At 41.3% G+C, this 71,188-nt stretch overlaps 6 protein-coding genes across 7 annotated transcripts in view; all 6 read left to right on the forward strand.

Annotated features, from left to right (window-relative positions):
• The first annotated feature begins 2,240 nt into the window (after positions 1–2,240).
• On the forward strand, positions 2,241–6,924 carry LOC119732348 (neuroligin-4, X-linked-like). Its single transcript, XM_038205809.1, has 3 exons — positions 2,241–3,730; positions 4,500–6,179; positions 6,419–6,924. Exons 1-3 carry the CDS (start codon positions 2,241–2,243, stop codon positions 6,903–6,905), a joined length of 3,657 nt encoding a protein of 1,218 aa, XP_038061737.1. The 3' UTR covers positions 6,906–6,924.
• A 2,563-nt stretch (positions 6,925–9,487) lies between these two features.
• On the forward strand, positions 9,488–26,676 carry LOC119726779. The gene is made up of 17 exons (XM_038198631.1): positions 9,488–9,924; positions 11,126–11,202; positions 12,671–12,742; positions 15,471–15,593; positions 16,390–16,563; positions 17,032–17,151; positions 18,025–18,105; positions 18,658–18,783; positions 19,319–19,393; positions 19,981–20,103; positions 20,329–20,385; positions 22,044–22,151; positions 23,197–23,319; positions 24,450–24,530; positions 25,158–25,259; positions 25,798–25,963; positions 26,575–26,676. Exons 1-17 carry the CDS (start codon positions 9,870–9,872, stop codon positions 26,586–26,588), a joined length of 1,677 nt encoding a protein of 558 aa, XP_038054559.1. The 5' UTR covers positions 9,488–9,869; the 3' UTR covers positions 26,589–26,676.
• A 3,729-nt stretch (positions 26,677–30,405) lies between these two features.
• Positions 30,406–41,485, forward strand: LOC119726788. Of its 2 annotated transcripts, none has more exons than XM_038198642.1 (15): positions 30,406–30,623; positions 31,818–31,903; positions 32,373–32,444; positions 32,726–32,845; positions 33,302–33,472; positions 34,143–34,262; positions 34,749–34,829; positions 34,905–35,042; positions 35,573–35,647; positions 36,063–36,185; positions 37,633–37,689; positions 38,419–38,526; positions 39,042–39,164; positions 40,441–40,520; positions 41,167–41,485. In XM_038198642.1, the coding sequence occupies exons 1-14, from the start codon at positions 30,569–30,571 to the stop codon at positions 40,510–40,512; spliced, it is 1,401 nt and encodes a 466-aa protein (XP_038054570.1). In that variant the 5' UTR covers positions 30,406–30,568; the 3' UTR covers positions 40,513–40,520; positions 41,167–41,485. The 2 variants fall into 2 exon arrangements, with proteins under 2 accessions (XP_038054570.1, XP_038054580.1); XM_038198652.1 differs by having other exon boundaries at positions 34,917–35,042.
• A 7,861-nt stretch (positions 41,486–49,346) lies between these two features.
• LOC119726801 (monocarboxylate transporter 13-like) lies at positions 49,347–51,723 on the forward strand. The gene is made up of 2 exons (XM_038198663.1): positions 49,347–50,300; positions 51,124–51,723. The coding sequence occupies exons 1-2, from the start codon at positions 49,394–49,396 to the stop codon at positions 51,264–51,266; spliced, it is 1,050 nt and encodes a 349-aa protein (XP_038054591.1). The 5' UTR covers positions 49,347–49,393; the 3' UTR covers positions 51,267–51,723.
• Positions 51,724–62,327: 10,604 nt separating this feature from the next.
• Positions 62,328–66,328, forward strand: LOC119732358. Its single transcript, XM_038205819.1, has 4 exons — positions 62,328–62,374; positions 65,018–65,237; positions 65,402–65,686; positions 66,143–66,328. The coding sequence occupies exons 1-4, from the start codon at positions 62,328–62,330 to the stop codon at positions 66,326–66,328; spliced, it is 738 nt and encodes a 245-aa protein (XP_038061747.1).
• Positions 66,329–68,908: 2,580 nt separating this feature from the next.
• Positions 68,909–71,188, forward strand: part of LOC119726810 (monocarboxylate transporter 13-like) — an 8,176-nt gene continuing 5,896 nt past the window's right edge. The window contains exons 1-3 of the mRNA XM_038198673.1: positions 68,909–69,225; positions 70,453–70,593; positions 70,995–71,188. The exon at positions 70,995–71,188 is cut by the window's right edge and continues 760 nt beyond it. Of these exons, the coding sequence (XP_038054601.1) occupies positions 68,973–69,225; positions 70,453–70,593; positions 70,995–71,188 (588 nt within the window). The 5' untranslated portion in view covers positions 68,909–68,972. The remainder of the gene's footprint in view (positions 69,226–70,452; positions 70,594–70,994) is intronic.

Raw genomic sequence — 71,188 nt, forward strand, 5'->3', positions numbered from 1 at the left:
ACCGAATGGTATGTGGTACGCACGACGCAGTGCGCGATGATCTATAGGTCTAGTGTTAGAGAAAAGATATAAACATCCAGCTGTATTACTGTACATTAATTACGAAAGCATCAATACCGCTTAAAGCCTGACATCAACTAATATTTAAAATAGCTCTATAGTTAAGGATTATCATTCGGGATGAAATAAAAATATTATATCTGTTTCAGCAGCGCGTGCATACGTGCGGTCTTGCCTGGCGAGTAACGTGCCAGAGGAAATGTATACCAAAAAAAGCGCGCAAAACGTGACGTGACGAACGCAACGTCGTTTACGCGCACAATGTGCGTTGAGCTCGGGTCACGTGCTATAGGAAAGATACATCCAGCTGTATTACTAGGGGAATAAGTGTGTTTGGGAGGTATTATAACACTGTGTTTAAGCCCGGTTGGAGTCTGGGTGGGTGATAATTACCCGAGGCGAAGCCTGATAATAATTACCCGAGTTGGAAATCCTGTGTGTGTGTCCCTTTTTCTTGTGTTTTTCTGGATTCGGAGGACAAGGGCCCGATAGGTTTACGCTACAGTATGAATAATACATGTACATGGTTTGACACCAGTGCGTTCTAATTCCCTCACATCAGGAACCAAATATTACACTTGGCCATTGCCTTTACAGTCCCAGCATATTTCTAATTCAAAAGAGAAAGAAATTGAAAAAGGACTTAACTGAACCGAGTCAGCATTGGTGAATACGCTCTTTCCAATGAAGTATAATTCACACACAGAGAAAACAGGGTCCGAAAGAACACAATTGGCGTTAAAAATAGACGAATCCACGGGCAAAGGAAATAAGCGGGCCAAGGTCGTTGTGTTTCAGCACAAACTTCAATGCCCGGGTGCGAAACGGTCCACTTTCGTCGGTGTATAGTTTCGTGATCCATCGGGGGCTCAATCGCGTTGGTTGCAGTAGTTCGAGTATCGCAGTTTCGTCGACAATAACTTCAGAATGATCTGGCTTGGGTTGTTAATGATTGTCATAGTTGCCGTGCCTCAGATTCAGGGTAAGTAATATTCTAACATATATTCCTTTAAAAGTTGTGTACACCAACAATTGTATACTTGAGACAAATTCCAGAACGAATTAACTGGTGGTATAACGTTTGTACATTTCTGGAAGCAATCCAAGGCCAATATCCAGACTCATTTTGTTCAACTATAAAGAGCCAACTCGTGTGTCAGACGGTCAGTTTTTCTTGCATCCTGATATTTAAATACATGAACGTGGGACTTGGGAATTTTATTTTTTAAATTTCTGTACAGTCCACCTATAGAAGGCCCACACAAACAACCAGATGGGGTGCCGTCTGAATATGAAAGTCTTCCCTAATCTCGTTCTGACATATCAGAAAGATTCGAATATCCTACATCCTTCAATAGGTGAGGAACAGAAAAGCCACAGAAAATAGCGCTTTTTTTTTGGGGGGGGGGGGAGGGATCCCCAAAAGCACTGCTTATCAAGTTGAGATCCCCCCTTTATACAAGAAGTAATTACCAACAACGTCAGACGGTAACCGACATACTAACAAAGTTAAAAAATAAGTTAAAATCCCTGGATTAGACGCCCCACTTGTGTTCAGAATTATACATACGCATGACACAACCTGTTGCCCAGACTTATTTTAGTGAAGTTTCTGCAGTCACATTCTGGACTTTTACCTCTATTAAGGAGGGTTATGAAAAAAACCGCACTAATCCTGATAAAATCCAGATATTAGGTACAAGTTGCAAAAAGGACAGTACTGTTTAATTATAACAGAAACAACAGCAATTTATACTTTAACTTTGTTGGGTAGGATCGGATCACTCATTTGTTTTGTTCAAGATATTTAACCTTGCACTTTTGCACAAACATGGGCCTATTACACCCGACAGATTGGTACCTGCACAGGTTTGCACACGTTTGCACACGTTTGCACACGTTTGCACACAATAGACACGTAAACAAAACTACTAGATAGGAATCAACATATAAAAAAAAACGGGTGACGGGTTCGTGCAGTGAGAAATTAAGCAGACAACTGCAATCATATCGGTATGAAAGTTACTGATTTATTCAAAGCAAATAAGTTTTGGTTGAGGGCAACCCGGCAGCCAAAACTGTGAATGTTAAGTACATACATTGCACCACAACTTACTAAATTGCATTTAATCGTAGATTTCTACACAAAGACCATCATTGTGATTTATATTCGTGACAACATGGCTTCAGTAACAAGATGTATGTGCCTCTTTCTGAATTTGTTCATTTTCACAGCTGGTTTGCAAAGTGGAGAGGGGCAATTTGTTATCACAAATACTACCCTGGGCCCCGTTATGGGAGTGAAAACATCCTTTCCGCCTCTTACGGATCAACTCGTGACGCGGTACACCGCCATACCATACGCGGAACCGCCGACCGGGGAACGGCGGTTTTCCAAGCCCGTGCCGAAAGCTCCCTGGGACGACGTACTGGACGCCACGGTGTACGGTCCCAGCTGTCCGCAACCTGGACTAAACACATCGGGCGCTTCTCTCCCAAATACAGACATTGACGAAGACTGTCTTCTTTTGAACATGTTTGTGCCTCATGATGCCTTGGCCTTGTCTGGACCTCTTCCCGTCATGATTTTCATACACGGGGGTGGTTTTATTGCCGGTCAAGGTATGGCCTTTGACGGGACAGTCCTGGCGTTACACGGACAGGTCGTCGTGGTGACCATTAACTATCGTCTTGGACCCTTCGGCTTTCTCAGCACCGGTGACGACTCAGCACCCGGGAACTACGGACTCTGGGACCAACGCCTGGCTATCCAGTGGGTCAAAGACAACATCGCAAGCTTTGGTGGTGATCCGGACCAAATCACCATCTTTGGTGAGTCGGCTGGTGCGTCGAGCGTGACCTACCAGATGATCTCCCCACTGAACGACAGGACTCTTTTCCAACGGGTGATTGCTGAGAGTGGGGTGGTGTCCCCCAACGTAGTCATCCCGGGAATATTGGCTCAGTTCCAGGCGTTTACCCTCGGCTCAATCCTCGGGTGTAACCTACCCATCGGTAGTACATCCCATGACCTAATCAGCTGCCTCCGAGGGATGAGCATGGAGTCTCTTCTGACTCAATTTTATACCGTGAATGCGTCACCGACAGTTGACGGAGAGCTCCTCCCTACCGACATCAATACGCTCCTTGCCCATCCCCGTGTTGGACAGTACGACCTCATCATGGGCTTCAACGACCAAGATGCAAGTGTCTACCTGAGTCGAGTCGATAAGGATTATACAGAAGAGGAGTTAAGAGCCGATATTCAGTACTTTGTGTTGATCTGTCAGTGTACGACATCGCAGGAAATCACCGATGCGATTTTCGCCTACTACTTCGGCGGACAAGATCTAGAAGACCCCGATGAAAACGTGATGAGATTCTTGGACGTTACCGGTGACATGTCCTTCAAGGTCCCCAGTATCAACTTTCTCACTCGTCATGCTGAATCCGCGGCCAACACGAGCACATATTTTTACCAATTCATCTACGAGACCGGGAAGGAGTACTTCCTTCCGCTAGAATGGTGGGATTTGATCTCAGGGGCACCGCACGCACTCGAGCTCCTTTACGTGTTTGGTTCCATCAGCGCTTTTTATCCGAACGACCTGGACGCAGCCATCCTTTCCAACAGGACGATGGATTACTTGACCCAGTTTGCACGATACGGGTGAGGAATTTTGTTTTGAATTTGATTTCAAATGACACATTTAATAGATTACCAAAGTTGATATTTTGGATAAGCTTTTGCTCACTGGACTGGTTTGATGATTTCCAAAATGATGATATAGTTAAAAGATCGATCAAATGAAATGTACGAAGTTAGTCCAGTTTTGCAAATATCAGTGCAATTTACATGTACAACTAAAAATAAGAGCAATGACAGTATAAGAGCAGGCTTATCAGGGTCAGTACTATTTTTGCAGCATGTGTTACGTAATTAATAATATTATTACGTAATTACTCTGAAAGTTGTGGGTAAAAAGATTTCATATTTCACAAGTTCTTCATTAGAACATATCAAATAAAGTTGTAAGAGTCCCTTTAACCATGGTTGAACTACTGACAGCAAATAGTTGAGTGAATGTTGACCCCTATTATAACGTACTACTGACTGCAGTTGGTCTCTGAACCATGCGTGGACTCGCTGCCAAACCGACACCGAGTATAAAATAACGGATGCAAAACTAAGAAGCTAAAAACCACAATAGCACAGTGGACATACAATACAATGTAAGGTCAAAGGAGCCCCCCTCCACACACACAAAAAACAGCAATCAACAACCCCCCCCCCAAAAAAAAAAATCAGCCCATACCTAGACTGAGATAGGATGTTATGTGTGACAGAATTTATATTCTTTTCATCCGATTCAGAAATCTGTGAATTGAGGCAAAATATACATTATTTTTTCCCCTCCAATTCTTTTCTTCGTATGCAGGAATCCAAACGGTGCTGGCTTACCAGACTTACCGGAGTGGCCAGAGTTTGAAACAGAGAACGGATCCTACATCATTTTAGATCCTGGCTACAAGACAGGACAACGTTTCAAACCTGGCAAAGTAGCCTTCTGGAATGACTATATTCCAACCATAACCGAGCCTGAATATTACAAGAAAGCCTGCTTATACGAAGTACCTGTCAGGAGGGGCACCTTGCGAAAGCCAGACAATATGACGGTGCAGATTTCAGGCAAAGACGGAGAAGTGCTTGGATCTGTCGTCGGGGCTTTGCGAGTAGCAGACGAGGCGATGGGAGGACAAGAGATTGCCGAGTACTTGGGTATTCCTTATGCAAAACCGCCACTCGGCGAACTGCGATTCAGGCCGCCTGAAGACACAGGAAAGTGGGGCGATGAACCGCTTGGAATCCCGGAGAAGCTACCGCCTGCCTGCCCACAGGACGTCACTCGAGATCCTTGGATGGTTCGTCTTGGGTTCAACCAAACTAGCGAGGACTGTCTGACTCTAAACATCTACGCCCCAACTCAAGACCCCAACGACCCAGCTCTGCCGGTTTTGGTTTTCATTCACGGTGGGGACGCAAAATACGGCACCTCCTCAGTCTACGATGCTACTCTCCTTGCATCTCGGGTCAAAGCTGTCGTTGTGGTGATGAACTACCGTCTAGGAGCTCTTGGTTTCCTGTCTACAGAAGACGAAGTAGCACCTGGTAATTATGGGCTGCATGATACCCTGGCTGCTCTCAAATGGGTCAACAAGTACATCGGAAGCTTTGGAGGTAACCCGGAGCGCGTCACAGTCCAAGGCTACGGCTCCGGTGCAATTCTCGCCCATATGCTGACACTCTCTGAGACAGCGAAGGGCTTATTCAACAGAGCTGTTTTGATGAGTGCAACTGCTATAACCCCACCTGTCGATAATCCAGTACTTCCAAGTGTATCCGAGAGAGCTAAAACTCTAGCAAGCAAACTTGGATGTCCAACTGAGACCAGTGACATGATGGTCAGCTGTCTCCGTGACAAGCCCGCGGCCGACCTTGTGTCCATTACTATAAGTGCTCCATTTGGCTTAGCCTTTCCGACCGTTGTAGACGGTGATCTTATCACTGACAAACCTCTTGAGTTGCTGAAAGCAGGCCGAATCAACGACGTTGACATACTTGTTGGGTTGGCACAGGACGGATTTGCCGGGGTGGCATTTGCCTTCACCGGCCTTGATTGTCCAAGTACCGCAGAAGTCCAGCAGTACATAGACACAGTGAGCAGCCTGTGTTTCACCAATCCTGATAAAACAGCTTTCGCTCTTGCGACGGAATATATCGGAAAGGGTGGACTCGATGATGATTGCCAGACACGTGGAAGTTTCAGACAGTTCATAAACGACTATCTGTCATACTGGAGCACATTGGAAGCTGCTAGACTCCACGCCGACGCCGGCCACTCTGTCTACTTCTACTCGTTTAATCTCAAACCACCTGCTCATTATTACAAGGGGCCACTTCCACCTCAGGTCGGACCAACGTTTGCAGATGATCTTCAGTTCCTGTTTGGAGATCCATACAGTCCTCTCGTGGATGAACTCCAGCTATCCTACAGGCTGGAAGATAAGCGGTTCACCCAAGAGCTGATGGCATTCTTGGAAATGTTTACATACAATGGGTAAGATTACTAACCATCTTTATAGAACTTGCAGGAAATTTCAGTAATATTTTGTTACTCACTAAATACCTGTTGTGAGGAAGAAATGAACTGAATCATTGGACATAAAGAAAATGAATTGCACTATCTTAGCATACAGTTGCTTCACTATAATACCTTGGTGAAATCTCTAAACAGTATTGGGGTTTGTATTTTCAGACTCTCTGACAAATTCGCTTACCTACACTTTTCCATTTTAGGGCTCCGGGATCTTCACTTTCTGGAGTGAAGTGGCCAGCATTCGACTCGGCCAACCTGACCTACATGTCACTCACCGACTGTCCCCAGGCCCTCTCAGGCAATGACAACAACTGGCAACATCTCCTTCGCTTCTGGGCAAGCTACCTACCGTCCATCACAGCACCTGCCCCTACTCCTCCGGAGCCTACCCCCTGCCCACCGGAGCCTACCCCCTGCCCACCGGACCGGCCCTGCCCACCGGACCCGGAACCTTGTACCGTCAGTGTGGGTGGGTTGAGGCTTCCCCTTTCTGAGGCTAGTACCGTCATCGCAGCACTGATCGGAACAACCGTAGGAGTTGGGGTGTTAGCTATTATCTTTTTGGGGTTGTGTGTGGCAAATAAAAAGGCCCGGGCAAATGGAGCAGAGAAGGAAAATCGTTGGATGGAGGCCGGGGTAGATCTGACTCACATAGACACCAGGAATGACAGCCGTATTGAATTTTAAAATAATTTCATTATCACTAATAATTTACCGGCTAATCTTTTGCTTTTTGTTGTCGCCCTAATATTATTATTCCGCTAGATATAAAAAGAGGATCGATAGAGTTGCCAAAAAACCATGAAGTTTTGTAAAACGATCGGCAGCTCTTCGATTCCATTCAAAAATCGAACGATGCATGGAAAAGGATCACCGATTTCAATTAGGTGTCAAAGGACTGGTTTCCAACAAGTGTCACCGATGGTATATTAACGGATATGCCCGTTTGCAGTTAAAAACTGACGCTGAAGTCAAATCGGATTTCATTGATTGTAGATTATTCTTTAACTTTCATTGTACTGTATTTTGTTGTTGATTAATTATATTGAAGCAAGTAGGTCTGTATTTTTTAGATACGCGTAATATGACGGCAGGAGTTTATTCAAGAATTTAGTTTAGGCTATAACGAGTTACATGTATGTACAATTCTGTCAAATTTATTTCTGTGGATAAAACCTTTAGGGCACGGACACGCTTGCTTTTGTTCGTACCAATGAAGAACAACTTCAATTCACCAATTACAATTATTGATTTTTTCAGCACGTGTATAGTTAAAATTATATCTGTAAATACGTACTAAACTTTAAGTAGCAGCTTTCATGTGAATTGATTTTGTACACTAATTTGTGGCATGCACTTAGAATAGCATCTCAATTAAAAGTTGCTATACAGGGCGGCCAAAAAGAAGCCCGGAGCGGCATACTTCCACTACCTTGAGACTCAAACAACTTGAACCAATTGATGGAGAATCCTTTTAGAAGAATTATGATACCAAAATATTCCGATTTGTTCCAATAGTTTTCGATGCATAGCCTTTTTTTTTGAAGAATACTTCTTTCACGTGGGTATTATTATATAACAATCCCTCTATCAATTACAATGAAAGTCCAATTCCCGGGCGCGGTTTAGTAATTCATCGGGACAAAAATGACCCCCACCTTGCTCCACAAAATAGGCTCTAGAACAAAAACTACTAGACCGATTTTACTTCTTAAAAGATTTTCCATGCATTGGTATATGTGGTTTGAGTCACAGGTAGTGGAAGTATGCTATTCCGTTTTTTTGACCACCCTGAATATTAAGTAGAAGTAAAAACACACACACACACATAAGGTACGAATGTAAAGTTTTGTTTTTGCAAGAAGACTAAGTATAATACGAACTATTATGTGGTAGGGAAAAGTGTTGAAATAGAATCTTAGAACACATCAGACTCATTATAGTTATACGTAAATTAAAATAAAATAGACAATAATGTTGAGAATCAAGTAAAAACTAGTCTCTTTCGAGAGCTGTTTTTGTGTCTTCCCTATGGGTGCAACCCAGTAAATAAATTCCCATAGAGACCAGTGACAAAGCCCCATTCTTCAAAATTCTTTCAAAAATACTCAAAACTCTCAGAGATTTTCAGGCTACAAAAAAAAAAATGATGATCAACATGCCGTTTTCATTTTCCTTTCAAATGTTGGTGTGTTTACCGGTGACTTCTAATTTTTTGAAGATCACCCCTAAAAGGAATTATGTTTCCCAAACTGGAAAAGTAGCCTTTTTGAAAAGGATCCCTCCACAACATGGCTAAATAGCCCCACCTTGGGCGGACCCAATTGCATCCAAAATGCTGGAATTGCCGTGCGATTTGCATATCTTCAATTCCCCAATTCCACGGCTCCCATATATCTTTGAACTCTCCATAATAAATTGAGTGTACATGTATAACTTTTATTCATGAGCTCGACGGGCGGGTTTTTGTCTGGGCTGCACCCTATAGCCATGAGTGTTTTACTTGTCCGGAAGTTGTCGCTGGGGGCAGCATGCAAATGACGCTACATCGAGGAGTTCTTGTACAGTGGGGTTTTTTTTGGAGGGGGGGGGGCAACCTGTATGCAGATCTAATGCACGCAGTGGCCTCGCCAAAATTTGTTTGCAGTTTTGCAGGGGAGGGGGGTTGGAGTGGAAGGGAGGGGCAAACACATTTTTTTTAGAGAGGCACCAAGGGAGGAATTAGAAACAAATGTTCCCACATTTTCAGCTGCTGCAATTCGAAAAGCCGGGGGTGTTGCGGTGGCAGGGGCGGATCCAGGATTTTCTTGGGGGGGGGGAAATTTTCATCAGCAAATTAATTAAGAAATGTAGACATTTTTTCTCCGGGCACCTGCTGGCACAATTAGTGGGAGGGCACGCGCGCGTCCCTTCCACTGTATGTCGTAACAGCAATCAGTCGTTAGAAATTCGACCTCTACCACTGACTTTACTAATTTCCAACGTTTGCGCGATGAAGGAAGCAACGACTGTTGATTTAATTTTTGCTGCACTGGACATATTTAAAAAAAAAAACTCTATTACAGAAATCGCCTGATACATTTGTATGGTTGTTCTTTATACTGCAAAAAAAAGATAACATAAACTCACATTCTAACTGATGCATAATAATTTAACATGTTGCATGCACTTTATTGATAGGTAAATTGTTGCAGTAAAACCTGTATGTATAGGCCTATGTACAGGTATACGCATTAGTTGTCCTGACCTTGTCGCGAACCGAACAAAACACGTAGAATTTGCGTCGTCGCCTTTACAGTAAATCTCAACGGTTTTTCATTCACAAAGGAAAGTTAGGGATAAAGGACTTGACTGAACTGAGTCTGCATTGGTAACAAATACCGTGAATTCACTCAGAAGGTTAACATAGGGAAACAGTCATCCGTATTATAAGAGCACAATAGGTATAGACGAATCCACAACAAAATAAGCGGACCGATGTTGGTACACGGTTGCAGCACAACTTTTTGTTACGTGTACATTTATGCGAGTTATGCTGGTAGGCCTTTTTGGCGGTGCATATTCTGTGTAGATAGGTAAAGCAAAGGATCTCGATCGTGCCGATTGGAGAGCAAATCACGTATCGGAGTTTCGTCGACAATCGTTTTCAGAATGATCAGGCTTGGGTTGCTAATAATTGCCATAGCTGCCGTGGCTCAGATTCAGGGTAAGTAATGTCATGAATATGTCATCCAAATTATGCACGCTCTCGAAACGCACACAAATAGTTGCGTAGGCTACTTGAACAAACTTGAAAAGGTGAAGATAAAGGGGAGTGGTTTTGTACGGCTTGGATTAGCCCCATAAATGTGGCCAATTTACGGGACTACCTCCGTAAATAAAGGCCACACTTCCATCATGTACAAAAACCTGTCGAACTTTATCAAATTTAGATTTTCACATTTAGGCTTGGTTTGTAGTTTATATTTGCTTTAGAAGCATACTCACCCTCTTTCAGATGTCTAATTTTCTTGAAATTTCATGTTGAAACTTTGATACGCAAATGTGTGCAAACGAATCTGGAAATTTTACGAAAAATAGACATCTGAAAAAGGCAGCACTTTCTGATTAGCATATAAAGAGGGTGAGTATGCTTCTAAAAGAAAAAAAATAAACTACAAACTAAGCCTAAATGTGAAAATCTAAATTTGACAAAGTTCGACATGTTTTTGTACATGGTGAAAGTGTGGCCTTTATTTACGGAGGTAGTCCAGTAAATTGGCCATGTTTATGGGGCTAGGCTTGGATAGGCAGATACCTGCAACGCATAATGTCTTTTTACGGGCAATATGTAGTACAAATATTAGTGAATGCATTATGGAAGGAATGCAGTTTATATAAAATATAGTGTATTTAAAATATAGAGACGTTGCTTTTTGCATCATAATGACGATCAATAATTATTGCAATGTTATGTACACAAACGCTGTACGAATTAACAATACGAATTACAATTTGGAAAGAATTTTACATTTTTTCAACACTTCGACATTATAAGCCCACACAACCAAAGAAGTGATGTCCGAATATGGGATGATTTTACTTTCATATCGCCTTTAGCATAAAAAAAGGGTCAGGGACAGGAAAAACCAAAGGAAACAACCCTTCATTATGGAGGAAATTTATGTTTAAAAAATCGTCAGAAACTATGTGAACTAGATGGCATTCGCGATATAGAAGCCAGTTTTTGACCCTTAATTTTATACACAAATCCACAATCGTCATGAATTTATAAGTATACTCATCCTTCTGATCAAGGCATGTCGTTTGTTTCCTCGTTTTCTCAGATTTTACTCTCCCCCTCTGACCATTTCTGGTGTGGGTATGACAGTAAAATCTTCTCCCTTTCTTTGTTACGTTACATGCAGGCACGGAAGGCGCTCATGTTAAACAAACGGTTGTTGGACGTAATGGACAGCCTGTTACTGACATCCCTCCTCCTAAGGTAAGAAAACAACTGTGTATTAAGGGCCCTAAAATTTGAAAAAGTGAAAAAAATATATAAACCAGAAAGAAGAAGATAATAGACCGGTGCATGAAACTTATGTGGTACATTGTACGGCATCTCTTAGGTAAAGTGGTAAGTGGGGTAAAGGTACTGTGCAATGAATTTCTCTAAGGAACACATTTTGTGCAACGTTTTTCTCCTCTTAAATGTACGAAAACAAATTGACATCCCTTTTGGTTAATTTCATGGAAAAGTGTTTTGCTTCAAACATGTACAATTGTCCATGCTTTTCCAGACAACTGAGGGCGTTGTTGCTGTGATGTTATTTCAGGAAGACACTGTACCTTTTAGGGGTTTTCTGTTCAAATTGTGAACCCAAAATTTGCTCAGTGAAAACGTTTGTGAGAAAAGTTTGCTCGTTTGCTTACTGCCATGTGCTGACACACCAACGAATTCTCAAAGAAAAATTCTAGCAACTTTTTTGTGCTAAAATAGCTTTAACATTGAGGTTTGTACCCGGAATGACATCACAGTTTTGCACATGAATATTGTATATGTAAATTTACATATCATGACACAAACAAAAACACCAAAATACCATTCAAAGTGGCAAAATGAAAATTGAAAATAAGGATAAATGGGACTCGAAAATGCATGTTCAAGGATTGGATTCACAAATTACATTGCATGGCCTTTTAAATATAGCAAAAGAAACATCTAGTTCCCAGTCTTTCAATACAGTTTTTAACCACATTGATGCCACCAGACTGATAAATGGTCGAAATTAAAACTAAAACAAAAACAATCGGTACAGTACTAGGAGTCTAGCCTTTATCTTTGAATATTAATTACAAGGTTTCAGTCACTGGTGCAAAAGAGTGTAGAAATCTTTCCTTTCAAATTTGAGAACTCAAAATGTTGCTTGTGGTAACCGACGAAGACTTCATATTTGCAAATAGATTGTGAAGCAACAAGATTACACCGCGAATCGTAATTTTTTAAGTAGAAAAGAAGTCCCGTTGCAAACGTTGTGGTATGCACAGATAGACTAGGTACCAAGTGTTACTATTGACAAAAAAAACTAATAAAAGTACCAAAAAAAAAACATGAGACAGTAATGCTGGAGTGGTTGTTTCACAACCCATTCTACAGCAAGCAACTTTTCCTCGGATCATCAGCGGATTAACTCGTTTTTACTTCAAAATTATGACATTAAAAATTTAAACATCTTGTATAAAGCCTGAAATTTCCTCTCTTTTGTGTTACTTTCAAGTTGATTGCCTGGGTCTTATTAATTTTAATATTCTGAGAGATGAAAATGTTTAAAATTATATTAAATTATATATAGAGTCCTTTTTTGAAATAGGCACAAACACAGCCCCCCCCCTTTTTTTGCAAGCTTTTATAAAATTGATAGGATTTTTGTCACCAGGCGTTCACGATTTGTCCTTTTCTCCATTGGTAGGCCATTGATTGCGCTACTTGCAAAGCCTTCATGACGGACACCAAGCAGGTTCTGGAAACGGCAGTTGGAAAGGTAAAATAAATAATAACGATGATTAACCCATACTGTTATATAAATATATTAAAAAAAGTGCTTGACTCCTACAAAAAGGGCACTTAATAATGCACGGGTTCATTTGAAATTGGGATTTTCTTTAGAAAGAAGAACTATCCTTGTGCACCCTACATACGACTCGCTGGATGGTGGAAGGCCATTGATGGGGACACTTTTATGGAACTGCCAACCGCAAAAATCTGTGATTGGTGATTAGCACATCAAAACATAAAAAAACTAACAAATTTGTATGAAGCAGTTTACTTGACTGTAAGTGAATAATAACCTCAGTTATCCTATGAAATCGTGGTTCCTGGTGTGACGTCATTTTCAAGAGAAACAGGTTTTTTGTAATATTTTCCAACGATGGTTAGCCGTATCTTTTGAGAAAAACAAACTGACTTTTTTTTCAAATAAGTACTGCCCCCAGTTTACCAAATTTAGTTAGTCCACATTTCGTTTGCAATCGGTTACACATCCACGAACGGGTTCAAGCCAGCTAGTCTGGTTCCCTGACCTGATTCTCCGATGTCTATAAATTACTCTGTTTTGTCCGGGTAGGGTCAGGGAACCAGACTACAAAAAAGCAATTTGTCTCTTAGTCTTTTCAAGCATCTATTAACACAAAACTTTATTGAAGGTCAGTGTAACAAAAATACTCCCAATACATCCATTTTTGAAAATCACGACCAAAGCAAATGTTGTATAATTACCTTTAAGCACACAAATAGGTAGCATTTTGTAATAAATAAATAAAATAAGTTAAAAACAGGTGCGCTTTGCCTGCAGGCGTATAATTACCTTGAAGCGAACAAATAAGTTGCATTTTCTATACGCAGCATATGCGATCTAAAAAAAAATGAATGAAATAAACATAAGTAAAGAAAACGGTTCGCTATTCCCGCAGGCGCCTGTAAGTTAGGTGAATTGACTGCCATTTTGCAAAGATAAATGCTCTCGCTTCCCAATCAGGCACAATTCCCACAACTGTTTGATGTCGGGGTTTAAAGATATAATTCACATCCCAGCTTGATTTACCGCGCTTTCAATTTCTCTTTAATATTTTGGGATTAATTAATGACTTTCAGATGATTTTTTCTTCAAATATGATAACCGAAACAGTTGTCCACCGCTATTGAAAAAAGCCCAATTATCCCTGCACTCCATTAAACATAAAGAGCGATTTAATCCCAAATGTCTCCGAAATACAAGTTCAAAGATAGGTACAAAGCTGAGACTCTTCGTTGCTAAAAACCTCCAGTAAGTGGGCCACAAAAATAAAGAGAGAATTTGACAGTGTAGAAATCGTGGTTTGGTCGACTTTGCATGGACCTCTTTACCAGCCCGCAACACTATGCAGTTGATAACAACAATAATGTCATACATAAATTATTTGCTACTATAAAAAGATTGCCCGTTTACGCGTTCTGTTATCGACTGTATACATTAAATGCTAGGCGGTCCGCCAAGATGGTTCATGGTGTATACACTTCAGTCAAGTACAAAAAGCCCACACAGATGTTATCACACATTGAGACCATTGTCGTAACATTGTCGTACACATTGCAAAGGGGGCCCGAAGGGGTTTTCCTTTTACAGTCATTATTTTGATCACTCAATATGTGGGTATTTTGAAAAAGTTGAAGCAGTTGTTCAGCGTTTATTTCGCCTTTGCGATAGTAATCCAAACAAAGTTATTACATCGTAGACAATTACGGTATTAAGTGGCAACACATAATTTCTGGCAAATACGTTGTTTTATTCCTACACGGACTAAGTTTGTCTTCAGTCAGAACGCACTGGACACAATTCATGTTTGTGTTTCTTTTTTGGTTCAGATTTGATATTGAAAGGCATATGATCATTTGCATTTGTATTGTAGCGGACAGTTTGTTTCCCGTAGTTACCAGTAGTAGACGGCGCTACCGCCGCCGGCGGAGTGCCTCCGGCGGCGCGCACCTGGCCTGGTTTTGGGTCTGGGCCGGCGCGCGCTCCGGAAATAGGTTGTTGTAAATAGATCACTTCAATTGGGTTCTTTTGTTTGGGTACGCGGGAAGGGTTTGGATAAATTCCAGGGCTGGGTTAAGTTGTTACAAATGTATACTTTTTCAGACAGTGCGTTTTGTATGCTGAGAATGTTCAGTTGTGTTTTTGGAAGCATTGCGGCAGGTAGCCGGTCTTTAGAGAATTAAAACGAAACAAGTTGAGTTTTGCTTCAAGCCTTGGGTCAATTGCGTCCCCTTTTTCTGGCGTTTTGCTGGACTCGGAGGACAAGAACCCAACTAGGTCTACGCTACAGTATCAAAAGCAACCTGCAGATTTATTTTTTTTTCTCGGCTATCTTACTTCGATTAGAGATCGTACTGATTCTACACCCCGTGAAATTACGCTGTCATTTAGAAGAAATCGAGAAATGCCTGTGATTTTCAACAATCAGTCAATTGAATTTTTTTTTTTTTTTTTTAGTAAAGAGAGCTTTCATCAAACTAGTGCTTCGAAAGGTTTTTCGATGTTATGTCGAAAAATGTAATATGCTCTGAGCTGAAACTTCGACAGGATAGGTTTGGATTTTGAAGGATTTTGAAGAAGAGTCGTTATAAGAAACGAACAGAATACATGAAAGCAAATGAATGCCTTTAAAGTCGAGATCGCTCTCAGGTTTTCTACGAAACAGACTTTCAAAAAAGTTTCTCGTTTCGTTTTCAAGGAGTTCGATGTCGCCGTCTTTTCTTATTTCTGCAAGGAGGACATGGGGGATTTTTCGGACCTATGCAAGCAGCTGTTCAAAGCGTACTTCGAGAAACTCCGTGAACTTGTCTTGTTGTTTGTCGTGAGTATATGAGTAGGCCTATAGAGCATGCAGACTCCAGCAAGCCAACTTGGACGTCCTCTCTCCAAAGTTTCAGTTCAGAATCGACCTAGAGTCCGGGTCAGATTATTTTGACCCGATATTCTTCCCTGGTCAAATTGACAATTCTCCGTGTCAAAATGTCACTTTAAGTGTGAAACAGCATGGACAATTTTCTCAAGGACGTGTTCTTTTGACCCGAAAAGTCTCAGGGCAGCCCGGTCTGACCCGAATTCGGGTCGAATCTGAACATTTGATAGCCTAGTTTATTGCAGAATGACGTCCGGTATTGAATTTGTGAAAGTTTTAGAAGCTCCTACCTACATTGCACCTGTCAACACCCCGGTGGGATTTGGAATTCAAAGGAAGTAGTTCATTGAATGACCTTAATTCAGTGTTTTACTTTTATCTATTTATTTTCGTCTGTTGATTTTTCTTTTCTCCTCTTATTCATTTTTTTATGCGCCATTTGAAAGGTCAATGAGATGAATTTGTTATCCAAAATTCTGTCAGTGTTTGATGCTAAAATAGCTGTAACACTGAGGTGTTTGCCTGACATCGCAGTTTTGCTCATGAACACTGACATTTTTATTAGCGTAAACGCCCAAAAGGCATCAAATAGCCTTGAAAAGGGCAGAACAAAAATCGAAAATAGAGTTAAATGTCACACGAAAGTGCACTTTCAAGGATTGCTAAAAACCCTACAATGCATGGGCCCTTAATTCAACCAGAATGAACAAACAATCAGCAGGTGTCTTCTTATGGTATTCACCTGCAGGCGCCAGATGCGTTCTGCCCGGCTTTGAAGTTCTGCACCGCCGATGGTGGCAGTCTTCCCTCTGGTCACGACGTCATCACCCACGCGCCCCCAGACGCCGCCCCGAGCAAATGCGATAGCTGCAAGGAATTCTTCGGCCAAGCTGTAGCGCGACTTAAAGACCCGTCATACGAGGTTTGTCTTAACTTACAAGAAATTCATTTCGTTAGAAAACGGAAATTTGCCTTCCTTTAAAAAAAAAAACGATTCGATGTTTTCAATAAATTGTATGACATTATATTTCTTAAGACGAAATGTGGGACCCTTCTATTACAATTCAAATAAATAGTCTTAACATTTGGCAGACGGACAGAACGGAGTGAACACTTTGCTTGAGCGCAATCTCACTCCCAACGAATTAACTAGAAATTTAGAGTGAACATCATTCAGTCGAATAGATCGAGTTTTAAACCGAGCTCCCGCCCTAGTGATTCTCTTGCAAATAAGGAAATATTAAGTTAGTGTGACTTCTAATCTCAAATGTTTTCTTTATTTGATTTTTACTCGAAATTGTCCGGCCCCCCCCCCCTTTGTCTCTGTGGAGTAGGAACCTAAAATAACCTTAAATCGCTTTGTTGCTATTATTTGCATCGCTTCCCATAGAAACCCTTGGTGGACTTCCTGAAGACTTTCTGTCTCGCTGGTTGTGCGACCTCCAAAGTCTGCATCGAGGCCGCGGACGAGTACGGCGAATCACTGGTGGCTGTCATGGGCAACAGGCTTGTGAGTTGGGCTGTGACCGAATCACTTTGCTACATGCGGGATTATACGCGTACCTATGGAAGCTATTGGCTAGCGAGTCCAGCCACCTCCCACCTGGCCATTCTTGTCGTGTTCCCTGAATGTATTGCATAAATTGTGAACTGTTGAATGGGATGGTGCCAGAATATTTATTCACTATAGCCTCGCTTTCTTTTCTTTTAAAATGTGGCTTATTAATTGGTAACGTGGCTTATTAATTTGTAACGTCCACCCAGCAGTAAATTGGTACCTGTGAGGGCAGTGATGATTATTGTGGTTGATTTTAGCTGATTGGTGCCGAAATGGCAGCATCGAACTGTATACTCCCTGGGTAGCTGAGACTTCATTGACCCATTGAGCAGGGGTAATAATGGTAGCAATGTGCGCTTTCTAAATGCACCCATTATTAACTTTTCAATTTTCAATGAGATTTTCGTTTTCACGAAGAGCCACCTATCTTTACTAATTAATTTTCACTAATTAACTCATTAATGCAGTAGTATTAATTCTAATTACTGGGTGCACGTAAAAGTTCAGCGCTCATAGAATCATGTGAAGTTTTTCCTACTGCACAAAGTTGATGCAAAGTAGGATTTTTTGCAGTTTTAAAATAGGACCAACTTTTTTTGCGATAATCTCGAAAACGCTTTTCTTCAAAATTCACATAATAATTATTTGGCTCTTCGTGAAAACGGTGACGAATTATATACTTTTCCTATCCTTTTCATTTCTGGTTTAATAGGCGAAGTCAATCATCATAACAAAATAATTATGGGAACGTTTTACAAATTTAATTACCTTTGATTGTCTGCATTTTCAAGGAGATAATCTTCACATTATTTTCATTCTCAACAGCAAGCTGACAACATGTGTCAACAAATAGGGGCGTGTCCTAAACCGACGACGGAGGGCGTTAACAGTGGTAACAAGTACAAGGTAATTACAATAATCTGATTTTTTTTACACTTCTTGCAGTTTCCGTACCGCATTCTGTTTACGGTTAAAACTACAATGCACAACATTCAACAACTTTTGCACCCACTATTTTCTCGTGCTAAATCTCTCTGTTTAGATGTTTGTTAAGTAAGCCTACTAAGGCCAGACAGTTCCATCAAGAACTATATTAAAAAAATCAAGTACATCATGATAGGGAACATAAAGAGCATGTGTGTATCTATCATGATGTTCGGCGTAAACCCCATAGGCCTAAGTCATGTTTATTTATTTTTTCTTATTTGATATATTCGTTGTTTTCTATAGCTTTATTTTTTTTGTTTATGCTTGATTGTTGTAACATGCTCAGCACTGTGCTTAAATATATCACATTGATCCCAACATTTGTACATGTCGTAGATTCAAGTGAAAAATGTGGGTACAATTTCTTAATACATTTAAAACAGTTTACTAATACATTTGAAATGTCACCGACACATTTTTAAAATACAGAATGATATGTGAAAAGAAATTTGTCTGGTTCCCTCTTTCAAGGCTTTGTTTGAGCACCTCAGCCGACTTCTGATCTCGCCTGGCATGTCAGATCTGTTGAAACCAGACCTGAGCCGTTCATCTGAGCTGGAGAGCCACGGATACCAGTCTGCATTGAATTCAGCCCCGGTATCAATTTCCCTTCCATATATGACTCTTTTCTTTCTCATAATTTTGGGCTGATTTAAGGAAAGCCTGGGCTCAGTAGTCACCCCCTTGCGTCTGACAACATTATGAAAAATTCTCAATATCCCGAAGCCCCTGGCATGTTATATCAATCAATATTATTGTTGATATGATTGAGCAGTACTGGTTGCTTTATGCTGTGGAGTGCCGTGGCCTCGTTGCCTGGAGCATCGAACTCGTGGTCCGTGGGTAATTCAGCGGGTTCGAGTCCAGCCTGGGGTTGTACTGCCTGTGTCCTTAGGAGCGACATTTTGTCACTCATTGCTTCGCTCCACCCAGCAGTAGATAGGTACATGTGAGGGCAGTGATGATTATTGTGGTTGATTTTAGCTGATTGGTGCCGAAATGGCAGCATCGAACTCTATACTCCCTGGGTAGCTGAGATTTCATTGACCCATTGAGCAGGGGTAATAGTGGTAACAATGTGCGCTTTCTAAATGCACCCATTATTAACTTTTCATTTTTTTTTGATGTCAAGGCGTACCCCGACTGTGATCCCTGCCGTTGGTACATGTATCAATACCACTCATACCTCGAAACACAAATAGGGGAGGTGAGTTGAGTTTGGGTGACGTCATGATGTGCACATAGATCATGGCAACAAGAAATGGCTAGTCTAGTGCCTCAACTTAATTGTTTGTGGTAATACGTTATTGCCCTTTTGTCGTAAACAGACTAAGTATTTAGGACATAATTTTGGGATTTCACATCATTCATTGTTTGTCCTTTCACTTCTAGTGTCTTCGTCATATTTCCCTAATATTATCATTACGCCCTTATGTTGTACTGCATATAAACAGGCCAAAGTTTTTACTCGCTACTTACATCGATTGCAATACAATACGAATGTCAGGAAAAACTATTTCGTAAGATACCTCTGGATAAGCTTTGTGTCAGCCCACTAATGTATTCGACTCATCAACACAGTTTGGTCCTTACGCTTCGTTCTTACCACACAGTTTTAGTACTTGGGGGAGGGGGTGTTTCGAAAATGTAGGCCTACTAAAAAAAAAATCAACAATAACATTTTGTAACATTCATGAATTTGTCAAAAATATCTCTCGTCAAAGCTACACTTGACATGGTTTATTTTATTTTCTCAAATTCAAATAGCATTGTATTTCTTCTTATTATTTCAAGCAACTAATTTCAAAGGTTTCCAAGGACGTTTGCAAAATCGACGCAACCATATTTAAAGGTCTGTGCGAAGCTGTGATCAAGACTTACAGAGACTACCTGCTGCAGGTTATTCTGGACAAAATTGTAAGTCTTAACGCCGACTTTCTAATCCATTGTTTTTTTTGTGAAACCTCGGCTGTAGATTGGGCTCAGGGAGGTTTAAGCCGATTTGAACCGAAGGGAGGTTTAAGCCGATTTGCACCGTCACTTAATACTTATGTGTCACTTTTTCTTTGTTGCTCTATCAACTTCCCTCCTTTCTTTTGAAATAATTGAACATATTGACTTCGTTCGTTCTTTTGTTTTTAGCAAGCTGCCTACATCTGCCCGCTGTTTGATTTCTGTCCAGCACCCTCGTCAAGTGAGGTACGTCCCCTGAATGAACAAAGACATTCGTTTTACTTAAACGCAAGAATAGAGAAGATTAACAAAACTGCTGATCTTAAATCCGCATGTTTTCTTAAATCTGCATAGGTGGAGAACTTGACAATCTTAAGAACATAAATCCATAGGTCTATATTTTCCATCACCCTTACTGTTATAATTCCGTTGGTTTTCATTGGAAAAGTCTTCGGTTTTTTAGCTCTCCACTGAATACTTTTTTCTAAGTTCATTGTCTTTTATTTTCAGGCTCCCGAGCTACCTTGCCTGTGCACTTTGAACCAGCCTTGGTTTCATTACCAAAAAGACTTTCAATGGCATATATGTTTATTTGTAATTCTCCCAAAAGTATACCTACCGAATTATTTTTAAAAAAAAATTACTTGGGCTAAAGATCGTACTGGTACTAAACAACCCAAGAAATTGAAATTGAAAAAAATGAAAATGTATGTTTTCCCCCAAAGATCAGTCAATTGACCAAAGTTCGGAAATAATGAGTGCAAATGAGGAACTCGTGCTTCGTGATCAAAAGGTTATGGCCTCGTGGTCAAGAGCATTGAACTCGTGATTTGCGGGTAATTTCTGCCTGGGGTTGTTGCGCTAGTGCCCTTTGGCAAGTCACTTTGTCCCTCATTGCTTCTCCCCACCCAGGAGTAAATGGGTACCTGTGCGAGGCAGGTGTGGTTATTTTGATTGACGTTAGTTGCCTTGCGCCAAAATGGCTTCATCGAGATGTATACTCCCCAGGGAACTGGGATTCTATTTTGAATGTTTCGTTGGCCCAATGATCAGGGGTAACAACAATGTAAAGCGCTTTGATCTTAGTTAAAAGCGCTATATAAGAACCTGTTATTAAATTCAATATTAATTTCACTCACGAAAGTGTAATGTCCACTGAGCTGAAACTTATTAGGTTAGGTTATGACCATTCTTCTTTGGATTTTGAAAGGTGTAAATTGTAAACGAACAAAATGCATGAAAATCAAGTAACTCTTTGCCTTTAAATAATGTCGAGTGTTTGTTGCACACTGCAAAGCCTGTGCTCATTACAAAGTGTGAGGATCACCACTGTGCTATAGAATGTACTTTTTAATGCAATCCTTAAAAGAACACCTTTGTGTTCCATTAATCCTTATTTTTAATTTTTCGGTTTGCCATTTTCAAGGGTAATTTGGTGCTGTTTTGGTTTTTATAGTAATGTGAATTTTTATATTCGTGAGTTAAACTGTGATGTCATTTCAGCCAGAAACATTGATTGTACAGCTATTTCAGCACCAAAAGTTGCCAAAATTGTGGATGTTTTGCTAGTTTTCTTTTCTTCGTAAGGCAGTAAGCCAAAAGAACAAACGTTTCTCACAACTGTGTTCAGTGAGCAGTTTGGGGTTCACAATTTGAACAGAAAAACACTAAACTACACAGCGTCTTCCTGAAATGACGTCAAAGCAACAGTGCTCTCAGTTGTCCGGAAAAACATGCAACATTTTTCACGATTAAAGAAGTGTATTTTTTAAAAATAAAATTAACCAAAAGAGTCGTGAAATATTTTTCATTGAGGAGGAGTAGAAAGTTGCACAAAATATATTCCCAAGAAAAGTTCACTTCATCGACCCTTAAATAGTGTGGTTTCCATTTCATTGTTTTAGTCTGCTACCCCAGCCCCGCCCGTGCCTATCGGCTATAAACCCTCATGTGACGACTGCATGAGCTTCGTGATGAAAATGCAAGCGGCCTGGAAGAATCCAGCCACGCAGGTAATGGTTGACGGAAATTGCAAACTGTGTTTAAAGTGTAAATATTGCTCTGATATTACACTGACATGGCACCACAGTACTCCCTGTCTTTGCATTGCAATGAATGTAAATAAGCAGCGACATTACACTGTCATAACATAAAAAAGTTTAAATCATACACTGCCCTTGCACAAGCATACTTCAATGTGAAAATAAAAACAACACTCGAGTATTAGTAAAAACAGATTGCAAGAACTTGGATTTGAGGGCAGTGGCGTAGCCAAGAGGGTGAGGTGGGGGTCGCTGGGGGGGGGGGGGGGGCACGTGCCACCCCACAACATTTCCGTGCCCCCACATGTGCCCCTACCAAAATACTGATAACCCACCCTTCCTTTCCCCAACCAAAAAGGGATTTCGTAAATTATATTTTTTTTCAGTTGGCCAAATGCTTACCATTTACAATTTCTTATGTCAATGGATATATCGAGGCATTATTGGGCCCAACTGGGAAAAACTGCAGTAGGACGTTTGCGATATGCCACTATGATATGCCCCCCCTCTAAAAAAAAATCCCAGCTTCGCCACTGTTTTAGAGTGGATATAGGGTTTCATGATTGGCAGCGATTTTTAGATTCGAGTCGTATTTAAGTCCTTTTGGACTTGATTTTGACTTGGGAAAATGAAAACGATTTTGGACTTGACAGGAAAGCCTTGTGATTTAATTGGACTCGAGGTTTAACAATGTTTATTTTCACTCTCATTGTTTTAAGCGCACCTTCTGCGCTGTGGAAATGACATATCCGTCATTCCTGCACCAAGGAATTGTGACGGGGAAGGAACAGATCTCCACACCCAACGTTTGGGGAATGGCTTTGTTCCGATTGGACTCACCCACGGAATATAAATGTTCCCAGCTCATATGGTCTGAACTTTCCTGACTGCGTCTAGTGATTTCAGCTTCTATGTTGCAAAATTTGAAGCTCAAAATTAGATTCATTTGGTATTGTAAGATATTGTGTACAGTGTACTATAAAATCTCCACTCTCCAATCCAACAACTTTCACAGGTGAAACTTATCAACCATTTCTCTGGCGACTGCGTCATGTTCTGTGTCTTTAAGGACTCTTGCCAGACATTCTTTGATATTTACGCCCCGTCTTTTCTCACTACCGCTGCCGATGAGGCTTTGGTAAGTCGTATAGAAAATTGCCTTTCCCTCTTTCATTCTTTTAAACGTACAACTTCTGCTTCATTGATTATTTCCTTCAAATATCATGCATCAACCGCAAAAGTTAATCCATCACTTTTTCAAAGTCTCCTTCGACTCCATGCCAAATTACCGCTTCCAGTTCCAATAACAAATAATAGTCTGATTCAGCGCCTTGAAAACCTTGTTGTTGGGAACCAATATAAGTAAAATGACAACGAAACTCCAAATTCAATTCAGCGGTGATAAATTTAACACGACACGTACCTTATGTAGAACGAACCATGTAAAAGTTTAAATGGTCCTATTCAGATACCACGGTGACCAATTTAGACTGCACTTTTTTGCAGTGTATTGATTAAGGGAGTTAACTGAGGGGTTTCAAATGTCCCCATTTACTGGCCCTGGTTTTGGGTACAGAACTGTAAATAGGCCCAGAATTGTCTACGCGTTCCAAATCAGGATTTGTATGCCCTCACTGTCTTTGCTATTAGAGCATGTTATGGGCCATGAATTTGAAGGTTTGTAAAAAAAAAGAAAGAAATGATGGGTGGAAGCCGTGCACATGAGTGCGAGCTCGTATTTGTGTGAAATTCGGATGAAAATGGGCCCTAGCACTGCTCTACTTTGCAATGGCTCATGGCGAGGGGCCACAGGACTACTTTCATCTTTGAATGGAATTTTCTCCCCAAAATCATCGAATTTACGCCCAATTTTTTTTAACAGAAAATGAAAGTGCTAAAAAACTTTGGAGAGTTGTGAGTATTTTAACAATTCTTGGGAGTACGGATAATAATCACTTTGTGGATTTACAGGTCTGCATAGTGATGCCTATGGCGCCCTCTCAGTTACAATTGATGAACGTATAATTATGTATGAGCTCTGATGAATCTCGATATTAACAGGCTTTTTTTCATTGTAGTCATTTGTTTCATGCCTTACGTTCAATGTAACGTGAGCGCACAAAACACACGAAAGAAATTAAAAGTTTTATGGTTTCTCCAAAACCCCCAGATATTGCTCATTACCTTACTATGCAAACCTTCTAATTATGTTTTCACAGCTATATAGCTGAAAAATATTTCCTTATCTTGCTATTGATTAATGATCAGGACCCTCAAAAATCATGCAGAAGTCTGAAGTACTGTCCAGCAAAACCGAGCAAGCTGGAAAAACACATGATGAAGAAAGTGGTAAGAGCTTTGAATGTTTTGGGTCTTTTTTATCAGTATTGTATACACGGTGGTTTCGGAGACCTTGTTAGAAATAAAAACAAAAACCCGGCTTTCATGGATGAGATTGTTTTACCTTATAGCTCATTAATATCACCAGATAACGGTTTATGCAACAGACTTTTTTGGGAATGGCAAAATCCATGCCAATATTTATATCTCCAAGACAGAAAGTCACAGTGCGAAGTTGCACAACATATAATCGACACATCTGGTACAGTACTTCTTCAGGCCATTTCACAAACCAATGCTTCAGTTTCAAGCGAATCTAGGTCTGAACCAAAGCCAGATTGATACAACCTTTAGCTTCAGATTCTGTAGAACTTTACTTGGCAGATTACAAATACATTACGAGCTTCAGCCACACAATGACCCCGTACAGGTCGGCTGTGCATAAAGGCGGATCCAGAACACAATTACAGGGAGGGGTTCGGGGCCCACTTAAGGATCCGCCCTTGGCCATGCAATGTTCAATGAAGATCTGCTGTCTTATTAAAACAAAACAATGGGCCGGGGTCCTTCTTCTGAATGATGTATTTTGAACATTTTCCGGAACGAATTAAGCGGGTGAGTGCATTTTTCTTCCAGATTTCCCCGGCGGAACAGGTCAACTCGACCCGCGCGGTTTTCTGTAAGTCCTGCATGTCCACCGCCGAGCAAATGCAAGGGGCATTCCGCAATGCAACCAAGGTAGGTGTCTCGCTTAAAGCATAATAACGACCAAACGAAAAGGCTTAAGAAGGGAAATAGTTAAAAACGTCATTCGCTTCTTTCAGGTTTCATGGTTGTAGAATGGAGCGGATTATTCAATTCAACTTCTCGCTTCTTTGCCATACTTTCAACAAATTTATGAGGGCGCTTTGACGTGGGCCATTTTGAGGGTACATTAACGGAGTCTAGGTTGTTTACATGTTTACACGTATCTATATACCTGACAATTACATTTCTACGATCTTTAATTTTCGTGTTTGTAGAGTGAAGCAAAGCTGCTAAATTGCTTCGTTAAATGTTATTTCTGCTGTTGGTACTCAGAAAATGGCTTCGTTAGGGCACCCTCAATCGCTCCAAAATGTGCATGCTATTATGTAAGGCACCAACTATGCAATGGTCCCAACACCAGTTGAGACGGGCCCAACCAAGGTTAGGACAGTCCCAACCAGTCCCAACTAAGGTTGGGTTATTGACACACAATCATTTACTCCTGATAATTCTTTTCTTGAACTTCAAGGGAGACATCGGCGGTGTGCTGGCCAAGTTCTGCTTCTCCCAGCCCGAGTCGCTGCGCAGTGAGTGCCATAGCCTGGCTGACAAACTGAAATTTGTCATCAATCAGCAGGGACCCGGTGTCTTCAAGCTAGACAAGATCTGCAGCCAGCTGTCCGTCTGCCTGCCAGGTACGCAGTATCTGTACGTTTTAGTTAGTTGTCTGTGGCATATACTAAGAACTGCTAAGAAAATGTTTGAGATGTCTAGAACCTTCTACACTGTAGTACGGTTGATGTTTGCACTTGTTCATCGTGTTACGCGTGGGTGAAGAAAAACATGGTATGGAATCAATCCTCTCTTTGTAGCAAAATCTAAATGAAGGTGGTAGTTCCTACCCAATGTGAATTGCACGCTTTTGGACGGCGGTGGAAATGCTATTGACAAGTCTGCACTGAGTCGATCACAGGTTTTCCTGTTCTTCAGTCCTGATAAACAGTGGTATCTTTTGTCATTGGCCGTCCCATGTTAGCTGAGGTTTTGTATTTGCGATCGACGTGATTGGACTTGTGATGGACTTGTGATTTGACCTGTGATGGACTCGACTACAACTCTGTGTAGAAGTGAGCCTATATATGGTGGTGATGTTAATGTTTTAGGGTGATTGAGGTAGAGACAATAGAAAGTATAGTGTGATATTGGTTTATTCCATGTCAAGTTTGCAGCCCCTTTTGTTTAATGTGATCACAACATTTTAAATCAACAATCTCAGCTTATGTTCATTTACTTTCTGAATTTACAGCAAACCGAATCTAGCGGAACTGGAGGGGAGACTGGACGATGTGAGCAGTGAAGCTACAGTAGACGCTCTTGATTTTGGGATTAAAGGAATAATTAGTAGTTTTCAAAAGCATAATATTAATGTTTTGCTCATAGAAGTGCCTTAGAGCAACTCAGATGTGTAGATAATATTTCAAACGACTTATCTTCGCCCTGTCAACAAAATAGGAAACTGAACTGATTACTTTATTCGGAATCCATGTACATGTACTGTACAAAAGAAATGGAGAGCGATACGATCTTGTGACTTCCATGACAGTGCCCTCATTGTTAGACCAAATGGTGGTGGTCTTACACCAAACAAGACCAAGGGTGGATCCGGAACCCAATTTGCGGATCAGGATTCAAGAGGGCTCGAGCAGTTTTTTTTCCAAAAGGGGAAGGGGATTAATTATACACAATATCGTGCGCTATTTCCACATTGTAATATTAACACGAAAAGGTATATGCAGCTGATAGCTTAATAATTAGATAATAAATATAGATAGATATAATTGAATAATACAATGGGTGGGGTGGGGCTTGGCCCCTGTTGGCCTCCCCACGGGATCTACCAATGAACAAGACAAGACAAACTTGGTAAAACTGGTCCTGGAGTGCACACATTTCTATTCAATTGATTCAGATTGGCTAATCACTGGAAGTCTCTTCATGCATCAGGCTTAATGGGCCAGATGTCGCCCACTAATGGGTAATCGTATTACATGAGCACTGTCTGGCTCTCCTTGCTAGTAGCTATAGCTAACAACCAGGGGCCAATTTCATAGAGCTGCTTAAGCACAAAATTTGCTTAAGCACAAAAACGTCTTGCTTAATAAAACCAGGTTACCGGCCAAAACTCAATGCGATTGTTATGCTAAGTAAACAACAGCTAAATACCAGTCAGAAGCAATGTACATCACATGGAGTTTTGGCCGGTAACCTAATTTTACTAAGCAATGTTTTTTCGTGCTTAAGCAGATTTTCTGCTTAAGCAGCTCTATGAAATTGGGCCCAGGCTAAGTCTCATGTTCACATGTATTTACCTTTGAAACTGTCAATGGAGAACGTTAAGGGAAACAAATTGGCATCACCTGCAGCTGCAGTCTAGGGATTTGGGAGATGTTAATGAGGCAAATCCACTTTTTTTATAACTTAAAAAATACCATTAAGGACGACTGACTAGATGCATTGTAATAAGTTGAACAAAGACAATGATTGAAGCGGGTTTTGAACCTGCGACCTCCACAGTGCCGTTCCAGTGCTCTACCAACTGAGATATCCAGCCCTATGTTGGCGGTTGCCCATTTTAGCAATGTCTTTGTTCAAGGGGCGCTAGTCACAAGGAATAAATCTATATATATATTACATTCTTTGTTCAGCTTTGAAATTTAAATTAACGTCTTTCAAAGTCTAAAAGGTTTGTATCTGCTTGTTTTTGTGTGTGACTGCTACGTGCTAATACAAAGTATCCATTGTGACTGACAATTTTAAGCTTTGCTGAACAATAAGTAGGATTTTAAGGACAAAATGGTGGTTTTTCTTTTTCTTTGCGGATGGAGTTATAATTTATCACAATACGTATTTCTTTGGCTATTGTAATGCATTGTGAGGCCAGATCCTGTAAGTTTTTTTTTCTGCGAGTAATGTTAAGCTATAAATTTGACAATAGTTGCTATGACGGTGTTGGTATCAAGTTTTCATTGTATTTTGGTGAAATAAATGGAGCAGAGGGTCAAACTTAAGCTGGTTCAATATTTTGAAGGTTCGATAGTCCGAAGATTCGATAGTCCGAAGGGTCCATTACTCCGAAAATAGAATAAGGTTAATTAATCCGAAGGTTCGATAGTCCGAATATACGATAGGGTTCGATAGTCCGAATCGACAATAAGGTTCAATAGTCCGAATAGATGATAAGGTTCGATAGTCCGAATATACCGTAGGGTTCGATAGTCCGAATTGACAATAAGGTTCGATAGTCCGAATTGACAGTAAGGTCCGATAGTCCGAATCAACAGTAAGGTCCGATAGTCCGAATCAACAGTAAGGTCCGATAGTCCGAAGTGTCAGACTGATGAACTGTATTGCCCATTCGGACTATCGAACCTTATTGTCAATTTTGACTATCGAACCTTCGGACTAACGAACCTTCGGACTAATGACCCTTCGGACTAAAAAAAACCTTTGGACTATCGAACCTTCGGACTATCGGGCTGTAACCGTGTACGCAGTGCCTGCCTTTATTGCGACGTCAATTAAAAAAAACCCAAAAGAGTTCGTTGCCCCCCGCCCCCTCCCAGAATCGCCCTTAAATATCACCAGTACTAAGGCGGGAAGAAATATGACTAGTTTTGTCCATATTTCATGGCTGAATTAACTTCTGGGATGCAAATAATTCAGATGCTTCATTTTGAGAAGCAGAGGTAGGGTAGAGCAGAGCGGGAAGAACGACCCGACCGAATTTGGGCATAAATTCATATTTTCAGCTCGTTTAACACTCGTTAAAACATACGAAATGCCCAGCACGACACTACAGTGATATCGTTTGGGTCCATTTGTTTCTATTTTCCTTTTTTTTTTTATTTCCGGACTTTCATTTGAAGCACGCGAGAAGTTCAGTACGAAACCGCTTCTTGTTTTATTGGGTCAATATTTTAAACTTGCATTATTTGTGAATTTCCGAATTCCCGATTATTACTGCTATACCACTACTCCACAAGGTTTCTCCAAATGGCTCTATATTGGGCAGCCTCACGGATCTCTTAGGTGTAAGAGCTACCTCTTTAGAGAGTAGTCTGGCAATGTACTGTGGGTACATCAAGGAAGGTCTTCCTTTCCTACGGTCCCCGTGGACAGGTTGGTATAGAGGGCGTAGCGGTTGATCAGGTCGTATTTTCGTTCCCGAGATATTCCCGACTTAAGTTCCCTAGATTTATTCCCGACTTAAGTTGAAGAAAAAAAATACCTCTCTATGGTTGGCAAACTATGGAAGGTCAACATTGCAAAAATACAGAAAAGTATTGTTTCCAAACATATCATCGGAACCGAGATTTAAAATTAAAAAAAATCCTTTTTTTCCCGTACATGATGAGGGTGTTAATTTTCACGTACATGCAATTTTATGGGAAAGTTAGTTGCCAACCATGACTTCATTTATCTCCTTGTTTGCAGCCCGTACATAATGACGCTCAATGTTTACAAACACAAGAAAGGTCTATACCATCCTCACACCAGGCTGGCTACATGCAGGAAGAACTATGACAAGTGACAGTCAGTGAGATAGGAAACCAGTCCAATTTACAAGTGATAGTCAGTCAGTGAGATAGGAAAGAAATCCATTCACAAATGATGGTCAGTCAGTGAGGTAGCTGCCCAAAAGTGGTATTTAGTCTGTTAAAGACTTAAGCAACTCTAATTCACGAGTGACGGGTAATTGAAGAGCTTAAAATAATACAAGAAAAAGAGAAACCGCAAAACTGTGTTTAAAAAAATGCAGTCTAATGACGTTCCTGAATATTCCTCGATCGCGCAGAACTGAGCTTTTTTTTTTTTTTAAAGCTTGCGGTGTTTTTTTTTTTTTAATGTTCACCATCACTTGTCTACGTCCTTGCCCTGTCGTCGCAAGGACGGCTATACGCATACGTATTTTGCACCAGCATCAGCACTTCTGGCGAGACAGTATGACCTCACTGTTTTGTTATAAAAAGAAGAAAAGGCCGGGTTCACCAGTACAACATACAGAAAGGAACAAGTCATCCATAAGAAAACACAATAGGCGTTAGGTAGTCGCCTCAAAATGTGTATCAATAGCGATATTATTATTCAAACCAAACGGGAATACAAGCAGTAATAAGCGCAAACTTGTATCCGTGTGGATCACACTACTAGTACTAGTTCACGTTCGGTTCTCCAGTTTAGTGTCAAGTTGACTAAGCGAATACCTGTGTGTTGTATGGTGCAGATATACGAATGTCAGAATGGATAGACTTGGGTTATTCCTAATTACTGTGCTTTTCCTTGTAGGGATTGAGGGTAAGTTGTGTTAATGTTCATTTAACAGAGACAGTTCTAAAGGCTCCAATTTACTAGACTGCCTAAGGACTCCAATTTACTAGACTGCTTCTAAATACTGAATCCAGCAGCGTATCCAGCTTTTGATGTGGGGGCCGGGGGGGGGGGGGGGCAACCGCACATCTGCGCCGAAATGTAGACATGTTTTTTTTCTCGGGGGGGGGGGGGGGGGGGGCTGGTACTATTCTTCCAAATGGGGGCGATCTTCAAAGCTGACTATTAGTATGCATACCGGTACTATATATTATATGGAAATTATCACGGCGCATTGGAATGGTTGAGCGGGTTTTCGTGGTGGGATTGATGTCAAAAGAACTCTATAAACATTTATTTAAATCATTGCTGACAAAACAATTGTCAAAAAAAATCCACGGGGGGGGGGACGTGCCCCCTGCCCCCCCCCCCCCCCGCCCCGCTGGATACGCCACTGACTGAATCCTAATGCAACCTAGGATATACAGATCCATCGCAATCAGCAGCCATCTTTGATGTGCTTTTTATGTTAAATCATTAAAATAAAGGCACTTGAGGTCTACTCATGCGTATCTCGGTTGAACAAAAGCGCACACCAAAATAGCTGCAGTGTAAATGAGGTTAGAGAACTGAGACGTGGACATTTGCATGCTTGTATCTGGGTCATTCTATAAATTTTGAGTCCAAAGTGTGACTTTTTTGCTGTCCCTGTTACCTTGGTACTTTGTAATTTGCCATTCAAGTATCATTAAGAATGACTTCAAATGATGTTTTATTTGTTGGGTAGGTAGATTGCTGTTCATAATCACTCTTGGAGGACGACTGCATTGAGGAGTGAATTAAAATCATAAATCATATATGTCAGATGTAACAGGGACAGGAACAAAAGTGGACCCCAAATTTATAGAAAAACCCATCTTGAAGTTATATGTTGCTTTACAACGTTATCTTGCGGATTTGGAAGTAAGCATTACTTTTGGAAGGATCGTGTTCATTAACACGGGGAAATTAGATTGGGCATTCCTTAAGATGTCTAGCTACTATGCACTTGCAACACGATTACAGCATGAACAAGTCATGTCCTAGAAAGTATCTCGAATTATTAATTTTTAACATCAGAAAGGGAAAAACTGCCGTAATCACCATGTCTAGAAAATATGTAATTTTACAATTTGCACACAGGCACGGCAGGCGCATACGTAACACACGCAGGCAACGGTAGTAAAACTACTCGATATGTTTCTGACAGCCCTGTTCCCACACCGATGGTAAGTCTTTTTTTGAAGTGAGGTAATTAAATGATAATAATAATAATTTTCTAAATGATTATTTTTTAAATGTCTGACGATCTCCGAAAAGATTCCATGAACGGTTGATAAACCAGCCATGTTTCCCAAATCTCTAGGTGACCCGTGTTTCAGATATGGCTACATTCTTTCTTAATACTGATTTATTGTTGGTTCAAATTGCTACTCTGGCCTTGTCTTTCTCTTGTCTGATGGTACTGTTTCTGCGTCTACATATTTTCGAATTCTAAACCTTAACTTAATTATCTATTCGGGTTCATCCATATAAATTAAGCCTCTGTGTGTTTCTTGGTGATCCTCTACACACAGATGAACATTTTCTAATGTAAATACATTGTTATTGAGTGGGAAATAAATTATACCTGAACACCTGAAATCAATTTTGTCGCTGTTTGGGAAATAATTATTTTGATTTTCTTTCCATTTGTAGGCCGTTGACTGCGCTACATGTAAAACCTTCATGGCCGAAACCAAGCAAGTGTTGGAAACTGCTGTTGGACCGGTAAAAAGTCCCACTCTACCGGTATTTTATTGATTCACCAAATACCGTTTTACGAAAAAGGAATGAGGAAAAAAACCTAAAGTCGTCAAATACTACCTTTTACCCTTGCCCACACGCAGACACCTCCATGTGATCGTGCACAGAAACAATTGCCTCCAAAAGAATTCCCTACCTACCTACCCTATTGTCAAATTCCATGTTGTCGGAAGCAGAAGTATATATTTATTTCCTTATCTTGAGAAGTGACCCACATTTTATCTTCTTCTTCTTCTTTTTGGAAGAAATTCGACGCAGAACTCTTTGAGTACTTCTGTAAGGATAAAGGAGATTTATCCAAGCTCTGTAAAGAGCTGCTCAAAACCTTCTTCGAGAAGGCGAGGGAGATTATACTGTTTGTGCTGGTGAGTAATTGTAGGGTTTTTTTTTGTGTGTGGTTTAAGTGCGGGAAGCCATTTTGTATGGTTCCCAACGTGCATGGTTGTCATCCTTGTGCACATGGTCTGTACGTCAAAAGTACCAGTCTATTGCTGAATACAAAATTATAATATGCACATTGGCAATAAAAACGGCTTTGTACAATACAAAGCATGGATAGAGGACTGTATTTCATTGCATAATTGTTACGAATTGCCACTCATGACGGTGTGGTATGTAATATTTATTGTACGAATTAGGACCGCATGGCCTATACTGCGCATGTCTCAATGCGCACATCAATGGGATCTCGCCTGAAGACACATTTGAGGGGATGGGTATCATGGGAGTCCGAATTTCATACCAATAACAGACCAATATATTTAAGGCAGCCTGACAGAGATGTGGACGAGCAAACATGCAAACAATTTTTATATACTCAGACGCCCTCGGCTTTTTGCCCGGCCTTGAAGTTCTGCACTGCCGATGGTGGCAGTCTTTCCTCCGGTCATGACGTCATCAACGACGCGCCTCCGGATGACCCAAGCAAATGCGAAAACTGCAAGGAATTCTTTGGGGAGGTTGTCAAGCGTCTTCAAGATCCAGTATACGAGGTAAATGAATAATTTCCGGTTTTATAAAACGACCAGATATCCTATACGAAATGAGCCTATAGGAAAACAAAAAAATTCACCTGTTAGTTTTTCACATGCAGCATGAATGGAATAACTTGTTCTCCTTGTTTACATACCACCGGTGTGAAATCTGTATGCGTCTATCAATGGTTTCCCCACAGCCCTGCCCCCACGCTGCCTCAGATCTTATGTCGGGCTTTAACCTTTTTTTTTCAAGCCTCAGGGTGGGGAATTTGGTCACTCACGATTTTTTTTTTTTAACCATTGGCGCACTACATAGATATGCAACCAGTTATGGGTGCCTCGCTCATGCATGTTGGAGATTATCACTTAATTAGGCACCAGGGTGGGGATTTAGACACCTCAAAGTTACATTGCCGACCTCTTGCGTGGGGCATGGGAGGGGGTGGATGGATGATACAATCGATTGTTGCATAATATCTACAAATAGTGCGTTGGTGAAAGATTGATTGTTTCTTTTAGTTTCCATTGCGTAAAATTATGTTTGAGGCCTTAGCTCTACCACTAGCTTTTGCGACTTGAGACTCATTTTGTTGGCTTCTGTGGGTCATTTCTACACTCAACTTTTTGTGACAACGTCTCAGTCACGAAATGTCTCGTTGTTTCCCCGCGTTTTCGTATTTCTCAGCAACCAGTTGTGGACCTGTTTAAGACGATCTGCTATGCCGGTTGTGGGGACGCCAAAATCTGCATGGATGCCGCCGAAAAGTACGGCAAGTCGCTGCTATTCACCCTCGGATCTGTCATGGTACGTTTGTCCCCACACCAAACTCTGCATCCTTGTAATATCTTTCGACAAGTAACTTATCCTTCCCACACTTTTCAATGCCTTTTTACGATATGACTTTTTTTGCCTGTCTTCAAACCAGCTTTCCTTTTTTTTTCGCTGCACTTTTCCAAGTTGGTCAACCTTTTTTGAATCATTCTTTTGTTATCTAAAGACTGTTTCCCCCAAGTTGACCATTTTCACTGTCTCCAAAATGTTTCCCTTTATCCAAGTTCCTCTCCTTTTCAGCAGTATTTCCAATAAGATATTTGTCTTCATTCCAAGTCAGCCTTCTTTGACCCCTGTGTTCCATACATCGTCCTCCCTTCAACGTTCTTTGCCCCAACTCATCCTCTTTCTATCGTGTGTATTGTAAATTTCACAAAACTATAAAACCTAAACCTTGGAAGAAACAAATGTAGATATACTTCCTCCATTATTATTATTATTATTATTTTTTTTCTACAGAAAAAAGAAAATCTGTGTCCTCAAATAGGGGCGTGTCCTCCTCCCACGGCAAAAGGCGAAGACAGTCGCAACAAAACCATGGTAACAAACATTCATAAAAATATCATGTATTATGATTTTCTTTACCACATTTAAAAATAAAAATTTTATTTTAAGTTTTTTTTTCAGGTCCTCTCTGAGTACCTTGGTCAACTTCACAGCTCATTTGGCATCTTGGATGTCATGAACCCTGACCCGAGCCGTATATCTGTGCACAAGAACCGCGGGCACCAGGCTGCATCGGAACCAACCCAGGTATCACTAATCTTTTCATGTTTAAAGACGAACGTTCAGCTTCTTCTTTCGGACCTGCATATTCTCAAAGGATTGTTTTATAAAACCAGTTTGAGCTCTCAACTCCCACTCAACTAAAATCCCCCTTTTCAGTTAAAAACGAAGACGAGAGCAAGCCAATGAAAGGATGGGTCCTTCAAACAAATGAAAAAAAAAACAGTTTCCTCAGATGCCCTGAATCACAATTCGATGAACTCTCACTGTCGATACCCTGGATGTAACAATCATTACGTAAAATTAAGTGGTGATCGTGGATTTGTTTTATCACATCCGGCTTTTATGTTAAGATTGAAGATCAAATTTCGATAGGCCTGTGTAACGAATTGGGGTTTGAGTTTTCAATTGATCGTTTATTTTCTACAGAGAAATGTCAATAATTGAAGTCGAGTTTCTTTCCTGAAAACTGAAGCAGTGCAATTCCAGGCTTGACACACGAAATCATTGCATAATTATTTAGACAGTGATGAGTTTTCTTTCTAACTTTTGTTAAGGTCTACCCAAAGTGTGATGCCTGCCGTTGGTACATGAATGAATACCACGCATACCTCGGCACCAAAGTTGGAGAGGTGAGTTTGGATGACGTCAAAACTATGTGCCCAAGGTAGAGCCCAAACCTTTGCGAAGCGCAAACAGTGTATAGGACGATCTCTCCTCGTCGACGCACATGCGAAATCAAGAAATAATTCCGTGTCTGTGGTTCCCTGCGAACGAAGGCTATTGGGAACCAACAATGCAACCACGCCCAGATGTCGGGTTCTGGCGATTAGGGACTAAACAAACTGTCCATTAACAAATGTTTCTTTTTAACAGTAATGTTGGGTTTTACACATGACCCTTTTGTGACCATATGTTCAACCAGCATACATTTCCCTGCATACAATTTAGTCCAGCATTTTTTCCACCCCAGGATAAGAAAGAATCATAATACCTTGAATGCGATTCAAAAGTCGATTCGTACTTCTTTTTTTTCCTTTTTTGAAGCACCTGATAGCCACGCTCACGACAGACGTGTGCAAAACTGACGTTAATGTGCTTAGGGGTCTGTGCGAAGCCGTGATTACCAGCTACAGAGACAACCTGCTGCAGATTATACTGGAAGAAACTGTAAGTAAAGACCTTTCTGCACTTGGTTGGCAAACTGCATTTTTGCCAACCACGGCCTGCAAAACTATGGAAGGTCCAACGCTGCAAAAATAAGGAAGAGTTATTACATATCACCAAAATATTATTTGATACTTGAAAATACAACATTTTTAACAAAGCTACAAAATAATTCCTACATTTGCCTTTTTACTATGTGTTGATGGCGTTATGAGGACTTTTTGGAAAAATATGTTGCCAACCACGGCTTCAATGTTTGCGCTTACGGCAGCCCATACAAAATGGCGCTAATGTTTACAAACAAAAGAAAGGCCTATACGGCCGTGCTTGAGCTACGAGTACATTGCGCTCAAACTAGTCTGGGCACAAGACTGGATTTGTATTTTTCTGTCCCTCTATAAATCAGGTCCGTGACAATCGAGGTAGCTATCAACAAGATAAATCAAGTCCAGTTGGCAATATTGGCAGCGCTACCGAAGAAATTCTGAGCATACCTCAAGAACTGTATATTCAAGCTATTGCCTGCGCGTGAGGTGATGTGCTCGGAATTTCCGGGGTAGCGCTGCCTATTGCCAAGACCACATGGATTTGATTCATCTGGTTGAAAGAGACATCCACTGCCGCGGCAACTTGACCGCATTTGTCACAGGACTGCCTGCAAACTAGGGGAATAAAAGTCCAGTCTTAGGCCAAAAAAATGTTCCGGTGTCTGGTCTGCGCGCGCGTCGCCGTAGCCATGCGCGTTGGCAATCCTGCTGCTGCATGAACAATTTTAACGTGTTTTTAGATGGGGTTACGATCGAGTATAAGCTTTATGTGGCCTCTCTGGGCTCCCATACATTTTGCTCTAAATTTTGTCGGGCACTTGCTAAGCAGTCATCAGCCGACATTTTGATGGGGAAAAAAAAACAGCGTCGCCGCACCACTTTCGGGGCAAGCTCCATACCAGAAACCGAAGACTTTTTTTTGGGGGGGGGGGGCCTTATTTGACCAAAACTTACTCCACACCAGCGATTCACGCACGGCATAGCCTAAATGTGGAATGTCAACTTCCCGTTCCTTTTTATCGAGGGTTATTTACAGTGTCCTCGAAAGAACATTAGTAAAATTGACCTTGTGCGTTGCAGGTATCTCGGTTGGTTTTCTGTGGTATTTTCATTGAGTAACAATGATTGCAATCAAGGTATACCGACGCCTATCCAAGCGAAACAAAACCACTGCCCTCTAATTTAGCGAATAAGGTCTATTCAGGATGACATTTTAATATTATCCTAATTTCTTTATTATCAGAAATGTTCCATCAAAAGGAAATAATCAAATGATCTAAATAATGTTTTTTAAAGAAACAAGAAAGAAATGAAAAAAAAAAGAATTTCACCCGTCCTCACCTTTTACATGCTTGTTCATTTAATTAAGCATAACCACCTAATTCTTTTTTTTATCCTTTCAGCAAGCTGCGGTTATTTGCCCGTTGTTTGATTTTTGTGCAGCACCTTCGTCAAACAAGGTAGGTCCCCTGAGCAAAATAATTTAATACGTCGCCAACATACACAGCTTGGTCCATACAACATTTGCAAACATAAAAAACACGAAATGAGCAAATTATCACGAAATACCTTACTGGATTGGTAGGGGATGACAGTCCAAAGCATCCTTAAAAATTGTGACACCTGTTGTGCCGACATTTTCAAGAAAGACTGTATAGTCGGCCGACCAGCGTTGGAGAAAACTGGCTTATTTTAAAACCAGCTCTTAAGTGTTCCTATTTAGTTATTTTAGTTATTCCTTTTTTTTTCGCAATTGATTGCCTACCTGTGAAGTGGTACAAGCCAGTTATACTGATTCCCTGACCTTACAATTCCCAAAAGTCTATAAATTGCTCCGTTTCATGTTAAGTGGGGTCAGAGAACCAGACCATAATGACACGATTAGTTTTCTTCTTTTTTTTCAATTATATACAAGCCCAAAACGTTAAACAAGTCAGTAATAATTCTAATCCTCCAAATCCATTTATTTCTAAAAATTTCAGCAAAAGCAAATGTTGTACATTCCCTTTAAGTAAGTCTAAGCAAAACAGAAAACCAAAATCTTTGCAGTCTACTTTGAGAACTGAATAGTGTAATATCAATTGCTTGAAAGTTCCAGCTTGTTGCATGTTTGTGAGGTTTTAAACACACCTTTTAGCCATTTTACCGGTTTTTGAGGCTGACTTCCATTTCGTTGTTGGTTTTAATAGACTGTTGTTCCTACCCCGCCCGTGCCTATTGGCTATAAACCCTCATGTGACGACTGCTTGGGATTCGTGATGAAAATGCAAGAGGCCTGGAAGAACACAGACACGCAGGTATTACAAACAAATAACATGCACTGACCATGCCGATGGCAGAGTACATATAGTATAAAATAAACTGCAGATTTATTTGCTGCACCTTTTTAACGATGATTTTCATGTTTTGACTGTTTTACGTTTTCATGATCCAAGTAGGTCCAATAATGAGCCACATGAGTGTCTTTATTTTATGTAAAAAAGGATTATATTGAAAGGATATTGATTTATATATTTTTGCAGCAGGACTTTTATATTTCACAAAGTTGGGGTTTCGCAGAGATTTTTTTAAACCATTCTAGCATCCAGCTTTCCAATAAAATAGTTGAAATTGTGTATCGTGAAAACAACATTACTGTTAGTACGTTCAAAGCCAAAGCATTGTGAGCCTCTTTTTATCCAGGTAGTAACTTGACACAAATTTGACGTTCAGATTACAAGCATTTGTTTGAAGTCGCAGAAAAAAAGTATCGATTACAACTCTGAACCTGTGCTGTGATGCTTCACATTCCACTTGTGTTTTTCCTTCGAAGGTGAAACTTGTCAAGCAATTTGCAACCAAATGCGTGAAGATTTGTTCCTTTGAGAATACCTGCCAGAATTTCTTCTATGTCAACGGCCCGGCGGTCATGACTACCGTTGCAAACGAGGCTTTGGTAAGATTTGTGGAAGTGCCATTAAGTTCGCTTATCCCCATTGCCCTACACTGTAAAAACTGACTGCACCTCATGAACCTGTGCACTAGCACATTTTCCCCCCAAATCATGAACACTTGAGGCTCTTGACGGAAACTGAGGCAGTTGAAGATATACAATTGCAACAACACAGAAGTGAAGCTCAAGTGCATGAGGTGTTAGGAAGTTGCCAGTGATGTATCACATGGTGTACGTGAAGCACATGGGGTGACAGTCGGCTTAACCTCAGGTGTGTGTTTTACCCAACGTTGACACTTCACGTGCATCAAATTCTTCGATTGAAGTGCATGACGTGGAGTCACTTTTTGTGCAATATAGTGACTTCTGGGTGCACCCCAGTATATGAATTCCCATAGACACCAGTGATAAATCCTCATACTTCAAAATTCTTTTAAAAATACTCAGAACTCTCGCAGGTGTTCAGGCTGCACAGAAAAATGATGATACTCTTTCATTTTGTTTTCCATTTTTGGTGGGTTGACGGATGACTTTTTGGAGAGATTCTTACCCAAAGAAGGCCACCCCAAAAATGAACGATGTTTACCAAACTGAAAAAGTAGCTATTTTGAAGAAAAAAAATCCAGAACTTAGCTGAGTAGCGCCCCTTTCGAACCCAATTGCATCCAAAATACTCAGAATTGGAAGCCCCAAGTCCAGGCCAGAGGTGCAGTGCCATATGACTTCCATTCCCCAATTCCATGTCTCTCAGAACTCTCTAATATAGAATAGTTTGAGTGTACATGTACAACTTTTGTTCGTGAGCTCGGCGGATAGATTTTTGACCTATTTACACGGTTGTACCCATCAATGTGCACTATGCATGGCGACTGCTAATCTCGGAAAAGCAGAAAGAATTGTGGGTAGCTCGCTTGCCATGCGTCTGTGTACGTACACCTCATGCGCACGCGACCCCTTTACCCCCTGTCCAATGAGAGCTTCAGGAACTTAATGGTGAACTGCGGCCTCGGATAGTGCACTTGGTACGAGGGAAAAGGCATAGACAAATATTCTCGTGAGATTCCTCCTCCCCAGTGCCAACGAATGGAGGGCGCTTGTAATGTAAGATTTTATAGCGCCCCCACGGAACAAGTAACCATGTGCGAGATCAGAAACTTCTTAGAGACTCCTGATTATTTTAGGTCGTCTTCCTTCTTCAGTTTTGAGAGTTTTGTATTAACCGCTCACATGGTTAGTTGATAGAGAATACCTGGATTTTATTTTTCAATTTATTTATAAGGAGCCTCAAAAAACCTGCAAGATACTAAAGTACTGCTCTGAAATGCCGAAGAAGCTGGGAAGCCGGAATTGAAGTAAATGGTAAGAATTAGATTACTTTGGGGTTTGCCTGTCTCTGACGCACTCCAGTAATAATACTTTAATAATAATAACTGTATTTATATAGCGCCTTTTAACAGAGGATACAAAGCGCGGGGGAGAATGCAACCAAAGACAGGTAAATGAAGTATATGAACATATGAGACCCATTATGTAGCACCTTTTTGCTAGGTGCTGCGGCGCATATTGCAGCCACTGCCAGAAACACCGGGGCAAATCCCTTCTCTTAGCGACAAGTGTTAACTGGGTTCTTTAACGTCCATTACACAACACATGGGACCTACGGCTATATGTCCCATCCAAATGACGAAGCAATAATGGTAAATACTTTGCTCAAGAACACAAGCACCATGTTCCCACGGTCAGGATGCGAACCCATGTACCACGGCACACAAGTCGAACACCGTAACCATTGGACCACAGCACCCAAACGAGGATCGTGACACTAAAGGTTCCCCAGTGCCTCGGGGGCGTGGGGCACCCAGTCCGCTCCAAGTCCTTCCTAATTACACTTACTCAGAAGTCTAAGAAGGGATAATGATCTTTTCTGAACACGTTGTGTGGAGGATTATGGAAGGTTCCCAGCTAAAGTATTTCTTTTAAAATAAAATTATTCTTTTATTAACAGGAAGACAAGCCCAACTTTAACCACGGAAGAAAGTGGAACGGCCCCTAAAGCAATCTACGCCACAATAGTCACTCCTTATTAGACTGCGATTTATGCGGGAAAAGGCATTTTACTAATACAGGGTGAAGCACTTTCAAATTATAGGATGTAAAAGCCCAATTCATAAGCTTTCTTTCAGTACAAGTATCATTCAAAACACTTATGTACTTTTTAAGTTACGGAGTTTTGAACACAACCGAACGCAACAAGGCTCTGTTCACGGATCACAAAAGAGTTCAGTGTTCTTTCAATAAAACGAAAACAAATCACATAAAGATGTGTGTGATTGTTTTCGTTTTGCTGAAAGAACGCACACCTTTTTGTGATCCATGTACAGAACTTTAAAACGGTGGTTGTGTTTAAAACTCCGTAAGTTGACAAGTACGTGAGTGATTTGAATGATTCTTGTACTAAAAGAAAGCTTATGAATTGGGCTTTCATCATAGATAGAAAGTGCTACATGCAGAACTTCACTAAAATAATGGTCCCGACATTTGGGTTTCGTTTTTTTTTTACTTACCCTGTATAAGATGTTTTTAAAGTTATACTTTCGATATTTGCTTACATTATTATTATATTGGAAAATAAAATTATTATAATATGTGAGTTGATCGGTATAAGCTTACTTCAGTTATACCCAGATATGTATACTGGCTACATAGTAATATTTAATAAATGGGAGGTATGCAGTAACACCATGTGAATGATATCTCCTTGTGAGTTGTGTTGGTTTTACTCGACGTTTCGAACAGGATGCTCTGTTCGTCATCGGGAGAATGCCGGACTCTTGTCGGTGTAGTAGTTTAAGTAGGCTCTTGTTGGTGAAAACTCATATTTAACACGCAGACATACTTTGCTGCTTCCGAAAAATACAGCTTCTGAAAAATACAGCAGTGTGAATCATTATCGGGAACACACATTTTTTTTTGGGGGGGGGGGGTGTTCATGTACAAGGTATATCGTGAAAATGTTCTTACGATGGAAAATGCTAGCATTCATGTATCCCTTTTTATTTTCAATCTGGCCCTCTGGACGACATAAAAAAACATGATTTTTCCCATACGTTACTAAACGTACACGTGAGGACCATAGGTGTTAATTAGTTTTCATAAATGGGTGATTATTTTGAATCTGATATTACATTTAGTACGTTTAATATCGTAATTTTTCAATTTCGTTTGAATACTTTAGTTCAGATTTTTTTTCTTTTCTTCTTATTATTTGAAGTTGTATTTCGAGGCGTAATACTTCGCAATAGTGGCTGTAAATTATGCATGTATCTGGGTGGGGTGAAATGGTATTGAAATAAATGCTTCAGATTCACCATGTTTTATGGTGAGTTTTGAAGAATCAACAGTATGCCTGTTATCTTTCAATTGCTAACATGTCTTCAAACTGTTCCGGTATTAAAAACGCGTCCTTTGAATTATCAGACAAAATTGCTTTGGTCAGTACTTATACTCACTAACTTACTTAATCTTCTCCGTCCCCAGTGGGATATAAGGCCCGCAATCAACTGATACCACTGAGTTCTGTCTTGTGCCTCACCCCTGTAAGCAGAGCTATCATTTCCATCTTAGTTATCACCGTCCGAAACCAGGTGGTCTTTGGCCTGCCTCTCATCCTTTTACCATGTGGACATGCTGTTCTTGTAGTCTTGTTCCCTGCTTCAGACGAAACGGGGCAATGTATATAGACATCGGGGAATTGACCAGCTGGCTAATTTTTTGGCTTGCACCCGTTCACGGATGTGTTGCAAAAAAAATGTGGACTAATTATAAAGTTGGATAAATTGAGGGCAGTATTTGAAAAGTCAGCTTTTTTCCAACATGGTCGGCCAACCATCGTTAGCAATTGACATAAAATCCCACTTTTCTTGAAAATGACAGTACACCAGGTGCAATGATTTCATATGATGCTTGAGACTATATTTCACTTTACAGTCAAGTAAGCTTTTCATAACAATTTGGTTGTTTTGTTTTTGATGTTTGTAAATGTTGTGCATTACCTTTAATGAAATGACAATTTTACCCCAGGTGACGGGGCCAGCTGGCACGCCTCGGACGGTGCCTGACGTCATCGCGTTGTGCACATCCAACACCACAGAGTACCGCAATGTACTGCGTATTTGGGTTCAAGCGCATAGTGTGTGAATATATCAGTACGTGAACCAGCGCGTGAATCAGATAGAGACAGCTGACATCGGACCACGGCTCTATATAGTGACCGACTGAAAACTTGACCCAGAGCCAAACCAATCTGTGTATACTGTCCAATATAAACAAAAAGGACCAATGCAAATGTAACAAGCACTCCAAATATAACACGCAAACTCAGGTCCAACGCCGCGTCAGAATTGTTTACCTGGTGCCATAGACTATGTAAGTCTCGGGCATATAGGTCACGATTGAATTTCTAGGCGCCTCCTAGCCGCCGGGTACAGAACTTTTATGTGTGGTTGATTTTGGTTTCGATAATACTTTGTTTTTACGAAGATCCGAACCATAAACCGTATTGATGATAAATTCAAAATTAATTTGACAATATATGAAATCATGCGTACTGTCTAAATTATTGAAGAAAAGCAGAACAAAAATGTTTGACCTGAGCATCAGGTTGCAACGTGATTGGCTCATTGTTGGGATGAGCAAGGCTCCCCCCAATCTCTGTACAGCATCCTCTGGCGCCTAGTGTGCGGACGTGAACGTACGTACATGTACATAAATTATATGCGACGACCGTCTTATACATGTACTGCATATGGTCTTCGCTTTAGAAAGAATGGCGCGTGAAACAAAACAATGGCGAATGACGGACGTATGACATTTCTTGACTTGTTTGCTCTCCTTTTTCCTAATTTGATATATCGTTCAAATTTTGTCTGTTGAAATTAAAAATATCATCTTTCAAAAAGTTTGTTTGTACCGTTCAGTAAAAAGAACAGCGTCAAAACAAACTATTTCAAGAAAACTACTCGCTTTACACATTAAAGCTCCTATTCGAGGTTCCCGGAAGTATGGTTTCTCGTAGACTCTCTTACGTTCTCGGGGTCAACTTACTCGCTCTATAATCACCGTTTTCACGAAGAACAACATATGACAAATAATTTTTTTTTCTATTTCGGTTTTTACGCTAGTTTGCTTTAAAACATTTTTCTTGACCACATGTTTCTGTAAGGAACACATCATTAATTTCCAAATTGCATTAATGATGCAAGGGGCAGAAATCTCGATAATTGTCAAGAAGACGGAGCCACATACATTTTTGCCCCTTGAACGCATACAAAACCTATGGGCTCCGTACACCAAGAAAGAGGGCGCGTTTTTACCTCTTTTGAGAGCTCCGTGATGGACGGGACACACATGTGCGCGTACTGTACCGTACTGGTCGGCGGGCGCGAAGTGTGAACGATTTCCTGAATGTGCAAAAGTTATAGCCTCCAAGACTAATCCCCACCTCCAATAACTTTGGATAAATTCGCGCACTGGATGGATCGGGAACCAGTTTAAGTCACCCCAAACACTCCTTTTCTGGCCGTTGATGGGGTACTTGCACACGGAGCCCATTGCACGGAAAGGCGTAAAAGTCAACTGAGATGGTCGTTTTCAGGAAGAACCACATAGTCTATCTCAGCTGCGCGCGCGAACACACGCGCGCCTATGGAAAACCACGTTGAACAGAAAGGGCCAAAATGTAGAAAACCTGAATTTTCGTTTCCACGAAGAGCCATTATCTTAACTAATTAATTGTCACTAATTAACTACTGTTTTAATAAAGAAAAATTCAGCTCTCCTAGAATCATAATTATGATGGTTTCATTACTGCACAAAAATGTTGCAAAGTGGTATTTTTTGCAGTTTTAAAATAGGAGAAACGTCTCTTGCGATTATCTCGAAAAGCTTTTCTTTTCAAAATCCACACATTTATGTGGCTCTCCGTGAAAACGGTGACGTATTGTCAAAATCTTCTACGTGGGATGCCGAAAATAGACGTACCGTAGCTCTTGAGCCTCGTTTGGATACGGCTTGATCGAGTTTATAAAAACAGAGCATACGGGGGGTTAGGAGGTTAACACTCTCCTCCTTAGGGCATCGAACAAAGGGAAAACCATGCCAACAAATAGCATCTGCCTTCTATACGCCCCCCCCCCCCCCAGCTTGACAGCAAAAGCCCCTTTAGAGCTATATACTAGATCCAGCCATGCACACGGCACCGGTCAAAGGTCGAACTCCAGGTGCCAACAGGACCGGGAGATTGTCACCATACATATGCTGGCTGGCGAGGTCTGTTGAAAATAGAATCATTTTTCTGTAGGTAATAATTAAAACGTTTATATTTGCCTGTACTTATTCTTTAAGGGAAGGGGCTGGGACATAAGGGGTTCGAGCGGATTGGGGACAGGATCTGAATCAGTATAGAGTTATCAATGGGGCACGAGACCCCTCGTGTCGTGCCCCATTGATAACTCTATACTTATTCAGTGAGGTACAATTAGCCCTCGCGTGTCTGTTGCAGTGAAGTGTGTCCAGTCAGAACCAATTGGATTAGCCATGATCGAATTCGGGCGAAGGTTCGGCAGGCATCGACGCCGAGAGAGCCCCACGAGGAACCCCTCGGCGCACGGTGAATGGCGTGGTTGGGGAATTGTGGTGGTCCTTGCTGCACATCTCAGCATAGCGTTCCTGGACGGCCTTCCAGCCGGCATCGGCGTCTTTTTCCTAAGCTGGAAGGACGATTTCGACACCAGCGCCAAAGCAACGGCGGCCGTTTCGAGTATACTGGTGTCCGTGTTCGCCTTTTCTGGTAAATAACCCGCTCTTACCCATTCGTTTTTGCTGGTCACGGACGGCCAGCCTAGTATTATTTCTGTGTACCTGACTAACTGACTGACTGACTGACTCCCCAACTGACTGACTGACTCCCCAACTGACTCTCCTGTCTGACTCTCCGACTCTACTGTCTGACTGACTGCGCCGAAGACTGTTTCCCGACTGACTGACTGACTGACTGGCTGACTGACTCCCCGACGGACGGACGTACGGACTGAATGACTGACTCCCCTACTCACTCTCCGACTGACTGACTGACTATTGAATTAGATTGGTTACCACTTCACTGATTGACTGTCATTTGTGACTTAAACTGAGCTAGGACCAGCTTTACGGTGACATGTGATGAACTTGAGAGGACTTATGACTACTTATGTAACTACTGCAACACTCACCTGTCCTTCTAACTGAAGAATCTGGATATCGTAGGTTCAAACCCAGTTCCAATTATTTATTTGTTTAACTTAAAAAACAACAACAGAATATCAGTGCAAACTGCAAAGCTTGAAAGCATTTGAACACAATTCTAGCAAATATCCAATTAAAACCTGTTTTCGACCAAAAAGGGTCCAAAAATCGCTGTCTTAACTGGATTCCGTTGCTAACACTCGTTAGCCGTTAACGGCATTTGCCGTTAATCGATAGGTACTCTTTTTATTAAATGCAAATGTTCCTGCGTGCCTTTAAGAATGCTCTTTGACTCTTGACAATAAATTAAGATGTGCACATATAAGCTTGAAACCCATAATATGAAATATTTGAATGAAGGAGCCACCATTAAAGCACTCTGAGACTGACAAACATGTATAGAATGTTAATCCCCCATACTTTGAAATGTCGCTCCATCTTAAAAGGAGGAAATGCTTGTTACCTTTAGTATTGCATTTACAGTGCATTATAAAAAAAATGTTTTCACCACCGAAATAACGATTTGGGCCTCGTTTGAATCATGCTGCTTAACTTAACTGCATAGTGCATTTAGGCCACGCTTACCAAACAAAGTCCTTAAAATTAAAATGTTTATGTGCTCAGCTCATTTCAAAGCATAAAGAACAATAAATGCTACAAACACATTATTTGTGTGCACCCATTTTGAAATAAAGCTCCGCCACAGTCGGCAAATTCCAAAATTGATCCCTCTCGTAAATATACGTTGAGCCCATTTTAAATTCAACCAGGCCTACAAATTTACATGGTATTTCCATGAAAATCAGGGTTGTAAATCCCGGGAGGATGGGGGTATCCACTCCGTTCACAAGTACCCCCTCACCGGCAAAGAAAGTACAGTTGGGGGAGACCGACCTACGCCATCTTGCCTGACTGCAATTTTGCCGCGACGCGCGGCCACCACTAGCACTGCGTGTACATAGTACAATACGGGCGATTCCCAATAGTGCGCCTCCAAGAGTTTGCAACGCGTTGGCCAATCACAATGCGCAAAATCTGTCGACCCAACGCCCGTTTGGAAAAGGTCGACTGATTTCGCGCATTGTGATTGGCCAACGCGCTGCAAACTCTTGGAGGCGCACTATTGGGAATCGCCCGTATTGAATCCCCTGGTGTACGTGCGTCACACACAAGGAACGGTGTGCGTCAACCAGCGGAATGTTCCGCCTATGGGACGTCGTTGCTAGGTAAAAGGGCGCCCTCTTTCGTTGGCGCACGGAGCCCATATATCCCCCCCCCCCACTTTTTGCCGGGGGGGGGGGGGCTATTGCATTATCCCCCAACACACATTCATGTTTTCTCTGCAAAAGTACTTTTAGGCGGAGTAGAATTAAACTCGAAATTTTTGACATTTGACCTTGGTCCCCTGACCCCCATCCGAATTGGGGCAACTGAAGAATGGCAATTTCAGAACGACACCCCAACGGACAATGGCCTGGTACCATCGAACCTTTTGTGCTCAAATTATTTGTTTAACTCCACCTAGCTCCCAGTCTAAAAGAGATTCGTGTTTTCTTTGCAATAGTGCATTTAGGTGGAGTGATGACGAAACATTGTGGATATAGAACAACGGGAATATTTGGAGGAGTGCTCACGTCTGTCGGTATATTCAGCAGCCACTGGGTGAAGGAAATATACCAGTTGTACATGGCAGCTACAATACTAGGTTCGTTTACTCGTTGCAAATAATTGTCCGTAAATGTTATCGCCGTGCAGCGACGACAGTACCATCCTTCTACCGTATTTTTTACGATTGAACCGTAACTTTTGTTTGAATGATAAGCAGTATTTTCGGTGAAAGTCTGCAACTACTGCCACTTTTTACGTGCACCGTATTTTCCTAAATACGGAAAAATCAACAGAAACTTATTATTATTATTATTATTTTTTTTTTTTTTAACTTTATCAACCCTCACTTTAAACAGTTTTGCCAATCGGTTATTTTGAAGAGTGTTTTGCCTGTCCGTCATTTTGAACACTTTTGCAAAACTTCATTAAATTTAAGCCTGTTGGCCTATAGCTATTCCATACGACGCTACATCTTTGTATCAATTACATGACATTTGTACGCACGCGTGCCTATAGAGTAGACCTATGTAAAAGTATGTAAATGCATCTAACCTTGTGTAGCCTGCCCAGCACGTAAACGCTCATAAAAATTCACTGTGTACATCGTCGTATCGAACAATCATCTACCCGACAACTTTAAATCTGTGTATATATCATGAAATAGCCAGATATCAAATTAAAATAACATCAACAAGTAAATCATACCTAAAATTGGTCCTTTATTAATCGGTGAAGCACTCATCTGTCTCGCAATGAAAAACAAAGTAGCGGCGCAAGAAGTTGTTGACATGCGCGTATTATCCCATAGTGCACTGCGAGCGGCCTTTTTACGGGTCTGCCCGTAAAATGCAACGCGTAGATCATCACGGTGAACACTAACATACCTTTCACCATAAGAAAAAAAATACGGTAAGTGCGAAGAAATGTGAATCAGATAGGGCCTAACAGTAAGTAGTGGATGCGATTATTTGGCAGCCAGTTGCATAGCACGTGACCCTGTGCTGACTAAAAGTCGCCATTTTCCAAATTTTCTAAAATATTTAAAACCAAAAAGAAAAAAAAAGGAGAATGTCTAAACAGATCACCATCATATTGAACTATGCGCTGATTGGAATACTGAACAGGGCTGAAATTAATTCCTGGGACAGCTCATTTACTTTAGAGAACTTGGCAAAAGAAGGTCGATATGTTTGTTTGGAAATCTAAAGTATTCAGTCAATCATGACTTTCGGGACCTTGAAGTATTGATGGAAAGCTTTAACATATGGTAAACCTTTCGGATCACTCCCTGTACAGGTGTTGGTCAAGGCGTGGCATTCAACGCAGTCACCGTAGCTGTTGCCATGCACTTCAAGAGTCAATTCAAGACAGCCTATGCCGTGGCGTATGCCGGGGGTGGAGTGGGCGGAATAGCCATACCTCCGCTACTTCAACTGCTACTGGAAGCCTACGGCTGGAGGGGCGCCATGTTGGTGATATCAGCGATTGCAGCAAATTTGATCGGGCTTAGCGCCCTCTGTCGACCTCCAAGGAGTAAGCGTTGCTTGCATGCGGAAAATACTCTGGAAGTTCAGATGCAAAGTTCTTTTGACGAAGGTAAGCCAGATGGCTCGAACGTAAGAAACGAGGACCTCAGTGTGTCCGACGCTGACCATCTGGAAGTCGGGAATATTGCTGGAGGGCGCCTTGCAAACTCGACCACTGATGACATAACAGAAATCGTTTCACTCGAAACAGGCTCTAAGTCCACGAGACTGACCCATCACCTGCGTCACTTCGCCTCCGCCGTAGGGTCGGACCTCTTTGTCAAAAGCTATCGGTTCACCCTTGTGTGCCTCTTAAAGATCGAACTGGGCTTCGCTAGCTACAGCTGTTCGCAGTTCATCATTCCGCGCGCCGAGGGCACCGGTGTATCACCCTCCAGTGCCGCCCTCTTGCTCAGTGTGTTCGGCATTGGGCTTCTGCTCGGTCGCCTTGGAAATGGGCTGCTTATCATCTCGCGACTATCTGTTGAGACCGTGAGCGGCCTCTGTCTTTCCACGGCCGGTGTCTCGCTGCTGCTGATGAACGTGGACAGTTATGTGTCGATGGCCGTGGCTTCCTTCATTCAGGGCTTGACAAGTGGAGCCATATATACTATTTTCATTGTCTTGACTCGCCATTATGTGGGCTTGGAGCGCTTCAGCGTAGCCTTGGGAATGACCTGTATATTTACTGGTATTGGCGCTTTGTGTGGACCTCTGATATCCGGTAAGTTCCTTTTTTATGTGATAACAAGTGATACTTTACAATTTAAGCAAACAGAGTTTAAAGGCCCAAAAAGTCTCCGGTTTCATGTATTCGCGCGCGTCGCCGTAGCCATGCGCGACGGCAAAATGAAAAAAGTTTTTGTTTTCAATGTAAGATGATGTCTTAAACTGCCAAACTCACTGGTTTGACTGGAATCCTGCTGCTGCACAATTGTAACGTATTTTTAGATGGGGCTACGATCGAGTAGAAGCTCTAAGTGGCCTTTCTGGACTCCCATATATTTTGCACTAAATTTAGTCGGGCACCATTTGCAGTCATCAGCCGACATTTGAAGAAGAACAAAAGATCATTCACATGGCCAAGGATTGTTTACAACCTGTCTGGGCTCTCGGCGGCACGAGAGGTTGACATACAGGGATCGGCGGCACTTGGATGTTGGCCACTAAGATCTCCCATTACTGCACAAAGGCATTATCCGCCATCTTGGCTTCTGTCTTTCAACACTCCTTACTCCGGAGTGCCTAGGGTCTGGCCAATTGGAGTCTACAGGCTTGTGGTGTATAGTTGGGGTGAGGATTACATGGAAGCTTGGCCTTATTGGCCCATTAAAAAAATTATGACCAAATTTGGAAAACAATGAGATTTTTTTCACTGCGCCACTGCTCGAAGGGTTAAATGGTCAGTTTGTTTCTGGGTAATAGGCTACCCAATTCTCCTACGTGCATTTTCTATACAGTGTGTCAGCACTCAGCAGTATAACGAACTGTCATTTATTATTTGTAGAACTGATAATTGCATCATTTGTGTCTTTAAACATCGACAGGCCTGCTGTATGACGTGACGAGCAGCTACAAGACAATCTTCTACCTACTTGCCGGGGTGTACTTCGCCGGAGCATTGCTGACGCTGTTCTTCCCGCTGTTGAAACGTCTGGAGCCGGGGGTTGAGAACACCAAACATCGCTGATTTCAAACAATGGTGTCGCATTGCACATCTAAGACCAGCAGTAGGAAAACAATGTGTGGGTTTAGGCTTCTCGGTCCCTTTCTGCCTTCTTGTGGTTCCTTGGAAAATCATCCCGTGGTTTTACAAAAGGTAAACCATCCCGTGGTTTTACACTATTAACCCAGAAAACTGCACAAGGCCTACTTTTCTACAATTTCTGCGTAATTTTTGAGAATCACCATTTTCTTAAACTAACAACTTATACTAAACTGTTAATTGGAACTGTTTATTACGGTCCTTGCAAAATGTAAAGAACTTTCTTTTTTTTAGATGAGACATTTTCATATAATTCTGTTAACTATAGCGTCTTAAAAAAACCTTATAATTACTCCAACTTTTGTGCTAAAAACAAACGTTCACATTTCACAGGTTCCTCATTCAAACATAGCCAAATAAAGTGGTGAGAGCCCCTTTAACCAGAGCCTCCATTAACCCTGAAAATCCAAGCCAAACCCCAGCCCTTTTGACAAGAACCACACGTTTGTGTGTGAATAAAACCCCGAAAGTGAGTCTAGCCAGCGTCGCTGCAGGGCATGGAAAATCATTTAATCACCCTGTAAAAAAAGCTCTATAGTCAGCAAGTAACGGCTGTTTGCATCCTTCTGACCATTTAAATTTGATAGACAGCAAATAGTTGAGTGAATTTGACCCTATTAAAACGTGTATCACAAACTGCAAGACGGTGGTAAAAGTAGTGGTAGATTCACTTGAGGTCGCACTTAAATATACATATAGAAAGACGTGTAATACTTCATTGATAGTTGTGCCTGCAACAAGACAGCAGCCATTTTCTGCTTGACAGAATCAATGTTTCCACGCCGCAGCCCTACCGTGCACTCACAGACGTTGTTACTTTCAGCATCACCCGGGGGTAGGAGTTCTTAAGCAGATAAAAAGCTGTAATAACAAAAGGCAGAATAGAGAGGTGGAAAATCATAATGAATTAAGTATGAATACAGTGAATGATTGATGAAGGTGAACTAAAATATTTATGAATAAAACTAAACAACAATAATCACTTGAATTAAACCGTTTTGGTGGTTGACAAAGCAAAAAGTCCACAGGTCTTTAACCGGTATTAAAATTGTCATTTGATATTTTGCTAACTATCGAGATGATGGTAAACAAAGACACTTGACCAAGCAACAAGGTAGATATTCTATTAAATCAGATTAAATTATGTAATTATTTTATGTATTATAGCAAAAAGCTAAAGCGTTAACTATGGGTAGGAAAACAACATTAGTTTGGTATTGAAATTGTTTAGCGAACATTACTTTGGTCGCGAACTGCTCACTGATGTAAGCGCCCCATTGTCTTATTTGGTATTGAAAATATGCACAATGTATGTAAAAATGTAGAGTTCATTAGGAAACAGCACATTGTTTATGCGTATATGCAGACCAACTCATGTCTGAACGCTTACGTGCAATTTGAGAATCGTTTGCCTGGCTATCAGTCATCATTTGCACATAAGACAAATTTAGGCTACATGTCAAGAGGTGCAAAGGTCTGAAGACCATAATACAATAGTTTATATTCCAATTTATCTGCTGTGACGATCCCGCTGAGAACAAACAACATTTAAGTCCAAAGATCATAATGTTACGCGTTGCAGTATTTTATGATGCAAGTTATCTGCTGTGTTCATCCCGATAGCAAGGTGCACGTGGCTCAATTGGAACATAGGAAACTTAGTCTGCCAACAGAGGGCGTTCATACGTGCATTACACAAGGCTCCCAACATTTCATAGACAGAGGGCGTTGTTAACATACAGCTAAATTTTGAACAGAATGCACGACTGCATTACGGATCTTAGTATGGATTGATGGGATCCACGCGCCAACAAAGAGGGCGCCCTTTTACCTACCAACGACGTCCCATGGGCAGGACGCGAATTTTTTATTTACAAAATAGTACAGGGTAACCGTTTTTCAGGCGACTTGAATCAAGGTTATAGGATCGTAGCGGCGCTTAAAGGGACACTAGGTCCTGGAACAGCCCAATTGGGCTACAAAACGCGCTTTGAACGAGATGATGATAATCGGAAATAACTTTTAAAAGTAGGATATAAACATCCACACAACTATCCTTTCAAAACTGGGCGTTTTTGTGTTATTCCAGTATTATGCGTGCGAGAACGAATTTCGGGGTCCACTTTTGCGACCCCATAAATTCGAGCTGTTTGGATGCTAGTTGTGATTTCATTCGTACGCGTAAAGTGTTCGCCTTTGGCGGACGTTGAAGAAACCACAATTGTTTGCATTGGTGATTGGTCATCGCGCGCTGCTCCCGAGACTCACAACGTGTATAGCGTACATGAGAACGACACGAAAAACGTATTCGTACTCCGTCATGTCCGATGTAAACAAGCGGTTTTTTTCCCCCGTCTTTTCTCGGGAACGGTAAGACATTAAGTTGGTTTCCTTTCAACCAGATGTTTGAAAAAGGCTAAGTAAACAATCCAAAACGTAACATTTTCGGGGATTTCAGGACCTAGTGCCCCTTTAATCCTGTAACCTTTTACCCACGCACGCGCGCGTATACTCTCTCCACATGTGTGAAAGTATAGTCGTGTTCCCTAACGTGGCGCACTTCGAAGATTACCCGACTTTCCACGTGTGGTGTTGTCAAACCTCTTTGTTGACAAACCTCAGATTCATGCAGTAAAATACTAGTACTTTTACCTTATTAATGCTTGCTATTTAACCTCTGTGAACGATTTCAGTTTCATAAAATTTAACCCGAAATTCAAAAACGGTGGCGTCCGGAAATTGGGCACAAATTGACGGAGTGTTCCCTAACGTGGCGCACTTGAATAAGTCTCGGAAAATTCCAAATTAGCATTTAAGAATTTCTGTAAACTTGATCAATTCTGATAAATAATTATCATGTCTACTTACATACCCAGCAAGATGTTTGCCAGAAAATTATTTTCTTATTTTTCGGGGCATTTTCAAAGGGTTCACTTTGCACTTGAAAATAATATCGGAAAATCACGCCAAAATAAAGTTTTCTTCTAAATTTGTTACGGGTAAATAAACTCGCGATTTGTGAACAGGAGTGTTTAGAACTTGATGAAATTTTCAGTTAAAGCTTTTGCTCTAGGTAGGCGCTACAGGCGAAAAATCAAAGTGCGCCACGTTGGGGGCCGCGCCACGTTAGGGTACATCAACAATATATAATTTATGAATTGCAAGGGTTTCATTGCTGGGATAATATTATCCCAGAGGAACAACACTGCATCACGAGATAATATTATCCCAAGCCCTGCTGACTTCATTGCTGGGATATTATCCAAGAGGAATACCACTGCATCCTCATGAGTTCATTGCTGGGATAATATTATCCAAGAGAAACCCCACTTCCTCAAGAGATAATATTATCCCAAGCCCTACTGACTTCACTACGCGGATAATATTATCCCAGAGAGACCCCACTGCATCAAGAGATGATATTATCTCAAGCCCTGCTCACTTCATTGGTGGGATAATACATATTATCACAGAGAGACCGCACTTCACCAAGAGATAATATTATCCCAAGCCCTGTTCACTTCATTGCTGGGATAATATTATCCCAGAGAGACCCCGCTTCATAAAGAGATAATATTATCCCAATCACTACTGACTTCACTGCTGGGATAATATTATCCCAGAGAGACCCCACTGCATGAAAAGATAATATTATCCCAAGCCCTACTGACTCCATTGCTGGGATAATATTATCTCAGAGAGACCCCACTTCAGCAAGAGAGAAAAATTATCCTAAGTCCTAAGCCCTACCGACTTCACTGTGCGGATGATATTATCCCAGAGAGACGCTACTTCACAGACATATATTATTATCCCAAGCCGTACTGACTTGAAGCACTACCAGTTGATGCGTAATACTCACTCCCATTGATAACAATGAATGGACAGGCAATACCCACCTCATGTCGGATCGTCTACTGCTACTTCAGGTTTCTCCCCCCCCCCCCCACCAGAACTCCGTTTCTGAATTGTTCCTTAAATGGAGAGGACATTTCTCGACATTTGATGACATAAGAGGACAGTGCCATTTTTAACACAAAGTTTCATCTCCGTTTCAATGTCAGAGAAGTAAAAATGACTTTCACTATTTGAAAAAAAGCATGGAAAAATTATCTAAGCACAAATTACACGATTAAATGCAACAAACAGAGTTCACATTGGTTCACTTTGGTAATACTTGCTGTTTTTAATTGAAAAAAAAATGAAGCACTCTTTTGGAGACAGTAACTCTAGCAAAACAATTTGTTCTGAAACGAAACCTTGTTCGATAATAAGTCGTGATGTAATGACAGAAACAGTGGAAATCGACTGGAACCGTGATAACCAACGGCCAACAGTGCATATGCCAGATTTTGCTACCCTCTATGATTTTTTCCTTATTAAAGAGGGCGCCCTACACAACCACTGGTCAGCAAGCGGCAAAACCTGCCCATTAAACAAAAATACAACACTTTTTGTGGAGACGATAACCCAAGAACAACATATCGCATTGGATTGAAACTGCAAACGATTATTTACCATAACATTTGACACAACCCGTTTGAAAATTGGCGTGAACTGTGGAAGAATACATATAATATGATTTAAAGAAAATAGGCCTCAGCGGTTAAAATACGAAAACTTCATTCCGAATTTTAAACTCTTTTGACACACTTTGTGGAGACGATAACTCAAGAACAACATAATGCATAGTATTGAAATTGCATCCAATTATTGACCATAAAATGTGACACAACCTGTTTGAAAATTGACGTGAACCAAGGAAGAATACATTTAAAATGATTTAAAGAAAATAGGCCTAAGCGTTTAATTTAATTACGAAAACTTCGTTCCAAATTTCATTCTCTTTTGACACTCTTTGTTGAGACGATTACTCAAGAACAACATATTGCATTGGTTTGAAATTGCGATCGGTTATTAATCATAACATTTGACACAACCCGTTTGAAAATTGGCGTGAACTGTGGAAGAATACATTTGATATGATTAAAGGAAAGAAGTGCTTAGAATTACGAAAAATTCTTTCCGAATCTGAGTCTATTTTAATTGAAAAAAAAAATGAAGCACTCTTTTGGAGACAGTAACTCTAGAAAAACAATTTGTTCTGAAACGAAACTTTGTTCGATAATAAGTCGTGATGTAATGACAGAAAAAGTGGAAATCGACTGGAACCGTGATAACAAACGGCCAACAGTGCATGTGCCTCATTTTGCTACCCTCTATGATTTTTTCCTTATTAAAGAGGGCGCCCTACACAACCACTGGTCAGCACGCGGTCAGCATGAGGTCATGAGATAATGACTGATAAAGACCAATTGAGGCTACATGTCAAAAGGTGCAAAGGTCTAAAGATCATATACAATATTTTATATTCCAACTTATCTGCTGTGTTGATCCCGCTGAGAACAAGCAACTTTTCAGTCCAAAGATCATATTGTTACGTAATGAAGTATTTTATGCTGCAAGTTATTGCTGTTTTTATCCCGATAGCAAGATGCACCTGGCTCAATTGGAATACTGCACTGGTTATTGAAATAAGACAACAATCCACAGTTGGGCAGAAAAAGAAGTCACTTATCGAACTGCAAACTTACCACCGATTCCTACCGTACTGCACAAAATGTCATGCCGTTCACCCAGTGGTTAACAAACACGCTCATTGATGTTAGTACCCCTCCAAATTAGTCGGCAACCGAAACGTTTTGTCATGCTCGTGGGTTCATTCATAGGGTTGCAGACCAGTAAATCGGTCCGAAATTGTCTACGCCGGCCAAATCACGATTTGCATGCCCTCAAAATCTTCAGTATTTGAGCATGCTGTGGGCCATGAACTTGAGGGTTTGTAAAAAATATGGGTGGAAGCCGTGCACAGGACTGTGAACTTGTAGTTCCGTTCATTTTGGATGAAATTGGGGCCCTTAAAGCGCTTTATTTTGCAATGGAGTGTAGGCATCGTTTTTTTAAAATGGCGATGGGCTTCAGTACTATTTTCAGGGGTGATCATCTTCGGATGGAAATTTCTCCTACAGTCATCAGTTAACCCCCCGAAAATTGAAAAGAAAATGAAAGATGATGAAATAAGGTCTCGAACACCTTGGAGAGTTGTGAGTATTTTTCCCGAATTTCTGAAGTGTGAGCATTTACCATTGGGGTCTATGGAAGTTTTTTTTACTGGTCTGCAACCTTTAATTTCAAAATGGCGCCTTCCATCGTTTGTTGTCAAATATGTGTGCCTGCGCTTTACATTCCACGAGAGTGTTTTTTTTTTTCAGGGGGGCGGGACCGGGGGGGGCAGCGTTTCAAAAGGCGTCACCAATGGCGGTTCCGCAACAAATGCGCCCAAAATCTGAATGGGGCTGATGGACCGTCGTCCGATCACAGCAATTTCGAGCGGACAAGGAGGGGGGGGGGGGGTAATTTGGGGTTGGAAGGTGCAAAAATTCATTTAACTCCCGTTGGGGGCGCCCTACGGCAAGGCAGCCGCAAACAGAGGGCTTGTTTTCAGGCCAGAAATCGCAGTCAGAGATTTTTTTTTTGCAATTTTTGGATGAAATATGAGTCATCCATCCTTCCTCGTGCCGTACAAGTGGTTTGGGGGTATTTTTCAAAACCTCGCTTCTTTTTAATTTCAAAATTGCGCCTTCCATCGTTTGTTGTCAAATGTGTGCGCCTGCGCTTTACATTCCACAGGGGGGGGGGTGGGACCTGGGGGCGGGGCAGCGTTTCAAAAGGGGTCACCAATGGCGGTTCCGCAACAAATGCGCCCAAAATCTGAATGGAGCTGATGGACCGTCGTCCGATCACAGCAATTTCGAGCGGACAAGGGGGGAGGGGGGGGGGGGTAATTTGGGGTTGTACAAGTGGTTTGTACCTCGCGTCTTTATAGGTTGCAGACCAGTAAATCGGTCCGAGAGAAAAGGTAGGGGCCTACATGCAATTCTCAAAGTGAAAGTACATTTTAGAAGACAGACTGATTTTTTTCTCCTCCATTTTGTTTGGCACGTGCACGGTAAGCGTTGCATTTGTTTCTACTTGATGTGCAGGCTAGGGAAATGTGTTTTGTAAATGGAAATCATTGGCCGAACCACAGACTTGGGATTCGAAGTTAGTCACTTTGTCATTTTTTTCAGCTGTAGCCATATGCAGTATGTGTACAATACATACACTTGATGCACTCTGGTGATAAAATCCTTCACCCGTTTCATAAAACTAAAATTAATACGCCCTTGCAGTGAATCAATGAATGTGCCCTTGCAGAATTATCCCTAATTTTGTTGGTAGTTGTTTTAAGTGTCTGGTTTTTTTTTAACAACTTATCATATTTCACCCCACACCCCGCCTCCGAAAGGAACAAATTGACTTACAGTGTTCAGAAAAACATTGTCTTTGTGAAAATTGAGTAATTGTAAAATACTTTATTATATTAAAATACAATTTTGTAAAAGGAAATATGTAGAAACAAGGGCGGATCCAGTTTTCGGTTGGGGAGAAGTGATGATGATTATGTTTTCTGCATTTTGCATAATTATTAAAATGGAACGTCAAAAACTGTCCCTTTACAAATAAACGAAATACGACTGGGAAAGACGATGAGCCATGTACTCAAGCAAACTTAAAGCTATAGTCCATCATTGGCAGCCATCCGAAAAGTAACTGGCGTAATTATTGTTGAAAAACATACTTGGTTGAAAGATAGTAAGGGGATTAAACTCCCTGTGAAATTCTTCTTTCTGGCAAAATTTAAATTAGCAGTTCGTTTTGTTATTCGGCGCAGCGCGCGCAAGAATGGACCGATCCAGTAAGCCCCTCCCACTGCGCACGTGAGCAAATTAACACGATCTCCTCTCCAATGCCACACTGCATTTTTCTGCCGCGCGCATCATACGCGCGTGCACGCATGGCGGACTTTTGTGCACGCATGTCGGACATAAATCACGGCTGTGATTGGTCAGAATACCATGGGGCTGTGCTTACTGGATCGGTCCATTGGTACGACGCACAGGCGCGCGCGGTTGCTATAATTCGTAGGATTAGTGCGCGACATCGCGTATAGCTGTAATTTAAAACAATACACAACATGATTCAGCAACTTTTGACTTGAAATTGAGCACATTTGACTTGAAATTGAGATCCTAGAATGCTGTTTTTCTCGGAATATACAGCTGAAGCTGAGCTGAAACTTCATCGGGTTAGTTGTTCAGTATCCTTCAATAGATTTTAAACACTTTTGTTGCTTCAAATGAACATAATGCACAAATTACAAATGATGGACTATTTCTGTCCCAATTGTAAGGATTTGTACCTCCACACCATTGTCAGTTCACCAACTCCGACAGTACGGCAAGTAACTCTTGCGGTAGTTTTGCAGACACACGCATAGTGTCCTTTCTTTGAACAACTTGAACAAATAGCATTGATAGCTGGGCAGGTAAGTGAGTTGGCTTTGAACGTGATCGGGGACACCGCAGCGGAAGCATTGTATTTTGCGAGGGATGTGCTGAGGAAGTTTGGGTGACTCATCTGTAGCTCAAGTCTTTGTTTAAAGCCTTTGCCTGACTTGCGCTTGTACGTAGCATTCACCGTAGTCTCAACCAGTGAAGCTCCAGCCACCGCTTGTGAAATCGACTGCGATTCTCTCATTGCCGATTGCATTTGTCGACTCAAGGTAAGTGCTGAAGTCAAAGTCAATGTAGGTTCCAACAGCAGTCACTCACGAATTTTGTCAGAATTGGTCTTTTCCACAATTTGATCAAGGATCATTTCATCCTGCAGATCCCCGAAAATTACATGTAATAGTAGAGGGGGGTGGTAAAGTCCAATGTCAAAATTTGAAGACGCCCATCTGAGAAATGGTTAACACCATCAATACAAGACGTTTGACACCAAAAGTAATGCTGTATCTCTTAAATAACCCCCACCCCTTCAAATTCAAAATTAACCCCAAAATGGCCTTTTTCTGGCTGTTTGAGTATTCTGCTGTTCATACCCTGACTAGTCATGTTGTAGTAATGATGAATAAAGACTTATTATTTCAAATTGGAAACATTCAGGCACAACAGCATATGGAAAGAACTCAGTAAGATGCTTGGCTTGAGGTGCTGCCTTGAAAGTTTAACCCCTGAAATAGGCAACAGGAGCATAGCAAGGGCATTTACATATATATTGGGGGGGGGGATAACAATGTCTCGAAAAGGGCACTTGCACATCCATGCTGAAATGTATATACAGACACATTTTTTTTTCTCAGTATACTTGGCCTCCTTAAAATTAATTCTTCCATACAGCCGATGGCACAATGGCTTGACTTTTTGTAAATTTACAACTGATAATGGGGGGGGGGGGGGAGAGCCCCTCCTAACAATTTTTAAAGTGGGTTGGGGATATCATATCATTTGTCCCCCCCCCCCTATATTGTACTTTTTTCGTCCCCGAATGAAAATTGTAGCCAACTTAAGCTCAGAAAAGCTGATTCATTGACTTCAAACTCGAACAAATAATGTTTAAAAGATGATCTTTTGCTCACAAAAATGTGTTTAAATTGTCAAAAATTGCCTCTGATAGCACCACAGATCGTCTAGAATTCAAAAAGTTTCCCGGACCCCACAGAGTTAGGGCTTCGCGCTTTGCGATCGCATTCTGATCAAGGTATGTCCCCCCACTTTTGAGAAGCGATTGACCCCCTTGGTGAGACATGGGAGGTGGATTTCAAAGCAGGTCTTTTGCTATTTTTTGAAATTTTGAAAGACATTCCTGTATTATTCGTGATTGCATTGATAAATAAGTCAGCTGATTCATTGGAAATGCATAAAATTACTATGCCATCTTTAAGATGAAATAACGGACATGGATGAACATTCTTGAATCATACTACTTTCATTCTTATGATTAATCCAGCTCTTGTTCCATTTATATTACTTATTCAATGTAGAATTGGTATCATTCAACACTAAAGCAACCTATTTTATTGATGAAATTGAAATGCGACTTGATACATGTTCATAACAAGGACACAAATTTGTGAATATATTTTGTCCCTGTTATGAAAATGTATGAAGTCTTGAAGATGTACATCCCTGTAGTTTAAAAATACCTACTGATAGAGGTTTAATGTAAAATTGGCCAGTGGCAATTCCTCAATGGATAGCTTTACTTTAGGGACAAATGTGGGATAATTCATGCGTTTCATTTACTGCTTCCAAACACTTAAAAATGAAATGTCTGTCCATGTTATGAACGTTAAATCTTGAAGATAATCCTCTGTAATTTCTGCAATCCTGAGAAATTTATCAAACTTGTTGGTGGACAATGTTCTTACTAGGACATGGGATGTAGAAAGAGGAAAAAACATGACAGAGTACTTCATGTATCGACTTCTGTCTATGGTTCCCTCTAAATGTCACACTTTTGTTACCGTTTGTATGTGGAAAGACCCCTAGGTCTACAATCATTTACATGTCTATCTATGCCCCGACTGTCTGTGATATTTAGTGATATTAGTGCATTAATAATATTCTTAATATATCAAATTGTCAGTTATGTGCTCATCTATGAAAGTCTTATTGACTTAAGTGGTGTGTTCAATATAAACTATGTCAAAGCCATTAAAATGGGGAAAAAGGCATTCATTTCGTAATAATACTCACTGTTCACTGTGCGTGCAGTGCAGATTTAGTTTTTTGGGTGTGGTGGTTTTTTTTTTCATGCTAGATACCCACTTCCTATACAAAATATCCCCAAAATGACCCAATGCATCACCTCTGAAGTGGGCGCAATCATATTCCAAAATTTTGATTTTCATCCCAATTATCACCCCCGCTAGTAATAGTCAACGCACGTAAGGCACTAACGTACTCATCCACTGATTCATCATGGTAATGAGCTCTTTGTCTGAAGCGGTAACGTTCAGCAACAATATTTATCGCAGGTAGAAAGTGAGTATCCAGGCGTGTAATTAGTACGTGTGAAGCACCAGGAGTCGCAGCGAACATGTCTGAGGAAGGCAACGTGCCGATCGCACGGCGGCGATCATCCGTGTAAGTTTCAGCACCCGCAGCGACGATAAGTCAAAGACTCTTCCACTGCTTCGCAGAATTACCTGGAACATGCAGGAACGAAGGTGGAGGTCGAAGGTGGGCCATTTTTGAATCCTCGTCGCCAATGTAATGTCGTGGAAAGGAAGGAATATCGGACGCAAGAATATCGGAACACACGGTTTAATGCAACATGGCGGAACTCCTCATTACTGCCGATATAGGGCGCACTACGAGGACACAACAGGGTCCTACGGCTTTACACCCCTTCCGAAGGACGAAGCAATAATCAGCATCGGGCGGGAACATGAAGTTTGGCATATTGAATAAACGGTTGCTCAGGCCACAGGTAATAAAAGAATGGCGAGTACGCAGCCTCTGATTCCGGTCTCTCCAGTCTTTGTAGCATGCGTGGATAATTTAGTTTGGTGCGAAGCGAACAAATCATAGCCCTATGGCTATGATTTATATAATTTAAATGGTTTTCTGAAATAAGTAATAAACTGGTATGGAAATTACCTACACTGTAGGACACGCCTGTATTGTAAATATTCATATTACAAGTTCCATCGGCTGACGGCTGCGGACGGGACGTACATGTACATGATGCACGCTATGCGTTACTCGTGTTCCCCTTCGTAAGTGTGACAGCATTTGGCCGGGAACCATAGAGCAGTGCAAACTTACTTGTGTACATGTGGTTTTCATAAGTTTCGAGAAGAAACATCTTAAAGTCATAGTCCATCATTTGTAATGTGTGCGTTTTGTTCGTTTGCAGCAACAAAAGTGTTCAAAATCTAATGAGGGAAACTGAACAACTAACCTGATGAAGTTTCAGCTCAGCTTCAGCTGTATATTCCGAAAAAAACAGCATTCTAGGATCTCAATTTCAAATCAAAAGTTGCTAAATCATGTTTTGAATTGTTTTGAATTGCAGCTTTACGCGATGTCGCGCACTGATCCAACGTATTTTAGCAACCGCGCGCGCCTGTGCGTCGTGCCAATGCTTGCGCGCACTGCGCCAAATAACAAAACGAACTGCTATTTTAAATTTTCACACGGTGCTTTTTAAGACGCACCGTTGGAAATGCCTTCTTTCGTTGATTTCTTCAAAATGAGAGCTTGCTAGAAAGAATAATTTCACAGGGAGTTTAGTCCCCTTACTATCTTTCAACCAAGTATGTTTTTCAACAATAATTACGCCAGTTACTTTTTTGGATAGCTGCAAATGATGGACTCCGGCTTTAATACAATTTGAAATGGCACAAAACTCTGGCAACAGTAGGCCTCAAGAGATCATATAAGGCGAAGTAAAAAAAAAACATGTTTCTCGTCCCCGCCCGCTTCCCTTTTTGGGGGCCGCTTGGATTTTTTTATTATTTTTTATTTTTGAAAAATGCAGTAAAAAAACACCGAAAAAGTCCACAAATTCATCGGAAAATAAATTGTAGACCAATACAAGTCTAAATGACACTGTAAATATGTTCAGTTCTCTTGTCCAACTTATCTTTCATTTTAAAAGTGTCTTTGAACAGTGGAAACACCAACGGTTGCAGGAAATTTTTAAATGGCGGCCATCTTGAAAGAAATAAAAAATAAAAATCCCCGCTTCCTCCTTTTTTCAATAACCCGGACGAGAAACATGTTTTTTTTTTATTCTGCCTAAGCTGCTGTTGCTCAGATTAGTCCAGTTCACTAATACATTCAAATCCATACACACATGCGCATAAATAAACCTGAAGGCAAAGAAACGAAATCGGCTCATTCAAAATATACTTGGGTCCAAATGGTTTTGTCATTTTCTCTCACTTCCTCCAGGATTTGTCCCATTTGTCTTCGGAAAAGTCCCTGAAATCGTGATATGTATTACTTTCTGGTCTAATTAGGTTTTGGGGGGACACAAAATAAAAACTTAGAAACAAAATGATTTCGTCCCATGCGCACGAGGGAAATCAGTAGGGCTCCTTTCCGCACAAGCTTCAAGAAATAGCCGGGTGCTTTATTCACCGTTTGCGGCGCAGTCACGTAATAAATAACGAAAATGACCGTACAATACACAATTAATACTGATCTCAATATCATTAGGCCAAACAAAAAAAGTCTCCGGTTTCTGGTATGCGCGCGCGTCGCCGTAGCCATGCGCGTCGGCAAAATGAAAAAGTTTTTTTTTCAATAAAAGATGATGTCTCAAAACCGCCAAACTCACTGGTTTGACTGGAATCCTGCTGCTGCACAATTTTCACGTGTTTTTAGATGGGGTTATGATCGAGAATAAGTTTTATGTGGCCTCTTCGGACTCCCATACATTTGCACTAAGTTTAGTCGGGCACCATTTGCAGTCATCAGCCGACATTTGAAGCAAAAAAGACAGGTAAAAAAAAAAAAAGCCGCGTCACCGCACCACTTTTTGGACAAGCTCCATACCATAAACCGGAGACTTTTTTTTTTGGCCTTAGTGATAAATGATATATTTCACGAGAATTAATTAATATTTTTGTATACAATGATGATTGAGATAATTATCTAGAACTCATAACTGCGGTGTTAAACTTATCAAGCCAAAAGAAAAAGTGTAAGACAATACACAAATAATACTGATCTCGATGATCAAGAAATATGCATGCACATTCTATTCAAATATTATAGTTTGCCAAGCAAGAACTCCGACCAGTTTGCAGCATTCATCCAAGACCTCACCCTCCAGCCGGACGACATCATGGTCAGCTTTGATGTCGTCTCCCTCTTTACCAGCATTCCCACCTCAGACGCCTGCGCCATCGCCAAGGACAGACTTCAAGCAGACACCACTTTCCAAGACCGCACCGACCTCACCCCTGACCAGCTTCAAGATCTGCTCCTCACATGTGTCAACTCATCCAGCTTCAGATGGCGGGAAAATTCTTCGAACAGTCGGCTGGAACCTCCAAGGGATCTCCTATATCCCCGGTTCTGGCTGACTTGTTCTTGGAAGAATTTGAACAGACCACCATCGCAACAGCGGATCACCAACCTAAGGTTTGGCTCCGGTAGGTGGACAACACCTTTGTCATCTGGCAACATGGGCAAGACAACCTCCAGCTCTTCTTGGAACACCTCAACAAGCTTCACAGCAGCATCCAGTTTACCATGGAACAAGAAAGAGATGGCTACATCTCATTCCTTGACGTTGAGGTGTCCAGAAAGCCAGACGGAAGTCTTGCTCGCAGTGTCTACCGCAAGCCCACCCACACGGACAGATACCTGCACAGCAACTCTTTCCACCACCCAAGAATCAAGTCCTCCGTCAACCGAGCCCACGTCCGCAGAGCGTACAACGTCTGCGACGAAGAACACCTACCTCAAGAACTCCATCACATCACCACAGCACTGCAGCGCAACGGATACCAGCCCAGCCAAGTCAAGACGCAAGACCCAAGAACCATTCCCGGCCGTAGGGTCTCCGATACCCCAGGCCAACTAGTTAGGGTCCCTAGTTCCATCACCCTCCCCTACTTAGGCACGACTTATCATCACATCCAGCGCATCCTCCATAAGCATGGAATTCGAGTCTTCCACACATCCCCTCTGAAGATGTAGAACCTACTGACTTCACACAAGGATTGCTGTGACCCAGAATGCAGACCTGGGGTGTACAAGATTCCATGTCAATGTGGCAAAGTGTATATCGGCGAAACTGGCAGGGACCTCCCTACCAGACTCAATGAACACAAAGCCCATGGCAGGAAGGGAGACTTCGAGAAATCTTCCATCGTCAAACACTCCCACACCAAGGACCACCTGATCAGCTGGAGCCAAGCAGAACTGCTCACTAGCATCGACTGCTGGTACCCCCGACACATCAGAGAGGCCATCGAGATCATCAAGCATAACACTGTTCCCCAAGACATCGGTTTCAACATCAGCGACATCTGGCGCCCCATCCTAAAGTCCAAGTCCGATGGGTCTCCTATACCCTAGGACAACTTAGGTTCAATTCTCGCCTATGGTTCACCTATACCCTGAGCTCCTTCCCCTTTGCCCCCTTACTACGTACTGACACGCTCCAGTGCTCATCCAGCATCCTTTAGTCAACTTGCATCCTTCTCAGCTTCACCGGTTTCGAGCTTCACCAGTTTGCACCCATCCTTATAACATTCCATCATCGTTGGAATCCCTCATTCTCCTGACGACGGGCAGAGCATACTGTTCGAAACGTTGAGTCCCTCCGGTTCTTTTCAGAACCACACATACTCACAAAAGAGATTTATTCACATGGTGCCATCGAAAACTTATCTTGTCTTAGTATCTTTCCACCATGCAAACCTTCAAATCTCAATAACTATGTTGGAAAAAATTGTTGTATATCTTACGTTTACAAATTATTTGTAAATAATTATGTTGCAAAAAAATGTATGAAAATAATGAGCTCATCTGACAAACGTATTTGTAAATAATGCAGTGGGAAATAAAATATTTATGTGAAACGCAAACTGCCAAACAATTATTTATATTTAATTGTCCGAAAAGAAATGCATATTATGTAAATAATGTTATATATAAATAAATAAGCCGAAAAACTAAACAATATAATGAATAATGAATTATATATAGACAATTCTGTTTAACAATTTATCATATCGGGTTAAAGCGTGTCATTGAGGGCGCCGCCAACGGCAGAACAGAGATATGCGTGTAGAATTTGATGCTGAGTACGCTGTGTCATTTTGAAATCACTCTATGGCACTCATTTGAAGTACTTGGCACAATTTGCTCACTCGGTATCTGAAACTACAGTTATTTGAAAATATTGTTTCAAACTCGGAAAATTTTGTGTAAGTACCTTTATGTTTGAAGCTCGAGCATGTTACAAACAAAATACGCGCATTCTCTATGGGTCTTCTTTCAAGCGAATCACAACACTGCTCTTTCGCGACGTGCCGTGTCCCATTGAACCTTGTTATGCTATTTGCTCACTCGGAATATGAAAGAATAGCTCATGAATATTCAAATTATACTTATAATATATATATTTACACAAACATCACGCCGGGTAAGGACGCACATCACGCCGCGATAGACAAACATGACGACGGTTAAGGACAGACATCAAGCCGCGATACACACACACACCCACACATGTTTGTTTTACATACACTATGTGGACATTCCTTTGTTTTCGTGTAGTTAAGAAAACTCGGTACAAAAAATAACTTTACTTTAACTGTGAAAACTCTTTCAACCCAATTTTTTTCTATGATTCCCTTTAGTGTCTCTCTTCATTGTGCCACGGATAAACCTAACCTAAAAATGCCTCTAAACCTGTTTTCCAGAGAGGGCGAAACGTTATGTGGACACGGCTTAGTCCACATAACGTCAACACAACCTACATTATGTGGACATCTTTTGTTCACAAGTCCACACAGTGAAAGTAATGCCTACCCATATTTACGTTACATTCCGTCACCGACACCACGAAGTAACACTCATGTACATACCGGTAATAACTAGCAATCGGAGAAAACGGCATCTAAGGTTGAACGCCTTCTAGAACAACACTTTGCGTCAAAACTGCAGAGTATTTTCAGTTGGGTTTCTCGTTGTGGACACTTGATGTATTGATGTTCATAAATTTGCTGTTTTTGACCCGTTTGTGTATTAAAACAACAAAATATAAGAGAAAAAGGATGAGTGCTAGTTCGTGAAACCAATACTCACCCAAACTCACGCTTACATAGGCATAGAAGTGGGGTACTTCCTCTGTTCTCGTGTACTAAAGTTGTGCAACGTCGCACACTAATGTCAAAATGCTCTTATTTTAACCAGAGTATAATGTCCTGGGCTGAAATTCGGACTTAATATCCCTTTTCTAAAACTCTTCCATTTGCGACGGATCAATCCACCTTTGAAATTCCTAGTTTTTGAGTAAAATCCATATATATCTATTTCGTGAAAAACTTGTGGGGTACCAAAATGGTACCCTGCAAGTCGGTGGGCATTCCTTGTGGGGTACCTCCCATTGTTCCGGTACCCCACAAGGCAGTGTTTGTACACGCACTCGTGTTTGACTATGCGCCTGAGGACAACCTATTATAGACTAATAGACTAAGCACATAACCGTACGATCAAGGACCGGTTTTACCAATAGGCATCGTCGTCCGAGGATCAAAGGTCCCTTTGTGCTCCTTTTGTTGTCTGTCCTCCAGCGTAAAACAATACAAGAGCACGCACACAGACACACACACACCACACGCCGTGTAAGGGCAGACATCACGCCTTATTAGTGACCTTTATAGTAAACCATAATATCTGACATCAGACCTCGGTATTAAATAGTGACCTGGACTGAAAAGAAAGACCCAGAGCCATACTGATACATAATACCCTCCATCCAATGTTAATACGTCCACTGTAAATTTAACCCCCATTTCACCATATTTTAGAACTGTGTTCTTAATCTTCAGCAAACTCCAAATTCCGAGGCCGCGTCCGAATCTGCCATCTGTGTACAACCCCTCACGTACAATTGGTTGTACGTGTACATAATGACAATGTGTTTACTCAATGCCAGGCGTTTATATTTTATTGTAGCGTATTGTTCCTAGTCAGAACCGATTGATTAGCCATGACTGAATTCGTGCGAAGGTTTGGCAGGCATCGACGACGTAAGAGCCCCGCGAGGAACTCCTCGGGACGCAGTGAATGGCATGGTTGGGGAATAGTGGTGGTCCTTGCTGCACATCTCAGCATAGCGCTACTGGACGGCTTACTGCGAGGCATCGGCGTCTTTTTCCTGAGCTGGAGGGACGATTTCGACTCAAGCGCCCAAGCAACGGCGGCCGTTTCGAGTATTCTCACTTCCGTTTACTCCTTTTCTGGTAAATAACTCCCTCTAAGTCGATCCGGGACTCATGTAGAAGAGAGACCAGCAGAACCCAAGCTTCCGCTGGTCCAAGCCTAGTATTATTTGTGTGTACCTGACTGACTGACTGACTCCCCGACTCCCCGACTGACTCCCAGACTGAATGACTGACTGACTCCCCGACTCCCCGACTCCCCGACTCCCCGACCAACTGATTGATTGACTGACTGACTGACTGCCCGATTGCCCGACCGACTGACTGACTCTCTCCCCGAATATCTGACTGACTGACTGATTAACCTACTGGCTGACTCCCCAACTCCCCGACTGACTCCCCGACTGACTCCCCGACTAACTCCCCGACTAACTCACTGACTGACTCACTGACCGATCAACCAATTGAGTGACTATCACTTGTGAATTAGATCGGTTACCCTTTCATTGATTGTCAGTCATTTCGTCACCGTTTTCACGAAGAGCCACATATGTCGATTTTGAAGAAAAAGTGTTTTCGAGATAATCGCAAAAGAAGTTTCTCATATTTTAAAACTGCAAAAAATACCACTTTGCAACAACTTTGTGAAGCAAGGAAACCATCACACTATTCTGTGTGAGCTGAATTTTTACATGAACCCAGTAATAAGACTTAATTCAGCAGTTAATTAGTGAAAATTAATTAGTAAAGATATGTGGCTCTTTGTGAAAACGCAAATTCAGGTTTCCGACATATTGGCCCTTTCTGTTCAATGTGTATTTCCATAGGCGCGCGTGAGTACGCGCGCGCAGCTGGAAATGTAACAAAGATATGTGGCTCTTCGTGAAAACGCAAATCTCATTTGACCTACTTTTACGTATTTCCGTGCAATGGGTTTTGTACGCGTTCAAAGGGCCAAAATGTATGTGGCTCTTCGTGAAAACGCAAAATTCATTTATCGAGATTTTGGCCCCTTGCAACATTAATGTAACTTTGAAATTAATGATGTTTTGCTTACAAAAACATGTCAAAATGGTTAAGTACATTGTTTTAAAGCAAAATATTGAAAAAAATCAAAATCGAAAAAACTGTAATTTTTGACATATATGGCTCTTCGTGAAAACGGTGACGATTTGTGACTAATACGGGTCTAGGACAAGCTTCAATGTGACTTGTGATTAACTTGTGTCGACTTATGACCATCTAACTGCTACGAAACTCACCTGAATTTCTGACTTACTAAAGAGATTCATGCTTTCTCTGCAAAAGTGCTATTAGGCGGCGTGATGACGAAACACTGTGGATGTAGAACAACGGGAATATTTGGAGGCATGCTCACGTCTGTCGGCATATTCAGCAGCCACTGGGTGAAGGAAATATACCAGTTGTACATTGCAGCCGCAGTACTAGGTACGATTCCCAGAGACATTTGAATGAGGTAGGGCCTAACAATAATTAGTGGGTGCACTTGCATATCACGTGGTCCTGTGCCGACTAAGGCACCATCTTCTACGGTTTTACTATTTTTAAAACCAAGACATGATAAAAAGAGAATGTATAAACAGAGCACCACAATTTTGAATTATGCCCTGATGTGCGCAGTGCGCACGCGCAGTTAGTACTGAATAGGGCCGAAGTTCATTCCTGAGACAGCTCCTTTTACGTTTTACAGAACTTGGCCAATGAAGGTCAATAGCTTTTATTTTGAAATCCATGGTATACAGTAATCCATGACTTCCGAAGACTATTAAATAAGGTATTTATGGAAAGCTTTAACATATGCTATACTTTTCGGATGATACCCTGTACAGGTGTTGGTCAAGGCGTGGCATTCAACGCAGTCACCGTAGCTGTTGCCATGCACTTCAAGAGTCAATTCAAGACAGCCTATGCCGTGGCGTATGCCGGGGGTGGAGTGGGCGGAATAGCCATACCTCCGCTACTTCAACTGCTACTGGAAGCCTACGGCTGGAGGGGCGCCATGTTGGTGATATCAGCGATTGCA

Source organism: Patiria miniata, unplaced genomic scaffold, assembly GCF_015706575.1.
Source record: "Patiria miniata isolate m_02_andy unplaced genomic scaffold, ASM1570657v1 HiC_scaffold_1, whole genome shotgun sequence".
Taxonomy (NCBI): Eukaryota; Metazoa; Echinodermata; class Asteroidea; order Valvatida; family Asterinidae; genus Patiria; species Patiria miniata.

Excerpts from the sequence above, each read along its gene's own strand:
- LOC119732358 (XM_038205819.1), top strand. The coding sequence starts at position 62,328 with ATGTCTGAGGAAGGCAACGTGCCGATCGCACGGCGGCGATCATCCGT. Across the intron at positions 62,375-65,017 it reads GCACGGCGGCGATCATCCGT|TTTGCCAAGCAAGAACTCCG; the intron begins GTAAGTTTCAGC and ends CAAATATTATAG. Across the intron at positions 65,687-66,142 it reads ACGTCCGCAGAGCGTACAAC|GACCACCTGATCAGCTGGAG; the intron begins GTCTGCGACGAA and ends TCCCACACCAAG.
- LOC119732348 (XM_038205809.1), top strand. The coding sequence starts at position 2,241 with ATGGCTTCAGTAACAAGATGTATGTGCCTCTTTCTGAATTTGTTCATT. Across the intron at positions 3,731-4,499 it reads ACCCAGTTTGCACGATACGG|GAATCCAAACGGTGCTGGCT; the intron begins GTGAGGAATTTT and ends CTTCGTATGCAG. Across the intron at positions 6,180-6,418 it reads GAAATGTTTACATACAATGG|GGCTCCGGGATCTTCACTTT; the intron begins GTAAGATTACTA and ends TTTCCATTTTAG.
- LOC119726779 (XM_038198631.1), top strand. The coding sequence starts at position 9,870 with ATGATCAGGCTTGGGTTGCTAATAATTGCCATAGCTGCCGTGGCTCAG. Across the intron at positions 16,564-17,031 it reads TTAAAGACCCGTCATACGAG|AAACCCTTGGTGGACTTCCT; the intron begins GTTTGTCTTAAC and ends CGCTTCCCATAG. Across the intron at positions 22,152-23,196 it reads GGAAGAATCCAGCCACGCAG|GTGAAACTTATCAACCATTT; the intron begins GTAATGGTTGAC and ends CAACTTTCACAG.
- LOC119726801 (XM_038198663.1), top strand. The coding sequence starts at position 49,394 with ATGCACTTCAAGAGTCAATTCAAGACAGCCTATGCCGTGGCGTATGCC. Across the intron at positions 50,301-51,123 it reads GTGTGGACCTCTGATATCCG|GCCTGCTGTATGACGTGACG; the intron begins GTAAGTTCCTTT and ends AAACATCGACAG.
- LOC119726788 (XM_038198642.1), top strand. The coding sequence starts at position 30,569 with ATGGATAGACTTGGGTTATTCCTAATTACTGTGCTTTTCCTTGTAGGG. Across the intron at positions 32,445-32,725 it reads TGGAAACTGCTGTTGGACCG|AAATTCGACGCAGAACTCTT; the intron begins GTAAAAAGTCCC and ends TCTTTTTGGAAG. Across the intron at positions 34,830-34,904 it reads ACAGTCGCAACAAAACCATG|TTTTTTTTTCAGGTCCTCTC; the intron begins GTAACAAACATT and ends TTTTATTTTAAG.